The sequence below is a fragment of the Pseudonaja textilis genome, chromosome 3 (genome assembly GCF_049901715.1).
Source record: "Pseudonaja textilis isolate UNSWEBS1 chromosome 3, rPseTex1.2, whole genome shotgun sequence".
Classification (NCBI taxonomy): Eukaryota; Metazoa; Chordata; class Lepidosauria; order Squamata; family Elapidae; genus Pseudonaja; species Pseudonaja textilis.
The window spans coordinates 5,526,049-5,586,996 of record NC_141992.1 but is presented as its reverse complement, the minus strand read 5'-3'; the positions used below and the strand labels follow the sequence as shown (position 1 = coordinate 5,586,996).

Below are 60,948 nucleotides of genomic sequence, written 5' to 3'. Positions count from 1 at the left end.
ACTTAAAGAGCCAGAAAAGGCCTAACCAGAAGCCCCCCCCGCCTTTTAATTTTGGAACTGACTGGAAGTCTGGTTCCCCCCACCAGAGTCTCCTCCTAGCGCAGCGTCCTTTTCTCTGCCGACCAGAAGTCCGGTTCCCCCACCATAGGGTCTCCTCCTAGCGCAGCGTCCTTTTTCCTCTGCCGACCAGAAGTCCGGTTCCCCACAATAGTCTCCCCCTAGCGCAGCCTCCTTTTCGTCTGTCGACCAGAAGTCCGGTTCCCCCACAATAGTCTCCCCTAGCGCAGGATCGTCCTTTTTCCTCTGCCAACTGGAGGTCCGGTTCCCCCACCAGTCTCCTCCTAGCGCACCTCCTTTTCCTCTGCCGACTGGAAGTCCGGTTCCCCCACGACAGTCTCCCCAGCGCACCCTCCTTTTCCTCTGCCGACCGGAAGTCCGGTTCCCCACCATAGAGTCTCCTCCTAGCGCGGCGTCCTTTTTCCTCTACCTGTCCTAACCAAAAGCCCTCTCCATGGTGGGGCCGAGCGGCAACAGGGAGCCGCAGCAAAGGGATGAAAGAGCCACATGCGACTCCAGAGCCACAGGTTGCTGACCCTTGATCAAATCAAACCCCGCCTCCCCCCAGGCATTAAGGTAGATTAATTTCAAAAACAACGCAGAGGTTTTTTCCCTTGTTTTATTTTTTTCTGTCCTCCAAGCTGAGAGAGGAGAAAAGAGGCCTACCAAAAGCAGCCACAGAGAAGTCCTAGAGAGGTCAAGAACCAAAGAGATGGGTACCACACAGTGCAGGGAAGGGCTGGTTCAGGAATCCTGGGTGTCAAAGTCCACGGGTTCTAGAGTTGCCATAGTCGCTCACTCCTGTTATAGCAGAAAACCTTCCCCAATCAGATCTTTTCTGAACCTGCTGTGGATTTTTTTTTGGGGGGGAGGTTTTCTCTGAAGAGGAAAAGCTAGACTGTCCTCCTTCTGGGGGGGGTGGAGGAGAGGGAGCTGTTCAAATCCAGCCCACTTGTCCAACGGGAGAGAATGAAACCCAGAAGAGAGTAACTGCTTTCCATCAGCCATCCTGAACTGAAATATCCTTTTTTTCCCCCCCGACATGAGAGAAAAAAACCTAGAACTCGGTCATCTTTTTGTGCGTGTCGGCTTTCTTCTGTTCCTGCTGAAGACTCGCCTCCAAAGCCCGCAGCTCGCCCAGTTTCTTGTGGGCCCCGGAGAGCTTCTCTTCCAGCTTGGAGGTGGCGATGGTGTGCCTAGAAATCGTGGGGAGAGGGAGAGAGAGATCAGGAGTGGGACAGTTTTTAAGTTTCTGGGTGTTACCCTAAAAGAGGACCTGACCTGGGGGTGCACGCATTGCAGCCCTGGTCAAAAGGGCCCAGCAGAGATTATACGACCTGAGACTTCTCAGAAAACAACAACTGAATGGAAAACTGCTGGTGACCTTCTACCGCTGCACCAGAGAGAGTATCTTAACTTACTGCACCTCTGTATGGTTTGCCAATTGCACAGTGGCAGATAGGAAAGCACTCCAGAGGGTTAATGTCATTGCCCAGAAGATCATGGGTTGCCCTCTCCCCTCTTTGGAAGAGCTTCATAGCTCCCGCTGCCTTAAGAAAGTTCAAAACATTCTCAAAGATCCATCTCATCCTGGGCACCCTCTTTTTTTTTTTTTTGAACTACTGCCATCTGGCAGATGGTACAGGATAATAAAAAAAACAAGGACAAATAGGCTGAAAAAACAGCCAGGGTAGTAACTCTTATTGAATTCTACCGTATAGTGCAATATGAATGCAATATCAGGGGTTTTTTTTCAATTCAATGCGTGGAGTGTGAAGGATGTGTGTGTTTGTGCTTATTTTCACGGCCAGGATGTGCACTGAAGATGGTGTTTGATTTCATTGTGTAATGACGAGAAAGTAAACTAAGGTAGTCCTCGAATTACAACCGGGCCACTTTGCAAACGTTCAAAGGTAGCCCTGATCTAACAAAGAGGACTTAGGATCTGGATTCAAAGTCCTGACGGAGGGGTCCCGCCATGGTCGCGTGAACCAACTTCGGGTGCTCAGCAACACAGCTGCATTTATGGTGGTTTGCAGCGTTCTAGGGGTCGTCTGATCCACGTTTTACAACGGGTTCGCCCGACTTATTTACAGGTTTGGGCAAAATGGCGCTATATTCGCTTTAAACGACCAACGTGTTGGGAGAGTGAAGAAATTCAGAATGGTACGAATCTTCTCTGAGGACCAACCTCAACTAGGGGAAAGTCAAGAACGGCCAACAACACAATGTCAGCCTCTTGCTTTGCATCTTTCGGCTGTCATAAGTATCTGACACACACACACACACACACACGTGCGTGTGCGCACACACACACAGAGGGAGCCGCCTTCTTTCTTACTCTTTCTGCCATCAGTGTGTGGTCAGATCTGCAACTGGAATCAAACAATCTTGAAGCCTGAATGGGTGGCCCTGAATTGATACTCACAAAGGAGCAAATGTTAGTTATGGACCCCACACCACGGGGAAACTCCATGTTCTTTTGCCCTCCCCCACCCTCTTTCCTTTCCATCTTTCCTTCCTTCCCTTTTCTTCTTTCCCTTTCCTTTCTTTTTCCTTCCCTTTCTTTTCCCATCTTTCTTTCCTCCCTCCTTGCTTCCCTTTCTCTTTCTTTTCCTATCTTTCCTTCCCTAGATCTTTCCTTTCCTACCTCCTGCCCAATCCTCCTCCCTCCCTCTATTCTTTTCCTTCCTTTCCCTTCCCTTCCCAAAACTTTCCTCCCTTCTTTCATCAACCTTCTCCTTCCCTCCTTCCACACAACCTCCTGACCACATTCAACTTACTCTCCGGTTTGCACGATACGAACCCAACACAGCTGGAACTCCACAACTGGCTTAACCCGCATAAAACCTTCCTCCCAGCGAGCCACAATTAGAGTCTGCAGGTTGGGGGAATCCACCACCTCTGGACCTCGGACTGACCTGGCTATAAAGGCCTTTTCCCTTCGAGGCAAAAGACACCCGTGGCAACTACCGCCATACTGTCCTGCCGAGAGCGGATCCCTTAAAACATCCCTATGCCTGTTTTAGTAGTTGCCATAAAAAAGAAGGAGGGGAGGAAGGAAAACTTGGAAGAGCCGTGCAGCAGTTTGGAAGCGAAAGTCCATTCCAACTCTTCATCTTGAAAAGGTTGTAACTAAACTACCAGAGCTTTTGCCTGCAAATACTGTATATTTAATTGGAGAATGTGATTGATGACACCCAGCCTGTGAATGTGCTCAATTGGAGAATCTGATTTATGACACACCTGGGGGAGAGGGGGGAAACAGGGTCCCAGGGGACTATAAATGACATAGGCCAGAGTTGGCTTCATAAAGGGCAGGGCCAGGATGTCGCCTCTAATGAATCCTTTGAAGTTTTTTGAAGTTTGGCTCGAGAATCGTGATTTAATTAGGGCGATTGCTGGAATCCTGACACCCTGCACGCTTGCCTAGCCTACGTGGGAAGACCCGCGTGTCAATTCCCCCACCCCCATCCGACGGGATCCGTGGAGGTCACCCAAACGACCCCTCTCCTGCCCACCGGACACTTTCCTCACCGCCCAACGTTGCGTGCCAGGGCCTCGCGAATCCCACGGATGTCCCTCTGAGTCTGCTCGATTTTTCCATGGCCTGGAAGAGCCGGACGCTCAGGGCCTTCTTGGTGGTCTTGCTGGCGTGGTAGATCTCCTTGCTGCTCCTTTCCAGAGGCTGGGGAGCCCCTCCCTGCGGCCCCCCAGAATCCTGGCCCTGCAGCTTCTCGTTCAAAAAGTCAAACACGTTTCGGGGTTTGGGGTTTTGCTGCGGATCCGGGCCGCGTTCTTGCCTTTTGCCCTCCGTTTCTGGGGCTTGGACAGATCCAGCTTCCCCTCTCTCTTCTTCTGCAAGATCTCCGCGCACTGATCCAGCGATTTCCCCTTGGGGAGCACAACAGCTAATACTGGTTCGATCCGACCCTCTGCGTTTTTGCCCAGGCCTGCAAGAGAAAGAGGAAGACAAGAAGTATCACAGCTGGAGCATCCATCGGAGGGGAGGACCACTGTCACGCCCCTGTCAGAGTCTGAATTCGAGGAGGACGACAAAAAGTTGATAGGGAGTGGGAGTGTGACTCCGTTGGCTGTGAAGGAAGCTGGGGAAGGGCTGGGCAGAGCAGGGGAGAGGTAGAACAAGGGAGAGGGAGTTCAGAGGTAGACCCAGGCCCACCCCATCTTCATCCTAGGGCACGCAGGGAGGAACGGAGAAGGGAGCAATGTGGGTTGCATGGCTTACGGGGGAGGAAAGGGCCCTGATTCCCTTCATTAGCCACAGCTGGGAATGAGTTTAAGAGAACTGAATGCTGACTGCGGCAGCTGCTGGAAGCAAATGTAACTTTATCCAGTGTTGACCTTGCTTATCTGTGTTCCTGGCGTCTTCCCAACCAGGTTGAGTTACTGCTGTTCCGTCACATCTGGAATTCTTGTTCCTGCCCTGCCGAACTAATTACCTCAGTTTGCCTTGATTGGATTTATAGTTTGTGTTGACCATGTTTTGGACTTAATTCTCTGCAGTCAAAGGCTGTTCCTGGGAGAGGTTTTCTCCAGCCAGAAGGTAACCTGGACATTGGGGGCAAAGTTGGAGCTAACAATACTGATTATCTGACTGTGTTGCCTTTGTGCCATGCCCCGGGTCATCACAGCCTCCTTGCGGGTGTACACCTCATCTCCTCCCACCCACCTGATGCCCACTTACCTTTACCCAGCTCGTAACCCATCTGGGCCATAAGTTTGGAGCCTATGCCGCGCGTATGGGCTTCCCAGCTGCCGAAGGACGAAAGGCAGGTGGACGTCCCTTCCCCGTTCCCCGGAATGCTGCCGTCAATGACTGGAGACAGGAGGGAGAGAGAGAGAGAGAGAGATTAGAGGCAGAAAGTTTCTCCTTTCCCATCTTAAAATGGAAAAAGGAACAGTGGATTTCCAGGAACAAATTGTCCTCGATTTACAAGCATTTGTTGGTGATCCTTCAAAGTGACCACAGCACTGGAGAAAAAGGGACTTTATGTCCATTTCTGATCTTTGCTGCATTTCCACAAGGTCACAACTGGCAACCGGCTCATACTTACGATGGTTGCGGTGTCTTGGGCTCACATGATCCCCTTTTCTCACTGGGGGAGCCAGATTTACTTAAGCGTGTTGCAAAGAGGGTTGGACTAGATGACCTACAAGGTCCCTTCCAAGCTCTATTTCTGATTCTGATTTCCTTAACAACTGGGGGCACAACTCACTGAGCAACAGTCATGCTTCGCCATGGGGATTTGGGGCTTAATTGTGTCCCCGTAAGTCAAGTACTACCTGCACGGTGGCCAAAAGGGGATTTGGAGGGTACAAAGACCAGATGAGGTGTAAATTAAATGCAGGAACTACAGGGCGGCAGGAAAGTCAGAAAAGCAGAGAGGGAGCCCCATTAGCTTTTACCTTTAGCGTAGGCAGAACGATCCAATTCATCGCCTTCAGACTCTGAGGAGGAGGAGGAGGAAGAGGTCTCCTCGCTACGGAGCGGAGGGATGATGCCGTCCCCTTCCACCACCGCTTCCTTCAGGAGCAGGGAGTCAAACTTCACAGTGTAGTAACCGCTGTCAAGGTCTGAGAAAGGAGAATGAAGAGGGTGAACGTTATTTACACCTCGCCTTAATTATTCCTATCACTAACTCAGGGCGGTGCATGTACAGGCAGTCCACAAATTACAACAGAATAGAACAGAACAGAGTAGAATAGAGAGAGGAGGGAAGGAGAGAAAAAGAGGGAGAATAGAACAGAAATAGAATACAAAAGAATACAAAGAAATAAAGAATAGAATAGAGAGGAGGGAGAGAAAGAATAGAATAGAAAAGAATAGAATAGAAAGAATAGAAAAGAATAGAATAGAATAGAATAGAATAGAATAGAATAGAATAGAATAGAATAGAATAGAATAGAATAGAGAGAGGAAGGAGGGAGAGAGAAAAGAGAGAACAGAACAGAAATAGAATACAAAAGAATAGAATAAAATAGAATAGAATAGAGAGGAGGGAGAGAGAGAAAAAGGAGAATAGAACAGAAATAGAATACAAAAGAATAGAATAGAATAGAATAGAATAGAATAGAATAGAATAGAATAGAATAGAATAGAATAAAGAATAGAATAGAGAGAGGAGGGAGGGAGAGAAAAAGAGAGATAGAACAGAAATAGAATACAAAAGAATAGAATAGAATAGAATAGAATAGAATAGAATAGAAGAGAGGAGGGAGAGAGAGAAAAAGAGAATAGAACAGAAATAGAATACAAAAGAATAGAATAGAATAGAATAGAATAGAATAGAATAGAATAGAATAGAATAGAATAGAATAGAATAGAATAGAATAGAGGAGGGAGGGAGAGAAAAAGAGAGAATAGAACAGTGTGGTAATTCATCCACAAACAGAAATAGAATACAAAAGAATAGAATAGAATAGAATAGAATAGAGAGAGGAGGGAGGGAGAGAGAGAAAAAGAGCGAGAATAGAAGGTGTAGTGAGCTGAGAGCGATTGGCCCAAAGTCAGCCAGCTGGCTTTCGGGCCTAAGGCAGGACTAGAACTCAAACTCTCCAGGTGATTGGCTGGCTGGGGAATTCTGGGATTTGAAAAGTCTTAAAAGTTGCTGAGATTAAGCAACATTGAATTCAAAGGATGGCAAAAAAAAAAATCGGCTGCCTCAGGTCTTTTTTTTTTTTTTAAGTCAGTTTTTTTTCAAAAAATTATATATAAGTATTTGGAATACTGTGTATTGTCCGGGTATACCATTTTACAAAAAGGAAAGGAAAAAAAAAGATAACACATATACTGATAGTAATAATAACAAAATAATTCTAACCATATCTATAATCATATTCACTTATTTATGTTCCTATTAAATGCGTATATACATATAATTATAAACAAGATTCATATAGCAATACTCTTTCATCTAATTTCTACCTCTTATCTCTAACCATTGATAAAACCTATTCCACATAAAATAGTATTCTGTGTCTCCTTTATTTTATTTTCAATGTCAACCTACCCATCTCTGCACATTCCAATATTTCTGGATTGTATATTCACCTGGTAGGGTGTTCTCATTTTTCCAATACTGTGCAAATACAATTATCACTGCTGTCAATATATGTAAGTAAGTATATAGCCCCTTTGTCATAATTTTCTGGTATTATACCTAACAAAAATATTTCTGGTTTAAAAATCTGTGTGTTGCTTCATCATCTTCTCCAACTATGTATGTACTTTTGTCTAATATGTTCTTGCCTTCACACATATCCACCACATATAATAAGTACCTGGAGTCTGATTACATTTCCAACATTTGGCTGCCTCGGGTCTCCGAAAGCTTCTAAGGAAACTTTAAATAAACGCATGAGCAAATTTGGAATAGCGAGGGGGGAAAATGTGATCTTTAAAGAGCAAACAATCCACCAAATCTGGATGCAATGAAGGGGTCCTCAATTCTAGGCCAGAGTTCTACCTGTCTCAGGTGTGGCTGCCAGCATTTGTCATGCCCCTGTCAGAGTCTGAATCTGAGGAGGAAGAGGAACAGCTGACAGGGAGTGGGAGTGTAGCTCTATTGGCTGTGGAAGAAACTGGGGAAGGGCAAAGTCTGGCTGGGCAGAGCAGGGGAGAGGTAGAACAAGGGAGAGGAAGTTCAGAGGAAGATCCAGGCCCAATCTCTCTTCATCTTAGGGCACGCAGGGAGGAATAGAGAGGGGAGCAACGTGGGTTGCATGGCTTACGGGGAAGGAAAGGGACCTGATTCCCTACACCTGGGAATGAGTTTAAAAGAGATGCATGCTGAGTGCGACAGCTGCTGGGAGCAAACGTGAGTTTATCTTGTGTGGACTTTGCTTATCTGTGTTCCCGGTGTCTTCCCAACCGTGTTGAGTTATTGCCGTGCCTTTCATGCCTGGAATTCTTGCTCCTGCCCTGCCGAACTAATTACTTCATTTTGCCTTGATTGGACTTATAGTTCCAGTTTTTGTTGACCACGTTTTGGACTTTATTTCTCTGTAGTTAAAGGCTGTACCTGGGAGAGTTTTTCTCCAGCCAGAAGGTAACCAGGACATTGGAGGCAAAGTTGGAGCTAATGAAGGGACTCTTATTGATTACTTGACTGTGTTGCCTTTGTGCCAGGTCATCACAGTGTCCTAGACTCTTCACACAATGAAACCCATGGGGCATGCCAAAAGCCACCTCACCTGTGATTTTAGCAGCATACCAGATCCCATCCTGGTGTCTCGCCAGGCAGGCTGACCCCACAGCTAAACAACCGAGGTCAGGCTCTTCGAAGGGACGCAGCTCCTCAATGGATACCACCTGCCCATGGGAAAACCTGCCATGAAGACCACGAAGGGAGAGTCCATCGTCAGTGCCTTGGTTTCAAAACACCATAGCTTTATACAGGAAGTCCTCAACTTATGACCAGACCCTTAGCGACCATTGCAGGTTACGACAGACCTCCCTGACAGCACATGTGATCCAGATTTGAAGAACTGTTAGATTCCACTCCCTGCCTCCCCAGACCTTAGTTAGTCAACAATTGGGCTGCATTTACGGCCGTGGGCAGTGTCCCACACATGATCAAAACTTGGATGCTTGGCAATTGACTCGTAATAATGATGGTCATAGTGTCCCAAGTCCTATGAGCAGCTTTTGCAAGATCAATGGGGAAGCCAGTCTCACTTAACAACTGGGTAACTAACTTAACTGCAGTGATTCAATTAATATGTGACAAGAAAGGACATAAGATGGAGCAAACTCACTTAGTAACCTTTTCTATGCCAACTCAGAAAACTCAAACTGCAACTGTCATCTGCACCTCTATGACTGTCTGGTTTGGTTCTGCAACCCAACAGGACAACACAGATTCCAGGGAGTAATTAGGACTGCAGAAAAAAACAATTACTACCAACCTGCCTTCCATGGAGGACCTGTATCCTGCACGAGTCAAAAAGAGGGCTGTGAAAATATCTCCAGACCCCTCACATCCTGGACATAAACTGTTTCAAGTCCTTCCCTCAAAACGACGCTACAGGGCACTGCACACCAGAATATCTAGACACAAGGACAGTTTTTCTCCCGAATGCCATCACTCTGCTAAACAAATAATTCCCTTAACATCGTTCAACTATTACAAAGTCTGCACTACTATTACTGTTAATATTCTCATCACTCCTTCTTACCCATCCCCTCCCATTTGTGACTGTATGACTGTAATTTTGTCACTTGTATCCTTATGATTTATATTGACTGTTTCCTAGTATGATTTGATTGCTTATTGTACCCTATGACTGTCACTGAGTGTTGCACGTTATGATTCTTGACTCTTGACGAATCTTTTATGTACACTAAGAGCATTTGCACGAAGACAAATTCCTTGTGTGTCCAATCACACTTGGCCAATAAAGAGTTCTATACTAGTCTATTCCTTTTGCTTGGCAAAATGAATTTATGGGTCATAAGTCGAGGACTACCTATACAAAGATTTCCCCAAGCAGGAAAAGAGCAGTCTTATCACATAAGATTGTATGTTTGTTCTTGTTTCTGTTATATTGTAAGCTCTCGACAAAATAAATGAATAAAAATAATAAAATAAAATAAAATAGTACGATTCTGCCCACAAAGATGTGCCCTGCATAACGAAAGGAGTGCTTTTTGGGACGTATCAGGAAACCCATCTCCTACCAGCTGATCTACTTACCGACAATTCTCCTTAAATCGACATTTGTCATCCAGGAAAAAGGGACATGGCTTCAAAGACTTGTGAGTTGGGTAGAGGTACAGCACCCTAACTCCGGCCCCTCCATCTTCCAAACACTCACTACCTACAATCATAGCGTTGTGATACTCCAGGGTTCCCCAGGAACTGTAGTAAGGAGCTTTCACTTTCATCCCGCTGGCTATTTCTTCTTCTTCTTCTTCTTCTTCTTCCTCCTCCTCCTCTTCCTCCTGTTCCTCCTCTTCATCACCCATCCCATCTGTGTCCTCCTGAGTCCTTAATGGACCATCCTCTCCCCCTATTTGTTCAATTGCTTCCTTAAAAGCAGCATATTCGTCACTGGCGTTCAGATGACCAGCTTCTCCACTGCTCTGTTGAGGATGGGCAGATGAAAGCGCCTCGGTGTCCAAAACTGAACAAAGCTTGCTTTTTTTCACGGAAAGGAGGCTGCCTTCAGTCAGTTCTATCAGCTGCCTTAAATCGGCCTGCAGCTGGATTAGATCGGCCTGTTGCGTTGGGTCCAGCCCAGCTCCCAAAGCCAAGTCCACCTGATGCAACTGGGCATTGTAAGTCTGAATTGCTGTTTCCAAGCTCTCTTCGTCCATGGTGGCGCTCCTTTTCTGTGAGAATTCAGTGCATATTCAGCTTAAGAGGCAACGGAGAAAAACGATATTCATCCAGCAATAAGGACTGCACACTTTAGTTCATGGTTGCGGTCTGGTTTTTTTTTTACATCCAAGCTCATCTCGCTGCAAGAAACACAGATAACTGTCAGTAGGTTTATGCCACTTTTGAGGGAAACCCTTCCAAATTCTGTACAATGGTATCTATGACATTGAGTAGGTTACAAAGCAATATTACAGGTCGTCCTCAAGTTAAGATCACAATTAAACCCAACATTTCTGTGCAGAGCAATAGCACTGAGACTTACATACTGCTTCACAGTGCTTTTACAGCCCTCTCTTAAGCGGTTACAGAGTCAGCCTATTGCACCCCACAATCTGGGTCCTCGTTTTACCCACCTCAGAGGGATGGAAGGCTGAGTCAACCTTGAGCCTGGTGAGATTCGAACTGCCCAATTGCAGGCAGCCGGCAGTCAGTAGAAATAGCCTGCAGTACTGCACTCTAACCACTATGCCACCGCGGCTCAGCAAGGCAGTTGCTCAGTGAGTTGTGCCCCCTTTTTTAAACCTCTCTTGCCACATTTGTGAAGTGAATCCTGTCGTTGTTAAGCAAATCTGGCTTCCCCCATAATTTTGCTTGTCAGAAGCCAGATGGGAAGGTTATAAAGCGGGGTGGGTGTGATGTGACCCCAGGACAGTGCAACTGTCATTAAGTGTGAAAACTGTTCATAAGTCATTTTTTTCAGTGTGGTCGTAACTCCAAATGGCCACTAAGCAAATGACTGTAAACTAAGGACTACCTGTATTGGGAAATTACAAAGTTAGCATCTAAAATGCACCAAGATATTTACTCTCTTCTAAAATGGCAGAAATTTTGCAGTAAAATGTGTTATGACTCCTGAAATGAGGGGAACCAATCACATCAAATGCCTTTTCAGGAAAAACAAAACAGATCAACATTTCAAAGGAAAACCACGCTAGAAAACCATTTTTGTCAGGTTAGAAAATCCTAACATTGCAAATAAAAAATGCAACCAAGTTATAGTCCCACCCCCCCTTCTGCTGCTACTGGTGTGCCATTTATGAGCAGGCAATGAAATAATTTCAGATATGAAGGGAATAAAATTTTCTGCGGTTGATATTTCTTAATTTCTGAAGAAATTCATTTCTGCAGTTGATATTAATGGCACAGGAACAAAGGCAAGAAAGAAAAGTTGGCAACTCCACCTGGTCTTTTGGCAGGGAGAAGGAATATTATTTTTTTCCTTTTATTCTTCAGGGCTGGCAGCTTCTGCTTCTAAACCAAGCAGAAATTCAACCGGAAAAGCCCCAGCAAAAAAAAAAGAGAGAGAAAGAAACGGGGGAAAAAAGGATTTGCGAGCAGAAAGGAAGAGGCCTCGTTCCAATCTAGGCCTTTCTTTCGTTTGCAGTTAATTTAGACCAAAAAAAGCCAGAAGGAAGTTTCAGCCCACCCAAGACAATGGACTCATGTCCCATCATCCACAGCCATATGGGTCCAACTAGCATGGAGTACGATTAGCGTTATAGTCCTAGGCTTCTGGACGGGTTCTGAGTGGAGACCAGCGAAAGCTCTCGCGCGCCACCCAAGCGAGGGGAAAGCGGTTCACCAGAACGACCAACGACGGACGGCTTTCCCTCTTTCAGTATCCAAGGACCGCCATGACAGCTCTCGAAATCCGCCTCCACTTCCGGTCTCCTTATAGAGGCTTTCATGGCTAGAGAGAGAAGCCGACCGGAAATAGCTCCGCCTCCCTCTTCTTTCCCTCTCTATTCTATGGTTTATACCCGGCGAATCCAATCAGAAATGGCTCCTCCTTCCTCTTCTTTCCTTCGCTGTCTATGATTCGTGCCCGGCGAATCCGACCGGAAATGGTTCCTTACCCCCTTTTCTTTCCTTCTCTGTCTATGGTTCGTATTCGGCGAATATGACAGGAAATGGCACCGCCTCCTTCTTCTTTCCTTCCTTGTCTATGGTTCGTGTCTGGCGATGCAAAAGGGGGCGCGGCGTGAAGGCGCAGAGGCTCATGGGGATCGTGGTCCTTTACAGGCAGAGGGATGCCGTCGCCGGCGGGGACGGGACTCCATTTCCCAGGGTGCCTCGCACTAGCGGGGCAGGCTGCGGAAGAAGCCCATAAGGAAGGCGAGCAGGAGCCGTTAACCGAATTCGCCTCCCTTGTAAAGTGCCCGGTAAGTCCGGCGCCGCCCGCCTCGGGGAGTGCAGGGTGTTTCACGGGGACAGCGAAGGCCAAACCCCAGCGGGGAAGGCGGGACTCCCATCCCCATCTCGCCGGTGGAAAAGGCATATGGGTGGGCTGGATCCAGAAGCGGCTTATTGAGGTTGCTGGGGCAAAGGAAATCACTCTGTGCATGCTCAGAGGCCTTCTTGACACTTGCCAGAGGACGTTGAACGGCCAATACATTTGCATGAATAATAAAGCCAATTGCAGGAAATTCCTTGCTGGGGTAATATATATATATATATATATTTGTTCCCATTGTACAGGTGTCCTCGACTTACGACCACAACCGAGCGCCCCCCCCAAATTTCTGTTGCTAAGTGAGGCATTTGTCGCGTTTTGCCCCATTTTACAACCTTTCCTGCCCCAGTTGTTAAGTGAATCATTGCAGTTGTTAAAGTTAGTAACGTGGTTTTGAAGCGAATCTGGGGCATTGACTGGCCAGAAGGTCGCAAAAGGGGATCACGGGAACCGTCATAAATACGAGCCACTTGCCAAACGTCTGAATTTTGATCACGTGATCATAATTGGGAGAAAGGGTCATACTTCACTTTTTTCAATGACGCAACTTGGAACGGTCAGTAAATGAAACTGTTGAAAGTCGAGAACTATCTGCAGTGGGATCTCCTTGTGGTGTCACATCCAAATATTTGTGGGGGAGTGTCTTCCCCCCCCCCCATATGACCCTTGTTTTTCCAGTATTTCATAGCTGCTTTATTGAAGTGTAAATGTCAGAGGAGAGATTCTATTTAGGCTGTTCCTTAAAGATTGAATATATTAGAATAACAGAGTTGGAAGGGACCTTGGAGGTCTTCTAGTCCAGCCCCCTGCTCAAGCAGGACACCCTATATCATTTCAGACAAATGGTTGTCCAAACTCTTCTTAAAAACTAGAGTTTTTAAGTGTTGGAGCATTCACAACAAGTGATTAAATTGATAGATCGGATATAAATATAAAATACTCTTCACATGCACAGGAGCTCTCTTTGTCTTGGTGTTGCGTGCCTGCCTGGCATGATGTGCTCCTTTCTAAGGGAAACTGGAAGGATTTGGGCTTTGAATTCAGCCTGGTCCAGTTTCCCCTCTCCCTGACCCCAGGTGGGGGAACGTTTTTCTTCTTTATAAGCCCAAACCTATCCTAAATTTCAAAAAGCCAGGCCTTCCCCCCCATGCACAAGACACCATCATTTGCCTTCCTCCTGAGAAACTGCAACTAAAAACAGGAATAATGCATTATAGAAACAAGAATTGGTTTATTAGTACGAGCAATTGATGCATGCGTGCTTTGTGAGCAGGTATAAAACTGTCTTAAAAGGAAGTAAATAAAAGGTGGCCCCTTCCAACTCTGATAACTGTAGACAAAGTGTTTCTCAGTCTTGCTAACTTTAAGCTACCATGTTCCTCCAAAAATAAGACCCCGTCTTATTTTGCCACCAAAATATATATTTTGCCACCAAAAAGACATCAGTTCATTTATGCTTGAAGTTACAGCGTTGCTGAAAAAAGTGACTCCGGACCATTTTTCATCCTTATGACTGTTGCAGCATCCCCATGGTCACGTGATCAAAACTCGGACTTTTCGGCAACTGCTTCATATTTATGACGTGTCCTGGGGTTGCATGATCCCCTTTTGCGACCTATTGACCAGCCAAGTCAATGGGGGAAGCTAGATTCCCTTCACAACCATGTGACTAGCTTAATGACGGCAATGATTCACTTAACAACTGTGGAGAGAAAGCTCGTAAAACGGGGCAAAACTCACTTCACAAATGCCTCCCTTAGTGACCAAAATGTGTGGCTCAATTAAGGTCGTAAGGCTAGGACTGCCTGTATTTGCAATTTTTAACTCGACTTCCGATGGCTTTTGGTCCCAACCTTGTTGTTTTCTGAGCAACGATGCAAAAATTGTGTTATTTCTGCTGCAGGGACAGATTTTTGAGTTTTAAGTCTACTTTGCAAGGGAAATTCTAGCGTCTGCTTTTTCTGATTGTTTACTTCCTGCTAATCTGGGCCAACCCTTAGTTTTTCAAGGCCAGTTGAAAACTGGTAGATGCTGCCACCTGTTGTACCTACTTCGATGTGTGCAGCACTCTGGTTGTATATACCTAACCTCTCCCTTGAGTTGCATTTCATGCTTGGTGGAAGTGTCCGTGTAGTTTCTTTGAAAGCAATGTGGAATTGGTTCTACTACCGTACCAATTTTTCTAGTGTGAAAAGGGTAGATCTCTAAGGGCAAGATTACAAGTGGTCCTCAATTTATGACTGCACTTAGGACCAGAATTTCCGTTGCACAGGAAGGGAGTTGTTAAGTGAGATGCACCCAGTTATATTACCTTTGTAAATTAGGAGTTGTAACTTATAATTTATTTTTAATTTTATTTGGTTTGTCAATTGCTTACAAGATAATAGGTATAAGTAAAAACATAGTTATGAATACATGGATACATATAAGAAAAATAAAAGAAACAATAGGACAGGGATGGTAGGCACATCGGTGCGCTTATGCACGCCCCCTACAGACCTCTTAGGAAAGGGGTGAGGTCAAAAGTAGACAGTCTAAGGTTAAAGTTTTTGGGGTTTGGAGAAGAAGCCACATAGTCAGGTAGAGTATTCCAGACATTGACCACTCTGTTGCTCAAGTCGTATTTCCTGCAATCAAGTTTGGTATGGTTAACCTTGAGTTTGTATCTATTGTTTGCTCTTGTGTTGTTATGATTGAAGCTGAAGTATTCCTTGACAGGCAGGACATTGCAATGTATGATTTTATATACTATATTTAGATCGGACCGAAGGCGGTGTAGTTCTAGGTTGTCTAGGTCTAGAATTTAGAGTCTGGTGGGATAAGGTATTCTGCAACGAATAGAGGAGTGGAGAACTCTTCTTGTGAAATATTTCTGGACTTTCTCCACTGTTAATATCAGATACGTAATGTGGGTTCCAGACTGATGAGCTGTATTCGAGTATTGGTCTAGCAAATATTTTGTATGCTCCAGTTAGTAGTGTTTCCTCCAAAATACGATCCTATCCTGAAAGTAACTCCTAGCTTGATTTTTACACATGCGCCCAATATTAGCCCTACCCCCAAAATAAGCCCTAATAAAGATCCCACCCACTTCAGAGTGGACAGGCAAAAATTAAGCTAAGGTGGGAATGAGGGGTGGAGCTGCCTTACTACTTACCTTTGGACAGTTGCAGCCAGGCCTCACACACCCCGACACCTGCCTTGTTGGCCCATTTCTTCTGCAGCCAGCAAGGCTGGCGAGGCTTTCCTGAAGGCCTCTGGAACTGGTAACAAAGCTCTGGATCGATCTGGAGCTCTGTTATCTACTGCAGAGGCCTTCAAGGCAGCCTTGTCGGCTGCAGAAGAAGAATTTCCTGAAGGCCTCTGACAGCGAAAAGGTAGCCGGGGGCAACGCACGCAAATGAGGTTAGTCAGTGGATGGTATCCCCCGAAAATAAGACCTGGTGCCTTTTTTGGTGACAAAAATGTATATATAAGGCAGGGTCTTATTTTCGGGGAAACACGGTACCTGTATAATCACTTCGTGCCTAGACCAAGTGGTTAAGGTACCAGTAAGTTGTAGATTATCAAGCATCAAAGCCAGTAGGGTGTCTTTGAGCCAATCACCAGGAGATGGTAAGTTCTAGTCCTGCTTTAAACATGAAAGCCAACTGGGTGATTTTGGGCCAATCACTAGGAGACGGTGAGTTCTAGTTCTGCCTTAGGCATGAAAGCTGGCTGGGTGACTGTGAGCCAGTCACTCTTTCTCTCAGCCCTACCTCACAGAGTCGTCGTCAGTGAAATAGGAAGGTATGTTGGATATGTTTGCTGCCTTGAGATGAATAATGAAAGTGGGATACCAATAAGCAAAAAAATAAAGATATAATTCTGTACTCACGCAGTTTCATCATTTTAGAAAGTCTTGGGGAAAATAACCGTTATATCATTTGGCGAACCTCAGCCAAATCTCCGTTCCTTTTCATTTACAAGGGAAATTCCTGCCTAGGTTTGGAGGAGGAAGCGGTATAAGGGAAAAAAATAAGGATCTTTTGGCCAATTAAATTTTGTTGTCTTTGTTTTAACAGGAGCACAATGTACACACTGCTTTCTGGCCTTTACAAATATATGTTCCGGCGAGATGAATACTGCATCTTAATCCTGGGATTGGACAATGCTGGAAAAACGGTGTGTTATCTAGGCTCGTTCATAGAAATGGGGAAATCTCCACTCCTCCCCCTCTCTGTGTTTGTGTTGGTTTATTCCGAGTCACAAGATAGAAACTTCCAACTTCCAATTTATCTCAGTGGGTGAGATCAATTTCACCCCTCTCTAATTTCATTAGGGGGTGTCACCTGCAGGTGAGGAAGGAGGCTGTCATGTTCAGGGCCTCTGCAAGTGAAAATTCTACAATAATAAATTATATATATATGGTAACTTCGTGAGATTAACTGTGTGCAAACCAGGCTCTGCATTTCTTGTGTTGGAAAAGGAGAGCACCTTCTGTCTCTCCACCACTTTTTACAGAGGCACAATTGAGAGCGTTTTAACAAACTACATTCCTGCTTGCTTTGGGGGCAGCAGTGCCTCTGATAGCCCATACAGAGAGAGGCGAGGATAGCGGATAGAAAGTCCCTACGGAAAGTGGCAAGGACAGTGGAGAAGATTATAGGTTTAGGGTTAGGACAAAAATACATGTCAGTTGCCGAGCGTTCAAATTTTAATTGCATGACCATGGGAATGCTGCAACGGTCCTAAGTGTGGAAAACATATGCTATGACTGTTGTAAGTGTGAGGACCAATCACATCACTTTTTTCTGTGCGGTTGTAACTTTGAACAGTCACTTATTGGTTGCAAGTCCATTATAGCAAAAAAAAAAAGATGCTGAATATATCATTAAAAATAATGTCCTTGGAGAACCAAAGTCAATTCAATAATCAACAATATTCCAGACAGGTCATCCTCCATTTGAGTGTTCACTTCAAAATGGTTTGAATTAACAATGGCCTCCCCCCGCCAAAAAATATCAAGTTACAGGCTCAGTTTAAACTTACAACTGAATTGTGATTTCAGTTCAGGTACTGGGCAAACATCTCACATTTGTAGACAAGTGATCACAATTTGTGACTTATTTCCCCCAAGTTGCAATAAAAACTGCCACTGGTTCAGCGAGATTCACATTTATGGCCATAGCGGCTTGTCTTATGACTGCTATAAAATCGGGCCCAGTCGCGTGATGATTGAAACTTACAACTGTATTGACTTATAACTTAAATTCCAGTCCCAATTGTGGTTGCAAGACAAGGACAACCTGTCATGCCCTTGTTGGAGTCTGATTCTGAGGAGGAGATTGAGCAGCTGACAGGGAGTGCGAGTGTGGCTCCGGTGGCTGTGGAGGAAATGGGGGAAGGGCACAGTCTGGCTTGTCATTCAGAGGAAGACCACCCCTTCTTCATCCTAGGGCACGCAGGGAGGGACAGAGAAGGGAGCAACGTGGCTTGTGAGAGAGAAAAAGGCCCTGATCCCTTTCATTGGTTGCAACTGGGAGAACAGGATATAAGTGGGGCGTTTGCACACGGCTCCTTGCTGGAAGCAAAGTGCATTATCTTGGTCGAGGCTTATCTGGGTTTTGGCGTCCTCTCAACCATGGGTGCTACGTTATCCTTTGGAAGTCTGCAATTTATCATCTTGGCCTGCCGTGTTAATTACTTCAGTGTGGTTTGTGTTGGTTTTTTTTTATTTCTAATTATCTTTACTTTGGGTTCGGACTGCATTTACTCCCTTCGTTGACTGTTTTTGGAGGAGTTTGATATCTAGCCAAGGATAATTGGACATTGGGGGCCAAGTTGGAGGCATTAAAGGGAATTTATTCTACTTTTGTGACTTGGTTATTTTTGTGTCACACCCTGGGTCATCACACTATAAGGGATCCACCACTCGTTCTAAAACAAATTTGGTGATAGAGCCATATTTTAAGGGCTTCCTTAAAGAGATCCATCTCAAAAACCAGTTACTTTTTCAGTAGTTTCAAAATAAATCATTAATAAATTGTTCTGAGGTAGCAAAATTCTTTTTGCTTATCCTTATCTCAAGATCCTGAATTTGCGGTAATTTTTGTCCTGGTTCCATACCAGTCAACGAATATAAACCTAAAATGGCCCGACTGAGATCGGCATACGTGGGCCTGTTTGGGGTAGATGGCAGGGGTGATACAGAAATAAAACGTTGTGTCATTTTGTTCTATTTTACATATTTATGTATTAAATTATTGTATTTTATCCTATAACTATTGTATTTTACCCTACTCTCATTTTAAATTGTTTGTTTGGAATTTTATTGGTGATATGTGTTTGAAATTGTATATGGCCTATAGGCTAATCAGTATATACATACATACATACATATATATATATACATATATATACATATAGTTGTAGCAACGTACAGACGAACCCTATACAGAAGCCTGATGATGGCAGATGAGATTCTGCCGAAACGTTGCTACAACTTTTAAAGCACAACTACAATGACGTGGGAAAATACCCGAACAAAGCTGAATGCCATACATATCTATATCTGTTCTGTCTCGCCTTTCCTCTTTCCCAAAATATGAAAGAGTACAAACTCACACCAACACAGGCAGGCAAGCTGGCTCGGACTTCACAGAGTTAATTCTTTGGAACTGATAATATTCTTGGCATTCCCACATGTCCTGCCTGCCCAGTCTGAACCGATAAAGTTCTACTCACAGAAAATCACAAGGCAGTCCACAAAAATAGTCATTCACGAAGAAAATCTGAAGTAAGGTTAAACTTTGTCCCGTACAAAGTTTCAGGAGAAAACACACCCACTTTTATCCCCTGTGGGGTGTGGCTCAATGACTCAGCTCACTCTCTGACCCTCCCACGCCTCCTACGTTGCTGCTCACGTTTCTCCCTACGACACTGCTTAGGATCGAGCCAACATTCTTCCTCTGGACTCCCTGTCAGGGGCTGCTCCAATATGCCTTCCTCCTGATTAATCTCAGGCTGTTCCTCTCGGTTGTCTGATGGAACCTGAGGCATTATCAGAGAGGAAGGTCCTGGGGAGGAAGGCATTCCCAGTTCCTTCTCCTCAGCTTCCAGGTCCTCTTCCTCTGACAGCACAGGCTCAGGAATCGGAGCCACAACATACATACATACATACATACATACATACATACATCTATCTATCTATCTATCTATCTATCTATCTATCTATCTATCTATCTATCTATCTATCTATCTATCCATCCATCCATCCATCCATCCATCCATCCACACACACACACACATACACACATCATCATCATCACAAAATCTCCAGAACCGTAAAGCCTACAAACTTGAAATTTGGCACATATGTTCCTCTTGGCTTCTAGGGGCTCACTAAGAAAGGATTTTTCGAAATGACCATCAGAGCATTAATATTTCCTATATTATTAACACGCTCTGATGCTAAGGAGTTCTACTCCCCCTCTCCACCTGAAAAGAAACCTGTTCCAAATGCAAAACACAAGCAGAGGAGAGGAGTTTGTTTTAGTTTTAGTTTCACAGCACCAAGCAGCTTTAGTACAGAACAGTTGAGCTAAGCCACACCCAGGCTCCTTGCTGTCTCCTTGCTCACACAGCAAATATTCTTTCAGTTTCCAAACAGCCCTCAACTCTCATACACACTGACAGGATGCTAGCCAGATGAATGCCAATGGATGCTGATAGGCAGAGGCACAATTCCACCCCCCCTTATTTTCCTCCCCAAAAACTAAGCCCAACCACGTAGTTTTGTAGCAAAGCATGGGTATCGAGCTAGTAAATATGTATAACGAATATAAACAACTCGAATTTTCTTTTACCTTTCCTTTCTTTCTTTTTTCTTCCTCCAGACCTTTCTTGAACAAACCAAGATGAGATTCAACAAGACCTACAAAGGAATGAGTTTATCCAAAATCACCACCACTGTCGGTTTGAACAGTAAGTCGATCTCGATAGCTCACGTGCGGTAGAATACGAGTGGGTGACGTTTGCCTTGGATTGATGTTACCCAAAGCTTTGATGTCACTCAAGAGGTGCCAAGGGGACACAAAATTAGCCCCCTCAGTGTGCATTCAGAGGAGAAATCATTCTCAAGCTTGGTGCTCTCTGAGCTTGGTTGTTTTCTTGCAGACGTTTCATGACCCAACTAGGTAACATCATCAGGTCTAGAAAGGAGTGCAGGAAGGAGGAGGAGGAAGATTGTGAGGTCCTTGCTGCTCTCTGAGCTTGGTTGTTTTCTTGCAGATGTTTCATGACCCAACCATTCTGTCCCCGAAAATACGACCTACCCTGAAAGTAAGCCCTAGCTTGATTTTTACATGTGCGCCCAATATAGGCCCTATCCCCAAAATAAGGCCTAATTCAGACCTCACCCACTCCATAGTGGATGGGTAAAAATTAAGCTAGTGTGGGGATGTGGGGAGATGGATCTGCCCTACAACTTACTTTTGGACAGTTGTAGCCAGGCCTCGCACACCCCGGCACCTGCCTTGCCGGCCCTTTTCTTCTGCAGCCAGCAAGGCTGGCAAGGCTTTCCTGAAGGCCTCTGGAACTGGTAACAAAGCTGTGGATCGATCCCGCGCCGTGTTATCGTCTGCAGAGGCCTTCAGGAAAGCCTTGCCGGCCGCAGAAAAGTTTCTGAAGGCCTCTGACAGCGAAAAGGAGGCTGGGAGCGACATGTGCAAGTGAGGTTAGTCAGTGTATGTCCTCCAAAAATAAGACCTGGTCCCTTTTATTTTGGGGGCAAAAGAATATTAGATAGGGTCTTGTTTTGGGGGAAACATGGTAAGTAACATCATATGTGCTGGAAAGGAGTGCAGGGAGGAAAAAGAGGAGGAGGAGGAAGATTGTGAGATCCTTGGTACTCTCTGAGCTTGGTTATTTTCTTGCAGACGTTTCATGACCCAACTAGGTAATATTATCAGTGCTAGAGGGGAGTGGGGTTTACTCTCTGTTTATATACAAGTGGCTTCCCATGTCCGTATTGTTGGGAATGTTCTTCGTGGTTCCTTGACTAGGCTATGGTTTGCTGCTGGATGCCTTGTCTGAACTGACAGTTCCTTGATCGTCCCAACAACGCTGACAAGGCAAGCCACTTCTATATAGAGGTGGTCCTCGACTTACGACCACAATTGAGCCCAGTATTCCTGTTGTTAAGCAAGACGGCTGCTGAGTGAGTTTTGCCCCATTTTTATGACTTTTCTTGCCGCGGTGGTTAAGTTAGTGCCGGGGTTGTTTAACTTGCTCCCCCCCCATCGACTTTGCTTGTCAAAAGGTCGCAAAGTGAGATCACACAACCCCGGGACGCTGCAACCGTCGTAAATATGAACCAATGGCCAAGCGTCTCGATTTTGACCACGTGACCACAGGGATGCTGCAAGGGTCATAAGTGTGAAAAAGGGTGGTAGGTCGTTTGACATATTGCCTTTGCTTGTCGGAAGCTCCATAAGCAGGTTGCAAATGACGGTCCCAGTCCTGAGACCCTGCAACCGGTAGTAAATACATGTTACTTTGTTTTCCCGAAAATAAGACCCTGACATACATACATACATACATGCATACATACATACATATATATTTATTGCCACCAAAAAAAGGCACCAGGTCTTATTTTGGGGGGATGTCGTCTGTTGACTAACCACACTTGCTCATGTTGTCCACCTGGCCGCCTTTTCACTGTCAGAGGCCTTCAGGAACTACTACTTCCGTAGCCGGCAAGGCTTTCCTGAAGGCCTCTGGAGCTGATAACAGAGCTTTGGATCGATCCAGAGCTTTGTTACCAGCTCCAGAGGCCTCCACGAAAGCCTTGCCAGCTTTGCCGGCTGCAGAAGAATTCGGCCAACAAGGCAGGTGTCGGGGCGTGCGAGGTCTGGCTACAACTGTCCAAAGGTAAGTAGTAGGGCAGCTCCACACCCCTATCCCCATCCTAGCTTAATTTTTGCCCATCCACTTTGGAGTGGGTGGGATCTTAATTAGGGCTTATTTTGGGGGGTACGGTTTCTATTGGGTGCACGTGTAAAAATCAAGCTTGGACTTACTTTCAGGGTAGGTTGTATTTTCGGGGAAACTGGGTAGTTGCCAAGCGCCAAAATGTGATCACATGATGGTGGTTCATAAGTGTGAGCAGTGGTCCTAAGTCCCTTTTTTTCCCAGGGCTGTTGTAACTTTGAACGGTCATTAAATGAACAGTTTTAAGTCCAGGACTACCTGTACAATTGATTAAAATAACATTAAGTGAATTGGATTCAGCGTAAAGGATTAATCCCCACCGCAACATTCAGATTTCAATTTAGGAGCAAATTTTCAAGGAATTATACCCAGGCGTTAGACTTCCTGTTGCTATGGCTGGCTCGGGATGTCATGCCTGCGTTGTGATCTGATTCCGAGGGGGAGGTCGAGAAGCTGAGAGGGAGTGGGAGTGTGGCTTCGGTAGCTGTGGAGGAAACTGGGGAAGGGCACAGTCCGGCTGGGCATTCAGAGGAAGACCCAGGCCCACCCCCTCTTCATCCTAGGGCACGCAAGGAGGAACGGAGAAGAGAGCAACAGGAGTTGCATGACTTACGGGTAAGGAAAGGGCCCTGATTCCCTTCATTAGCTGCAGCTAGGAAAACAGTGTTTAAAAAGGCAAACTACGCACAGCAAAGTTGCTGGAAGCAAACCGTGAGTTATCTTTTATGGCCGAGGCTTATCTGGGTTCCTGGCGTCTACTCAACTGTGTGTGTTTTGTTGGTCTTTGAAGTCTGCAATTCCTTCTCCTGCCCTGTCCAGTTACTTGCTGCAGCGTGGTTTGTGTGGATTTTTGTTTACAGTTTATATGTACTTTGTTTTCGGACTGAATTTCCTCCACTTAAAGACTGTTCTTGGGAGAGTTTTATCTCCCAAGATAACCTGGACATTGGGGGCAAAGTTGGAGGTATTAAAGGGACTCTTCTTCCTTATGTGACTGTGTTTTCTTTGTGCCACGCCCTGGGTCATCACAGAGGGAATTCTGGGAGTTGAAGTCCACAAACTCACTAAAGGGCCATCATCCCCCATCCCTGTCCTACTGCATTGCCTCTTCTTTAGACCGGGGAGACCCGGAAGAATTCGTCATAATGCGGAAAATAAAAATTGTGTGCAGCTAGTCCTCCTCTTGACTTACGACCACAACTGAGCTCAGAATTGATGTTGCGTTATAAGCGAGACGATTCTTAAGTGAGTTTTTCCCCGTTTTACAACTTTTCTTGCCACGTTTGTTAAGGGAATCATAGCAGTCGTTAAGTTAGTCACATGGTGGTTAAGAGAATCTGGCTTCCCCACCGACTTCTCTCGTCAGGACGGTCGCAAAAGAGGATCCCGTGACACCCCCCCAGGGGGACACTGCGACCGTCATAAATACGAGCCAGTTGCCAAGGTGAAGTTGAATTCGGATTGATGACGAGGACGCCACCACCATCCTAAGTGTGAACCCATTGCCAAGCATCTGAATTTTAATCCCGTGATCCTGGGGAGTGCTACAATGGTCGTAACCGTAAAAAACAGTCCTAAGTCTCTTTTTCAGGGCTGTTGTCACTTCGAACGGTCACTAAATGAACTGTTGTAAGTCGAGGACTACCTATCAACTTGTAAAGCCATTCCTAGCCTCCTTTCGAGTTGTCCTAGGGAGCGGGGGGAGAAATCCTGAAGAAGCAGCAAGGCAATCCAAAACGTAAAACCCCAGAAGTAAATTCCATGCCTTCCTCACCAAGGTGTTGATCCAGTTGGAGGGGTGTGGTCTCTAGAGCAGGGGTCACCAACCTTTTGGACCTCAGGGATCACCAAACTCATAATTTTAAATCCCAGGGACCCCTAATATGGTTGACTGGCGTTGGTGGGAGAGAGAAAGAGAGAGAGATCTGATCTAATCTCTCTCTCCCTCTCCCTCTCTCTCTCTCACACACAAACACAGAGGCAGGGGTAAGATTCAAATTACTTAACCGGTTCTGTGGGTGTGGCTTGGTGGTCATGTGACTGGCTGGGCAGGGCTTGTATGTAAATAGTATAAATATGTATGTAAATATTGATATTTTTTTTTAATAAAAAAGGAGCAACTTTTACCCAAAATCAGGCAAAAGCAGGCAGGCAGATTCGCTCAGAGATCTATCTTTCTGCCATCGGCTACCTATCATATAAAATTTGCTTGCAAGCAAACTCACAAAATTAACTCGCAAAACATCATGTATGTAAATGTTGAAATTTTTTTATTAAAAAAAGAGCAACTTTTGCCCCAAATGAGGCAAAAGCAGGTGGGCAGATTGAGTTGCTCACAAAATCACAGATTCACTCAGAGATCTACCTTTCTGCAATCTGCTGCCTGAGTCTGCACTGAATAATAGAAGCGTCAGTCCTAAGGAAAGTTCGGCTCTGCTTAAAAGCAGAGTTGAAAATCTAAAGATTAGCTGGAAAGCAAGAAATCCAACGGTTTCCTGCTTTCTAGCTAATCTAAATCTCCCGGCACAGCAGAACAGCTGATGATTGGTGGAGGAGAAGGAAAAACAGCAACTTAGCAGGCAAGTTTGCCAGGTAAGGAGTGAGCAGGCAGAGAGGGTTCCTGTGGGTCATGTGGCGGTGCAGCCTTGTGTTCCCATGCAGCCTGAATTAATTGCTTTGGGGGATGCTCTAGGAGTGACATTTCTCTGTGGACCACCAAAATTTTCTTGTGGCTCACCAGTTGGCAACCACTGCTCTAGAGCCTGTGAAAGTCCCTGGTTGAAGAATGTGATTTATGATGCACCCAGGGGAGAGGACGGGAAACGGGGCATAGGTGCACCATAAATTATGTGAGGCAAAGCTGGTTTCATTAGGGTAAGTGCAGACACGTTGCTCCTAATAAATAATTTGATTTCTTTTGAAGTTTGGCTCAAGGCTCATGATTTGATTAGGGCTTCCATTGGAACCCTCACACCATCTGTATCTCCAAAGCTCTTTTGACTTTCTGTTGCATGCCTCTGTTTTAGACTTGAGTCGACCCCCCAAAAATTAAATTAAGACGTAATGCAGAAAAAAATTTACACTTTGAATTGTCTGCTTGTGTCTTCCAGTTGGCACCATAGACGTTGGAAAAGCTCGGCTGATGTTTTGGGACCTAGGAGGACAGGAAGAACTTCAATCTCTTTGGGACAAGGTAGGGTGGACAGATATGACCTCAGAATTATACGATCCCTAAATAAATCAACTGTGCATTACGGACGCAATTTTGCTCAAACCGGACATAAACACCAATTTTGGGTTAAAAAAATGCGCTCAGGTGGCTGCTTGGACAGTCACATGACCACAGTGGGAGGGGCAGAACCATTGGACCTTGGAATCCAAATCTAGGTAGGTCCGTCAGAACTTCAGATGGTAAACTCAACAACCGGTTGTAAGTCAAGGATCTGCCTGTATAGAGTTTCCTTCGAGAGTGTTGGAATATTTGTTGGACTTTTTCCAGTCTGTTAGCTATTGTGATATTCTCCAGATATGTTGGCATAGCTTAGTTAATAAGTTAATTACATTAATAAGTTAATGAGTCTAAACTATTAGTTAGAGGTCTGAAATGGTATAGGGCAGTGGAGGCTAACCTTGTTGGGCTCCCGTGCGAAAAATTGTGCACGTACTTGCATGCTCGCATTCGTGTGCCAACACCCAGAAGGCAATGCATACCCCCCATGCCCCCTATGCATCTCCTCACAGCTGATTTTTGGCCAGTTTAAGGCCTTTTTCAGCCTCCCAAAGGCTTGAGGAAGGTTTCTGCAGGCTTTGCAGGCCGAAAACTAGCCCCATTTCGTCACTTCCGGTATTTTCGGAAAAAACAGGAAGTGATGAAACGGGGCTAGTTTTCGGCCTGCAAAGCCTGCAGAAGCCTGCAGAAACTTTCCTCAAGCTTTTGGGAGGCTGAAAAAGGCCTCAAACCAGCCAAAAATCAGCCGTGAGGCGCACACATGCGCAGTGAGGTAAGTTTGCCTGCAGCTCGCGTGCCGGCACAAATGGCTCTGCGTTCCACCTATGGCACGCCTGGCATACGTTCCCCATCACGGGTGTAAGGTCTCTTTCTTGAGCAGGAGATAGGACTAGAAAAGCTCCAAGGTCTTTTCTGGCTCTGTTCTGATTAGTTAATTTTATCGTTCCTTCTTCAGATACTCGCCATATTTCAGTGATTATTCCATACTGGTAATGTTTGGAGTACTTATCTAACAATATTTTACTATTAGAAGTTTTTGCAAGTACGGAATATCTTTTCCAACCCTGGCAATTTTAAGACCGGTGGACTTCAACTCCCAGAATTCCCCAGCCAACATGGGGAATTCTGGGAGTTGAAGTCCATAAGTTTTGAAGTTGCCATGGTTGGACACACCTGTTCTAAGGTAGTTTGAATGTTGATGGCTCTACTCTTTCCTTTAATCTGTCTTGTCTGGTCTGGTCTGTTCTTGTCTGGTCTGTGGTCTGGTCTGGTCTGGTCTGGCCTGGCCTGGCCTCCTCTCCTCTCCTCTCCTCTCCTCTCCTCTCCTCTCCTCTCCTCTCCTCTCCTCTCCTCTCCTCTCCCCTGTTCTCCCCTGTTCTCCTCTCCTGTCTATCAGCCTCTGCCTATGCTACCCGGCTTGCCGAGATGCATTCTAAGCAGTTATATTCATACCATTAAAATACCATCTACAACATTAACAGAATAAGCAAGAACCGTATATTTAAAATTTCAGCACATATTTAACTTTCAACATTCAAAATTTTATTCTACGCGGTATTGCTTGGGGTTTTTATTGTATTTGCAACCAGATGTATTTTAATGCAGGTTTGCACTTAGAATGCCGTAGAGATGATGTAATGTAATGCAACGAAAGCTTAAAGCTTCCTTAATCGACTTCCCTTTGCTTTGTTTTTTATGTGGCCTCAGTACTATGCAGAATCCCATGGGGTCATTTACATTATCGATTCCACCGATGAGGAAAGGCTGTCGGAATCCAAGCAAGCTTTTGGTAAGCGCGTGTGTGAGAGAGAAAGCATGGTGGAGGTTCCTTTGCTAGCAGAGGAAACACCCTTAAGCAACAAACCCAGACCTTTGGGGTTTGACATGTCTCCAGGTCAAGGAGACTGCGAGTTCTAGTCCCGCCTTAGGCATGAAAGCCGGCTGGCTGACTTTGCGCCAATCACCAAGAGACTGTCAGTTCTAGTTCTGCCTTAGACATGAAAGCTAGCTGGATGATGTTGGGCCAATCACCAGGAGAACATGAGTTCAAGTCCTGCTTTAGCCCTGAAAACCGGCTGGGTAACTTTGAGCCATTCACCCTCTCTCAACTCAGTCCACCTCACAGGATTGTTGTTGTGGGGAAAATAGGAGGCGGAAGAAGTACTATATCTCTCTATGTCTGCCTTGACTCAACTTACATAGGTGGGGGGGGTCAAAACTGAATCAATCAATTTGCTTGCCAGCTTTAAACCTTATTTTCAGAATATATTTTGACAAATCTAGCCTGGATTTATGATCTCTCTCTCTGTGTCTTTTGCTTCTTTACAGAAAAGATGATAACCAACGGAGTTCTGGAAGGCGTCCCTTTGCTGGTTCTCGCTAACAAACAAGATATAGAGGTATGGGTTTTTTTTTAAAGTATTATTTTGTAAAAAGTACCTGTATTTATTTCAATAGATCCAGGTGGCTTTTCTGTCCACAAGCAAGGAGAGTATCATTGAAGGGTGGATGGATGGATGGATGGATGGATGGATGGATGGATGGATGGATGAGTGTGTGTGTGTGTGTTTGAGAGAGAGAGAGAGAGAGAGAGAGAGAGAGAGAGAGAGAGAGAGAGAAAGTGTAATTAATCCACACCTTTAGTTAGAACAATGAATCAGTGGAACAACTTGCCTCCGACACTGGACGTTTTTAAGAAGAAGTTGGATAACCATTTGTCCGAAATGGTGTGGGGTTTCCTGCCAAGGCGGGGGTTGGATTAGAACAGGGGTCGCCAACCTTTTGGACCTCAGGGACCACCAGACTCATAATTTAAAATCCCACGGACCACCAATATGAATTTTGACTGACGGTGGCTTGCTGAAATTGATGGGAAAGTCGGTCCCGTATTCCAGAGCTGCAGGAGTCGCAGGACTGGCCCTTTGGTCATCCCAGGGCAGCTGCTCCTCCACCCGGGTGCACCGGCCTGCCATGGACTGGAGGAGCAATTGCTCCGGGATGACCCAAGGGCCAGTCCTGTGACTCCTGCAGCTCTGGAATACAGGACCGACTTTCCCACCAACGTCAGCAAGCCACCCCGGGGCGGATTTCCCTCCCCCGCCGTTGGTCTTACCTTCCAGTTCCACCTCACGTGGCTCTACTCAAGGTAAGGTTTGCGCTCGGCCGAAGGGTGGCGGCCAGCAGGTGGGCGGGACATGTGGGCGGCGCAGCCTTGTGTTCCCGCACAGCCTGGATTAATTGCTTTGAGGGGGGGAATGTTTTGGGGATTGTATTTCTCTGTGGACCACCGGTTGGTGACCACAAGACTAAAAGCCTTCCAAGGTCCCTTCCAACTCTGTTATTCTATTCTATTCCTTATTTCTTTTAAACTGATACGCTATCCATCTCATTACAAAGTGACTGGGTGGCTATATAGGTTTTTTTTTTTAAAAAAAAGCAGAAGTAATTATTACACAAATAAAAATGTTGAAGCAAAAGTCAAACAATTTTCCATTGAATGAACTAAAACTAACCTCATGTTTCTGGTGGTTTTCTTAAAATGTTGATGCATAATCTGTGGTTGGTTTAATGTAGAAATCACCGAAGACATTTCCCTGTTTTACAATAGTTTAAAAAAAAGTTCTTCTCTCACGGATTCTGCATTACGCCCAATGTTTCTGTTGATACACGTCGATCACATTTCAATCTAGGGGAAGAGGTCACAAAAAAGCAACAGGTTTTGGGGTTTTGGTTTTTTTTTGCAGCCTTGAAAGCCATCAGGTATACAGGTAAATCTTTGACTTAAGGACCACAATTGAGACCGGAATCTTAGGTCGTTGAGGGAAGCGGTCGTCTCAGTGAGAGGCTTCACTCAATGTCCACAATCCCGGCACGTCCAGTTGCAATCAAGTTATCTCCTGGGACATTAAGCAGGCAGTGTTGTGGCTCGCCGGCAGCCGGTGCAGACGGCAGCGGAATCGGACGGTGGGGAAGAACGGGGACCAGTCTGGGAGTTTGGAGAGGACTCGGACGAGGGTCCTGCGTCCAATGCAGAGATGGGGCCAGGACCATCTGGGAGTGGGGTGCTGACTCTGGAGCCTCCGGAGTCTGGCAGCAGCGAGGCAGAGGAACAAAGGGAGCCTGTTCCCAGTGTGTGTCTGTGTGCACAGAGCTGCTAGAAGGCAAGAGCAGCTGAAGCAAAAGGGGCAACTCGGGAGTAAAGCTGGGAGGTGATTGCCCCTCCCCTCAGGTATAAAGGACAGGCAAAGATGACGAAACCTTTGCAGGAAGCAAAGTTGTTTGTTCGGTTCAGATTCATTCTTTTTTTTTTTAAGAAAAACTTCATTAAACAAATAAACACAAAAACAAATCTTACTTTAAAAATTTGAACGTAATTTCTTTTTTTTTTCTAACTTTGTATTGTTTCCCTTATAGTTTGTCAACAACTGCATTAAAGTTTTGTCAACAACTGCATTAAAGTCCCCCCTAATATAGATTTCTTCATATTGCAAACTCTTTGAGTCTATAGTACAATTTTTGGAAAAAAGATTCTTGTAGGCCGTTCGGTGCATATATTACTACCAATAAGATCTTTCTATTTCCTAATCCAATTATGACCATCAGAATCCTACCCTCGTTGTCTTTATAAATTTCCATTCCTTTATATAAAATGCTACCCCCTCTTTTCTTTTGTACCTTAAGAGCAGAAAAAAAAATTCCCTAATTTTTTATTTTCTAATAAATATTTTTGTTTTTCTAAGATATGTAGTTTCTAAAGTGCTATTACGTCGACCTTTAATGCCTGTAAATTTTTAAACAATTTTTTTCCTTTCTACTGGGGAGTTTATGCCATTAATATTCAATGATACCAGTTCACACCTATCCCAATTTTTATTGATGCCTTTGTCTAGTGCCCCGTGTGATTCTCATCTCCTTAGGTTCTTTATTTTCCTCTGTGAATTTACTTCTTCCATTCCTTTTCTCTTTATTAATTACTGTATCTCCTTCTATATTTGCTGCTTCCCTTTTCTTTCCTTCTCGTCCACCTCTCTCCTGTTGCTTCTTCTGTTTCGTCTTCCCTAGTAAATTGTTGATCGAAGAAGTCTTCCGCTTTTTCAAGGGTATCCAGCCTAAATCTCTTTTCCTGCCATGTTACCATGATACCCTCCGGCACCAACCATCGAAAATTTACGTTATATTTTATCAGTTTTGATGTTAAAAACAGGTATGGCCTCCTTAGATCTCTTACCCTCTTTGGAATTTGCTTTAAGACCGTTGTTTACCCGCATACTTAAGTGATTCATCTCTTGTCTTGGGTAAAATTTCATCTTGCATGGATTTTTTGACTAATCTGATGTGGACTTCTCTCGGGACGTTAAACCTTCTTGCATAGTTTGTTTGAACTCTGTAGAGTTCGACCATCTCTGTAAATATCTCTTCCTTATCCATCTCTGATATCTTTGCCAGTATATCAGCCATCACATCCAATAAATTTTCTCCTTTAGGTCCATTCTTGAAGTTCTTTGTACTTTGGTTGGTTTCGTTTTCTAGTTCATTGGACACTTCTGTTATTGGCAGCACTTCACAGGAAAGAAAGGTGGGTGCTTATCTCGAGGGACTATTTGAGATTCATTACCAGCTGGGAATGAAAATAATTCCCACCGTTGCAATAAAACAAGACTTGATTTTAAAATAAGCCTGTACGTAATTACGGTCTCGGAAGCCTTTGTCAGAACGGCAAAGAGCAACCCACTGCTAGTATTCTGTGCTGAGATCTGGCTCGGATTACAGGACCGATCTTTTTCCTCCAGCCCACAGGAACCAGAGTGACCCTCCCTGCAGGCTTCCCCATTGACTTTCTAGGGAAGCCAGCGGGAAAGATCGCAAAGGGGGATTGTGAGATCGCAGGCTGTTTGCCAACCGGTCGTGAGTGCAGACACGTTGCCAACTACTCGGATCATAATCCAATGAGTGTAGGAACTCTGCAGTGTCTGTAACGGCACGGTCATAAGTCCGTTCAGCATTGCAACTTCAAATGGTCATTGCATGAGAGGCTAATAGGTATAAGTCCGTGATGGTGCGCAGAGCCATTTGTGCAGGCACGCGAGCTCCAGCCGAACTTACCTACACTGCACATGCGCGCGCCTCCCAGCTGATTTTCGGCCCATTTGAGGCTGTTTTCACCCTCCTGGAGGCTCGAGGGAAGCCTCTGCAGCCTCAGGAGGCCGAAAAATGGACCTTCTGGAAATACTGGAATTGCCATTTTCAGCCTCCGGAGGGCTTGAGCATAGTTACTCATTGATAGTAATAGACAACAGTCCATTGCTAAATGTCTGTGGAGATTCTCAAGTCCTCCAGGTCAGGGGTCCCCAACCACCGGGCCGCGGACCAGTACCGGTCCGTGGAACATTTCCTACCGGGCCGCCGGTTTGCTGGGCACCGCCATCTTGTTTGACGAGAAAGTGCTTCCGGGTGAGCTTTTCTGGTTGGAAAGCGGCGTTTGGGTCCTGAAGGAATCCTCATGCCTTAGTTTCATCGAAGGGGGGGGGGCTTCGAACGAAACTAAGGTGCGAGGATTCTTTCAGCACCCAAGGCAAGGTGAGCCGAGCGACCGTCCCAAAGCCGTCCCGAAGCGAAGCCCATCGACAAAGGTACAAAGGAGGAGTTGAAGGTGGTGGGGAGAAGCGGGGGACGGCTGGCTGGCCGGTCACTCAGCTCACCTTGCCTTGTCATGTGTGCTGATGCCGGTACTGGGCCACGGATCATTTTGTGATGCCGGTACCGGGCCATGGCACAAAAAAGGTTGGGGGCCACTGCTCCAGGTCATGGTTGTCCCAAAGGTGTTTTTTTTTTTTTTTCAAAAGACAACTGGTTTTTTTTTCTTTAAAGAGGTTTTGCTTCTCACCCAAGAAGCTTCCTCCAGTTCTGATTGAATGGTGGAGAATGGAAGGATTTATATTCTTTGCAGTCCTCTGGTTGTTAGCCCTCTCTCGGAGAGCTCTTGAGGAGACTTGGAGGGTTTATTTGTGCCTTCAGGGCCCCCTAAATACAGGTAGTCCTCAACTTAACGACCACACTTGAGCCCCAAATTTCTGTTATGTGAGTTTTACCCCATTTTGCCACCTTTTTTGCCGCATTTGTTAAGTGAATCACTGCAGCTGAGAAATTAACTCGCTTGCTTGTTAGTGAATCCGGCTTTCTCATTAACTTGGCTTGTCAGAAGGTCGCAAAAAGGGATCACATGACCTTGTGTCTCTGCAACGGTCATAAGTATGAACTGCCAAGCATCTGAATTTTGATCATATGTCCATGGGGATGCTACAATGGTTGTAAGTGTGAAAAACAGCTGTAAGTCACTTTTTTCGGTGCCTTGTAATGTTGAACAGTCATTAAACAAACTGTTGGAAGTTCAGTTGTACAGGTAGTCCTCAACTTACAAGAGTTCATTTAGTGACAGTTGCAGTGTCCTGGGGTCGTGTGAACCCTTTTGTGACCTGACAAGCAAAGTCCACGGGGAAGCCAGATTCATTTAATGACCGCCTTACTAAAGAACAGCGATTCAGTTAAAAAAACGGGGCAACAAAAGTCGTAAAGCGAGGCAAAGCTCCCTTGACCAATGTCTCGCTTAGCGACTGAAACTTTGGGCTTTGCCGGAATCCCGACACCTGTTCAGTTTTAACCCAGGGGGCCTCTTTGACCCCTCTTTCCAACCCGGAGGCCCTCTCTGTCCAGGTTGTGTACTTGACTGCATTCAAAAGATGCTGCCATTTTGAATTGTGTGCGCCTTCGCCGTGCACTACAGCTGCGGTAGCGGGGTGCTGCCCCCCAGGGGGCGCCAGCCCTCTGTTGAAAACGAACGTTACCCGTTTCGTGCCACACGAAGGGGCCGTGGGCCGTTGGGCCTACTTCCTCTTCTCGCCCTCTTGCATCACACCTGGTGCAAAGAGTGCGTTCTTTGTCTCCCGCCCAAACACACGTGAAGAAAGGGAGAAGCCATTGCTTTGTTTCCAATCATTTAGACAACAAGCACCTCGCCCTTAAGATATTCAGGATGTTTGAGTCAGTAGCGCCTCCTGACTCAAGACAAGGCATCGAGTCCGCTGGCTTGCACAACGCCCCGGCCACGCTGCTCACCTTTCATTTATGTTTGAAGACGGTGATCTCTTCGAGGGGTTTTTAAGTGCGAAAAATTGCCCCCGTGCGAACTCTAGGAACACCTTTGATGTTTCTTCTTGTCACCCTTCCTGTAACCTTATTTCCTTTTCTACTTATGACTAGAACCTTGTTGCTTGTATCCTTACGCTTCGTCTTGTTTTGTTTAGTTTCCTGGTATGACTTGTTTGCTTATTTAGTGTCCTGTGACTATGACTAAGTGTTGTATCTTTTATGATTCATGATGAATGTAAAATAGTCATGATAAATGATAGTCACGATAAATCGGGACTGCGATCCCGATTTATCACTTATATCCTTTATGTACATGGAGAGCTTATGCACTGAAGACAAATTCCTTGTGTGTCCAATCACACCTGGCCAATAAAGAATTCTATTCTATTCTATTCTATTCCTTTGCTATGCTATTATACTCTACTCTATTATTTCTACTCTTATTATTTCTATTCTACTCCATATTCCATTCTATAATCTATTCTACTCTATTATTTCTATTCTATTCTATATTCTGTTCTATGCTATTCTAATTTCTATTCTATTCTTTCTATTCTATTCCATATTCCATTCTGTAGTCTATTCTATTCTTATTTCTCTACTCTACTCTACTCTACTCTACTCTACTCTACTCTACTCTAGAGAGGGCTGTAAATCACTCTGAAGCAGTTTATAAGTATAATTGCTATTGCTATCTATGCTCTCAGGTTCACCTGAGTAGTGCGAATGAGTACGGAGCCTTCCTAGAACCCTTGAAAGGACTATGTTGTAGACTTGATGGGTAGTGTCGCATTCCTCCTATTGAGGGGGGGGGGCGTTTAATCTTAACGTAGGTGGCCTCTTTGACCCCATTCTGGATAGAGAGCACTGCTGGTTTGAAAGAGGGATGGAAGAGACCAGGTCACCCCAAGGACGCAGGTAAGCCTCCAAGTACTCAGAGAGAGTACTAATGACCAGAGGACTGCAAAGAACACCCAGTAAATCCTTCTGTTCCCCGCCATTCAGTCAGAACCGAAGAAGCTTCTCGGATGAGGAAGCGAAACCTGTTCAAGAGAAAAAAACCAAGAAAGTCCCGTTTGCCTCTCGAAAAAAAAAAAAAACCCCACACCTTTTGGGTCTCGTCTCTTTTCCTTTTTAAAACGAGACTTTACTTCGAAACGCAACTCAAAAGTCTCGGGCCCTCCAAAGAAAAAGCTGGGCGTATTTTTTTGCCTTCCCGCCTTGTCACGCTTTAAACGTTTGTGGCCTAATTCAGCACAAATGTTTTGAAAACAGAAGTTTGGTTACTAAAGAATTTCAGAATAGTGTAATGTTGCTTAAAAAAAAAAAAAACCACCTGGGTGTTGTCTTAGGAAACGCCTTTGGCTTTCAGGTTCATCTGGGCCTTTGTTGCTGTTGTGTAAGCTAGTTGTGAGTCAGTTCTTGCTTATTGTGTCATATCTACACAAGAAATTAATCAATTCTCCCCTTTTCATGTTTTGTTTTCTTCTCCCAGGGCTACACATGACTTAATCCTGTCCCCTCTTTCCTCATATTTTAACGTTTAAGTAACGGGCAAATTGGTCAAGAGTGGATTAAGTTCTTTCGGGGATTAAAAATACAATGACAATTTAAGGATAGTCCTTGACTTGCAATCATTCACTGAGTGACCGTTCAAAGTTACAATGGCACCGAAGAAACGACTATTTTTTCATGCTTTGTTAATTTTTTTTTAATTGATTACGTATTAAAATATTGCACCCGTCCTGGCGTTGTCTCCATGCACACTGAGGCAATGATGATGAACCTTTTTGTTATGTGCGTGCATGCCGGCACCCCAATGCAATGCGTCCCGCCCACCTACGTATACATGTGCAACACCCCCAGCCCCCCCCCTTACCTGCACTGCACATGCGCATGCCTCCCAGATGATTTTTGGCCCGTTTGAGGCCTTTTTCCCTCTCCCGGGAAGTCTCTGCAGCATCAGGAGGCCGAAAAACGGGCCTTCCAGAAAAATACCGGAAGTGCCCGTTTTCAGCCTCTGGAGACCGGAGGAGGCTATTTTGTCCTCCTGGAGTCTTGAGGGAAGCCTCTGGAGGCTCCGGAGGCTGAAAACAGGCCCGTTTTGGCACTTCCGGTATTTCCAGAAGGCCCGTTTTTCAGACTCCCGAGGCTGCAGAGGCTTTCCGCGAGCCTCGGGGAGGGCAAAAACGGCCTCAAACGGGCTGAAAATCAACTGGGAGGCACGCGCATGCGTAGTGCAGGTAAGTTTGGCTGGGGCTCGCCTGCCCGCACAACTGGTTCTGCATGCCACCTGTGGCACACATGCCATGGGTTCGCCATCACAGCACTAAGGTATAAAACCAAATAACATTATACTCATCAAGCATTGCTACTTTTATGCTGTTATTCTATCCAGTATATTCCTTTTTTATTTATAGCATAAAACCTCATACATGGCTAATTTTATGCAGTCGTTTTATTCACCACACTCCATTTGTTCACCTAGATCAGGGGTCCCCAACCACCGGTCCGGGGACCGGTACTAGTCCATGGAACAATTTCTACCGGGCCGCCGGTTTGCTGGGCGCCGCCATCTTGTTTTGATGAAAAAGTGCTTCCGGTGAGCTTTTCCGGGTAGAAAGCGGCGTTTGGGTGCTGAAAGAATCCTCGCGCCTTAGTTTCATCGGGGGGGGGGGGCGGCTTTGAACAAAACTAAGGCGCGAGGATTCTTTCAGCACCCATGGCAAGGCGAGCCGAGCGACCATCCCGAAGCCGTCACGAAGCCCATCGACACAGGTACAAAGGAGGAGTTGAAGGTGGCGGGGAGAAGCGGGGGACGTCTGGCTGGCTGGCCGTTCGCTCGGCTCGCCTTGCCATGTGTGCTGATGCCGGTACCGGGCCACAGCACAAAAAAGGTTGGGGACCACTGACCTAGATAACATCAGATTTCAGTTCTACCAATCCTTGTTATTTTCTGTTCTGACTCCTTCCTCTCAATTCCAACCATTGGTAAAATTTATTCCATACATCATGATACTCTGTGTCTCCTTTATTTTTAAGTTCTAATGTCGGTCTGTCCGTTTCTGCACAAACCAGTCTTTTCTTTCTTGTTTCTCCTTCTAAGTGGATGTCTCTATTTTTCTAATTTTCGGCACATACCATACTCGCTGCTGTTATGATGTGTAGTACTAGCTAGGCCGACCCTCTGCTGTATCTCTCTTTTATCATTCCTAATAAGAATAGTTCTGGTTTGAATTCTTAAGTTCTGTCCAGGCATTTCTTCCAACCACATCTGGATTTGTCGCCAAAATTCCTTTGCTTTTTTTACATGGCCACCACATGTGCTAATATGTGCCTGGTCTATTTTTCACACTTAAAAACAACTTTGCGGCACCCCCGTGATCATGGGATCCAAATTCAGTGGGCTCGGCCACCGGCTTGTACTTACGGTGGTGGCTGTGTCCCTGAGTCCTGCCATCCCCCTTTGCGACCTTCCGACCAGCCAAGTCTACAGGGAAGCCAGATTCACTTAACGACCAGCATAACTGACTTTTTATCAACTGCAGTGATTTCACTCAACCATAGATTGTGAAACGGGGCAAATTCCACTTAACCAATGGTCAGTCTTAACCATAGAAATGTTGGGCTTGGCTGTGGTCCTAAGTCTAGGACTGCCCGTATTCATTTTGGGAAAAGTTCTGCTTTCTGTTGCCGTTTCTTAGAAATCAGTCCGTTTCTGAAAGCTTCTTCAGAGCTTCAGCCACCTCCTCCTTCCCTGTTTTCTAACCTTGGCGTCAAAAAAATAATAATAATCTTGTGCTCGTCTGGCATCTGTTTGCTTTCGTCTTCCCTATCTCTATGTTCCTTTGCTCCGTGCCAGGCTGTAACCTTGCTTTCCAAAGCTTAAATAGTTGTTTGATTGAAAACCCTTAGTAGCATGGAACATTTTGCGTCACAGCTTTTGGTCTCGTTGCTTGGAAAATTAATTGCGGGGTTAGATAACCAGAAATGATGAAGCCGATTCCAGCTTTAGAAGAACTGAAGCGGCGTGGATATTAAATAAATGGCTCCACGTTGGGATAAATGTGTCTGTTTTACCTAGAACGTGCCAAACCTTGTAAAATGAAATGCGCGAGGAGTCTGTGGTGCTCTCGGTATTTGGCCGTCTTCTTGCAAGATGTTTCATTACCAAACGAGGCAACATCAATGAACTGATGAAGTTAACCTAGTTTGGTAACATCAAAACAACGAAGCACCCAGGACTCCATGGCCATCTTCATCCTCCTCCCTCCCCCGCAAACCCCACACCCTTCTAAGAACTGATGGTGTTAGCTAATTCAGTAATGAAACATCGGCAAGAATGCACAGGTAAATATTTCATCTTTGAAAACTTCGTCTTCGGACAACTCAGTCCCTGACAGATTTATACTGTTCCCCCCAAAATACAACCTACCCTGGAAGTAAGTCCTAGATTGATTTTTACACATACGCCCAATATAAGCCCTACTCCCAAAATAAGCCCTTATTAAGATCCCACCCACTCCAGAGTTCACAGGTAAAAATTAAGCTAGGGTAGGGATGGGGGTTTGGAGCTGCCCTATTACTTACCTTTGGACAGTTGTAGCCAGGCCTCACACACCCCGACACCTGCCTGGCCAGCCCATTTCTTCTGCAGCCGGCAGGACTGGCAAGGCTTTCCTGGAGGCCTCCGGAGCTGATAACAAAGCTACGGATCAATCCATCTTCTTGCCGGCTGCAGAAGAAGTAGTTCCTGAAGGACTCTGACAGTGAAAAGGAGGCCGGGGGTGCTGCGCACAAGTGAGGTTAGTCAGTGGATGGCATCCCCCGAAAATAAGACCTGGTGCCTTTTTTTGATGTGTGTGTGTGTGTGTGTGTGTGTGTGTGTGTGTGTGTGTGTGAATGAATGAATGAATGAATGAATGACAGCTTTTCCACACCTAGAATACTGCATCCACTTTTGGTCACCACATTATAAAAAAGATGCTGAGACTCTAGAAAAAGTACAGTGAAGAGCAACCAGGATGATTAGGGGACTGTAGACTAAAACATATGAAGAACGGTTGCAGGAACTGGGCCTGGCTAGTCTAGGGAAGAGAAGGACCAGGGAAGACAGTCTTCCAATATTTGAGGGGCTGCCCCAGAGAGGAGGAATGGGTCAAGCTATTTGCTAAAGCACCTGAAAGCCAGACAAGGAATAATGGATGGAAACTGAACAAGGAGAGATTCAACCTAGAAATAAGAAGAAACTTTGTGACAGTGAGAACAATCAACCAATGGAACAGAAGTTGCCTTTGGAAGTTGTGGGAGCTTCATCCCTGGAAGCTTTCAAGAAGAGATTGGACTCCCATCTGTCAGAAATGATGTAGGGTCTCCCGCTTGGGCAGGGGGTTGGACTAGATGACCTACAAGGTCCCTTCCAACTCTGATTATCTGTTAGAATGATTGTAAATTGAGGAGTGTTAAGTTGAGAACTACCTGTGAAAATACAGTAAAAGGTTACAATTCTATATGTACTGGTCTAATGAGAATATTATTCAAGTATGCATTTCTAATACATTATACAGCTCTCTTTTTTTAAAAAAAAAATCCACTGTGTAAAGTATAAACGAATCCCATATTTTATTATATTTGTCCCTACAAAAGCTACGTCTCTAGGCAACCCACTCCTAGGTGACCTACAACTTCCCTTCCAGCTCTGATTATCTGTTATCATTTCAGGAAAGTTTTGCTTTCTGTTGCCGTTTCTTAGAAGTTAGCCAGTTTCTGAAAGCATCTTCTGAGTTTCTGCCACCTCCTCCATCTCTGTTCTCAAATCTTAACATCAAAAAAAACCCCCCACTTGTGCTATTCTGGCAACTATTTGCTTTCTGTTTCCTTATCGCTGTCCCTGACAGGTTTATACCTTTTTCCCCAAAATACGACCTACCCTGAAAGTAAATCTTAGATTGATTTTTATATGTGTGCCCAAAATAAGCCCTTATTAAGATTCTGCCCACTCCAGTGTGCATGGGTAAAAATTAAGCTCAGATGGGGGTGTGTAGAGCTGCCCTACTACTTAACTTTGGACAGTTGTAGCCAGGCCTCACACACACCCTGACACCTGCCTTGCCATCCCATTTCTTCTGCAGCCGGCAAGCCTTTCCTGAAGGCCTCTGGAGCTGATAACAAAGGTCCGGATCGATCCTGAGCTCTGTTATCAGCTGCAGAGGCCTTCAGGAAAGCCTTGCCAGCCGCAGAAGAAGATGTTCTTGAAGGCCTCTGACAGCAAAAAGGAGGCTGGGGGCGATACACGCAAATGAGGATTGTCAGTGGAGGACATCCCCCGAAAATAAGACCTGGTGCGTTTTTTGGGGTGGCAAAAAAAATTACAAGACAGGGTCTTACTTTTGGGGAAACACAGTACCTGCAATGGGTAGGCTCCATTGCAATTGTAGGTCCAGGCCTACCTAAATCTACCTCCATCTTTCCCAACAGGGAGCAGAGATCTTCCAAGCTACTTGTGCTGAACTACTCGTTCGGAGAGTTTTGTTGTATAGATTTGCCAGAACGTAACTCTTAAACTTTCTCCTCCTCCTCCAGAACTGCCTCTCAATCCCCGATATCAAGACGGCGTTCAGCGACTGCATCAACAAAATTGGGAAGAGGGATTGCTTGACCCAAAGTTGCTCGGCCCTCACCGGGTAGGTAGGGAGCCTCCCGGGGAAGGAAAACATGGGGACATGCTAGAAAGGCCAGGTCAAAAGGCGGTCAACTCACTCTTAGGACCCCTACTCAAATAGTATTGACCTGGATTCCGGAGGAACCTAGAATCCAAGAATGTAAGACTCGCAAGGGGCTTTGGAGGGCCTCTTGTCCAGTGATGGCGAACCTTTTTGTTGTGGTGTGCCGAAAGCACCTGCGTGCTGGCACCCACAATGCAATGCGCGCCCTCCCACATGTGTCTGCAACACCCCCGCCCCCTTACCTGCACAGCGCGTGCACATGCTTCCCAGCTGATTTTGGGCCTGTTTGAGGCCTTTTTCACCCTCCCGGAAAGCCTCTGCAGCCTTGGGAGGCCGAAAAACAGGCCTTTTGGAAATACTGGAAGTGCCTGTTTTCAGCCTCCGGAGGGCCTCTGGAGCCTGGGGGAATCCAGTTTGCCCTCCTGGAGGCTTGAGGGGAGCCTCAGAGGCTGAAAACGGGCCTGTTTCGGCACTTCCGGTATTTCCGGAAGGCCCGTTTTTCAGCCTCCCGAGGCTGCAGAGGCTCCCCTCGAGCCTCAGGAGGGCGGAAAAGGCCTCAAATGGGCTGAAAATCAACTGGGAGGTGCATGCATGTGCAGTGCAGGTAAGTTTGGCTGGGGCTTGTGTGCCCACACAAATGGCTCTGAGTGCCACCTATGGCACACGTGCCATAGGTTTGCCATCATAGCACTAGTCCAACCCCCGCCCAAGGCAGGAATACACCATTGGAGCACCCCAACAAATGACCGTCGAATAGCCGTTAAGTAGGGGACAAAAGTCCGTTACAGGTAATCCTCGACTTACAACAGTTCATTTAATGACCACAGTTTTAATAGCACTGAAAAGGAAGTGACTCATGGTCGTATTTTTTCAACAACACTGAAGAAGTGACTCGTGATTGTATTTTTCCACACTTAACAACCCTTGCAGTATCCTCCATGATCACCTGAAACGAATCTCGGACACTTGGCAATCCAATAATACTAGGAAACAGTCCATATAAATCGTAAGGATGCGATCGACAAAGTTACAGTCCTACAGTCACAAGTGGGAGGGGATGGGCCATAAGGAGCGATGAGAAGATTAACAGTAATAGTAGTGCAGACTTTGTAAATAGTTGGACAGTGCTGAGGGCATTATTTGTTTAGGAGAGTGATGGCATTCGGGGAAAAACTGTCCTTGTGTCTAGTTGTTCTGGTGTGCAGGGCTCTGTAGTGTCGCTTTGAGGGAAGGAGTTGAAAACTGGACAGTCCTGTCAGGGAAGGCCAAATACAGTATTTAGAACCCCCTAACAGGGGTTTTATGAAGAAGGCCTGTCTTAAAAGACTAAGACCAGGGGTGGGCTTCAAAAATTTTAGCTACCGGTTCTCTGCCGGGTTGCTGGGTGGGTGTGGCCTAGTCGGCCTCCTGCATCCCGGCGGGGGAGGGGTGTCTTCACCCATCCTGGGCTCCCGAGGCTTTCCTCAAGTTTCCGGGAGAGGGAAAATGGCCTCCCCGGGCTCCGGAGGCCCTCTGGAGGCAGCAAGTGGGCCCGTTTCTGGCCTTCCTCAGCTTCCAGGAGGCCCTTTTTCACCCTCCCTGAACCTCCGCGCGGGCCCTGTACTTACCTTGGATCCAAAACGGGCCATGTGGGGGACTCCTGGGAGGGGAGAGGCAGGGAGGGGTGGGGTGGACGGGGCCAGCCAGGACTGGGATTTGCCAGTTTGCTGAACCAGCAATTAAAAATGATCAAATTAGCAACCGGTTTGCGCAAACTGGGGCGAACCGGTATAGCAGCCTACCCGACTAGGCCCATCCCACAGAGGATTTGGAAGTCACGCCGGACCCTTCTGTGTCTTTTCCCCTTTCTACAGGAAAGGCGTCAACGAAGGCATCGAGTGGATGGTCAGGTCCGTGGTGAGGAACATTCACCGTCCCCCGAGGCGAAGGACATCACCTAGGAGAACCACCCAGCGATCTCCACGCCGGACACTTTGGCCCTGCACAGAGCCTCTCCTCCTCCTTCTCTTCTCCCTCGTTTCTCCTCCCCTCTCTCTGTCCCTCAAGGAGATTCCAGGGACGCCCCCGGATCAAAGACAAATGGATCCATCTTGCAAGAGACCTCAACCCCCTACAGAACCTCCTTTCCTTCCTGCTTTGTCCCGCCTCCCGAGGACGGAGTAGGACGGGGTGAATCGATGTTCCAAATATGCGCAGGACACGTCCTGTTTTGTTTTTTTTCCCTTTCTTGTTTCTTTTGCAAAACTCTTGTCAGGAGTTTGAAGACTTCTGGGGCTACTTGACCAAACGGAGCCATGGAATAAGGGGAAAAATCCCGTTTTCCAGTGATCTTCTGGGCCGTTCCACAAATCTGATTTTGCACTTGGGTGGAAAAGGAGCGATCAGCAGTAGGGGGACAGACGGACTCTTCTTTTATAGCAAATGTACACCTCACAAATGCTGCAGAGAGAGAGAGAATGAGAGAGAGAGAGAATGAGAGAGAATGAGAGACAGAGAGACAAAGAGAGGGGAGAGAAAGAATGAGAGGGGGGAGAGAAAATGGGAGAGAGACAGAGAGAGAATGAGAGAGAGCGAAAGAATGAGAGAGACACAGAAAGAGGAGAGAAAGAGTGAATGAGTGAGAGAGAGAGAGAGAGATTGAGAGATCCTGCTGGAGCTCTGTCCTTTTTTCATCTCGGTTCCTATATTTGTGCACAGGATTAAAACTGATTTCTAGTTCTTTTCTTTTCTGGTCTGTTGCTTTTCTCTACGGTGTGAGTAGAAAAAAAAGAGAGCCAAGGATTTGTGTTAAAGAAGGACTAGCTGAGGAAAAGTTCTGGCTCTGGTCGCGAAATGGGACAACGCGCCTCAGCCGACTGATCTCTGGACAATTCAGCGGTTCAATTTAATTGTTGACAATCATTTTTTTAAAAAAAACGATTCTAATGTTTTGTCACTCCCGTTTTCATTTTCGTATCCGTTCCTTCATCGATCCGTTCCCTCCCACTCTTTCTTCGGTATCAGTGTAACTCTTGTCCCGCAGCGAGCTGGCCGGTGATGAGTTAGTTGTGTGACTTGGCCGCAGCAAGTTGTCCGGAGCGAATTTACTTTAGTTTACTTTATTGTTCTTGCACCTCATACAATGAAATTGAATGCCATCTTCAGTGTACATTATATATAAGAAAACTATAAAAATAAAACCCAAACACACATCCTTCACATTCTATACATTGAATTGAAAACCCCTGATATTGCATTCATATTGCACCATACAGTATAATTCAATAGAGTTACTGCCCTGGGATAGAAGCTGTTTTTAAGCCTATTTGTCCTTGTTTTTATTATTTATTATTTTTAAAAGGCTCCAAAGATCTATATTCATCAAGAACAGACAGATGTTTTCTCTTGCCATTTTTTTTTGGCTTCTTTTAACTTTTATTTTAATTTAATTTTAACTTTTAACTAAATTTTAACTTTAACCTAACTAAGATCCACTTAGTTGAGGATGCTTTGTCCTTATGCCTGTTCTTCCCTGGAAAATTGGACAATAAAACTTCATTGTCATTGCATATCATACAATGAAATTAAATACCATCTTCAGTGTACTATACAGTAGAATTCAACAGAGCTGCTGCCCTGCGATAGAAGCTGTTTTTCAGCCTATTTGTCCTTGTTTTTATTATTATCCTGTACCGTCTGCCAGATGGTCATAGTTCAAAAAAAGGGGGTGCCCAGGATGAGATGGATCTTTGAGAATGTTTGGAACTTTCTTAAAACAGCAGGAGCTATAAAGCTCTTCCAAAGAGGGGAGAGGGCAACCCATGATCTTCTGGGCAATGACATTAACCCTCTGGAGTGCTGTCCTATCTGCCCCTGTGCAGTTGGCAAACCATACAGAGGTGCAGTAAGTTAAGATACTCTCTCTGGTGCAGCGGTAGAAGGTCACCAGCAGTTTTCCATTCAGTTGTTTTCTGAGAAGTCTCAGATAGTATAATCTCTGCTGGGCCTTTTGACCAGGGCTGCAATGTGAGCCCCCCAGCTCAGGTCCTCTTTTAAGGTAACACCCAGAAACTTAAAACTGGCCACTTGCTCTACTCAGTCTCCATTAATAAGCCAGGGCTGGATGTCTGATCTGTTCCTTCTATAATCCACTATAAGCTCCTTGTTCTTATTGGTGTTGTGGACCAAGTTATTGTCCCCACACCACGAAAGCAACCGGTCCACCTCATCTCGGTAGGCAGACTCATCCCCCTTGGAGATGAGTCCCACCACTGTTACATCATCTGTAAATTTAGCAATAGTATTACTAGCGTGAGTGGGGATGCAGCCATGCCCATAAAGAGTATAGAGAGTTGTCCAAGGCTTCTCTGGTCATCCTTGGTTAAATGACGAAAAGGAATAACCAGGAACCAGTTTATCAATGGGTGACAGGCGTTGCAAGAGCCCAACTTCTGAAGCGATTGTAAAAAGATTACGGCCCATTAAATCTTCATTATCCCTTAGTCCAGCATTGACCTGAACGGGATTTGTGGCGCTCTTACATTTTGTGCAGTGGAGGCAGTCAGCCTGGCATAATGTCCGATGGAAAATGAGGTCATCTTCACAAAACCTCATCATCAGTTTTAGAGAGGAGTGTGGTTTGTGGAGTGTAGGAGAAGAAGGGAGGAAGAGAAGGAGAAGAGAGAGGGAGGAAGGGGGCAGAGGAAGGAGAGTGAGTAGTCTCTGAGCTGGGTTGTTTTCTTGCAGACGTTTCATTACCCAACTAGGTAACACCATCAGTTTTAGAAGGGTGTGGGGTTTGCGGAGTGTGGGAGAAGATAAGTAGGTAAAGGGGAGAAGAGAGAAGGAGGGAGAGGAGGAGCAGAAGGAGGAGGAGGAAGATTGTGGGGTCCTTGGTGCTCTCTGATCTTGGTGATGTTCTTGCAGACGTTTCATTACCCAACTAGGTAACACCATCAGTTTTAGAAGGGTGTGGGGTTTGCGGAGTGTGGGAGAAGATAAGTAGGTAAAGGGGGAGAAGAGAGAAGGAGGGGAGAGGAGGAGCAGAAGGAGGAGGAGGAAGATTGTGGGGTCCTTGGTGCTCTCTGATCTTGGTGATGTTCTTGCAGACGTTTCATTACCCAACTAGGTAACACCATCAGTTTTAGAAGGGTGTGGGGTTTGCGGAGTGGGAGCAGAAGAAGGAGGTGAAGGGGAGGAAGAGAAGGAAGAGGAGAAGGAGGGAGGGGCAGAGGAAGGAGGAGGAGGAAGACTTTCCTAGAAGACATTTCGCTGCGATTTTCCATTGAGGAAACTTTGCAAACAAAAAAATGCATATTATGTAATCTGATTATTTTAGCATTACTGAAGTAGTCTCTCGGCATTTTACACGTCTTCCTGGAAAAAATAACGCGAAAAGGATAGAATGGAATGCACGGAACTCCAGATGGAAAAAACCCTCCCACAATCCAGGGCCTGCCAGATTAAATATGTCATTTTTTTTCTCCTTATCTCGATTACACGGAGTGTTGTCCCCCTTTTTCATTCAGCCTAAATCTGGTGTGAGTCATTTTCTATTCCCGCAGATTTAATTCCCTTTCAGTTTACTTCTGGAATAAAATAAGTAAATCAGTTTCCTGCCGGTCTCTACTAGAGAAAGTGTGAAAGGCTTGTAATCATTTCTTGGCTGTGAAACTGGAATGATAGTGGAAATTTTAATTTTTTGCCAAGACATTTTTTTTTCCCAGTGACCTCAATGTGACCAGCCTACAGTCTGAACCTCTGTTGAAAGAAAATCTCCTTCTGGGTTCAGTTCCAAGTGGGGAAGAGAGACACTGGAAACATGGCGACTGCTTGGAAAGATGGTTTAATGGTGGACAAGACCACGTGGATTGGGGGATCCTGGGCAAAAAGGGGGAGAGGTGCTAAGAGTCCCTGGGTTTTATGCCCTCTCTGGGCTTTGAACTTCCTGGGCCACAGGAAGAGCATCCTGATTGGTTGCTGTCAAGAGGTCATAGCCAGCTTTGTAGGTTGTCTTGTGGGCTAAGTTTGGTTGAAACTTGGTGGGCGGTGCAGTGAAGGGCAATTAAATGGCTCTGTCTGAAGGAGTAGATCTTTGTTATGTAGAATAAGACCTAGGCCCCAGGACTTAATGGCCCGTTAACAAAGGTGGGAGTGGGGCTGAATTTCTGCCTCTCTGAGCTTCTACTTCTCTTTTAGGGGAAATATTCTGCCTTTTTAGTATATCCTAAAATATTTCGTTTTTCTAGAAGAGGGATGGGTTTTAACATCCAACACTGTTTTGTTTTATCGTGCTCTCTGTCAGGATTCCAGCAATCGCCCTAATTAAACCATGATTCTCGAGCCAATCTTCAAAAAAACTTCAGAGGATTTATTAGAGGTGACATACTGCCCTCAGGGAGCTGGGACTCTGGGTTTCTGACTCCCTTAATATTTTTTTATTTCGCTTTTAGGGGAAATATTTTATCCTGCCTTTAAAAAAAAAAACTGTAGAAAGTTAGCACCCATCCCTCTCCTAGAAGAATGGAATTCTTTGAGAAATATTCTAAAAGGCAGAATATTATATTTCCCCTAAAAGAGAAAGAGAAATCTTAAAGGGAGACAGAAACTCAGCTACAGTTCTCTGCCCCCAAGCAGAGACTAAGCTGAGGCCAGCTTTTAGTAAGGCAGATTTGGCAATCCATTCAAGACAGGATATTTTGAACAAAAGCAGAATTAGATAGAAGTAGCTAAGATCAGTCCTCGCTCAAGATCCAAACCAGGAAAGCTGTTAAGACACAATAGGGACCAACACAATAGGGCCCAAACACCCTTTCAGGACACCAAATTATGTCATCTCAGAGACTCCAGGCTTCAACCAAATGTAATTCTTAATTAATACATTATTACATTAATACAATTAATACAATTGAGACATTAATACAATTGAGTGAGTCCAGAGGTATTTCACGAGAAGAGTCTTCCACTCCTCGGCTCTCAATAGAATACCTTATGCTACCAGGCTCAAAATTTTGGACCTGGACAACCTAGAACCGTGATGGCGAACCTATGGCACGTGTGTCACAGGTGGCAAGCAGAGCCATTTTTGCCAGCATGTGAGCTGCAGGCAAACTTACCTCACTGCGCATGCGCGTGCCTCACAGCTGATTTTTGGTGGGTCTGAGGCTTTTTTCAGCCTCCCAAATGCTTGAGGAAGGCTTCTGCAGGCTTTGCAGGCTGAAAACTAGGCCCGTTTCGTCACTTCCTGTTTTTTCTGAAAATACTGGAAGTGATGAAACTGGGCTAGTTTTCATCCTGAAAAGCCTGCAGAAGCCTGCAGAAGCCTTCCTCAAGTCTCTGGGAGACCGAAAAAGGCCTCAAACCCGCCGAAAATCAGCTGTGAGGTGCAGTGCAGGTAAGGGAGTGGCAGGGGTGGGTGGGGTTTGCGTGCACATATGTAGGGGGTGGGGGGGCGCACATTGCCTTCTGGGTGTTGGCACGCGAGCACGAGCATGCAAGTGCATGCACAATTTTTGGCATAGGAGCCCAAAAAGGTTAGCCACCAGTGACCTAGAACTACACCACCTACAGTCTGACCTAAACTTAGTACACAAAATTGTCTTCTACGAACATCAATGACTACTTCAGCTTCAATTGCAAAAACACACGGGCAAACAATGGATACAAACTCAAAGTAAACTGCTCCACACTCGATTGCAGAAAATAGAACTTCAGTGACAGAGTGGTAACGCCTGGAACTCACTACCTGACTCTGTTGTCACATCCTCAAACCCCCAAATAAATAAATTTAGGCAATCTAAAAAGTTAGCTACGGTATCACCCGTGCATAGCTCCCAATAGAATACATTTCTTGCTCAGGAACAGGAAGCTCAAGGGCAAGGCCCAAGAGCGGGTATAAATAACACTCACTCTCTACTCCATGTGTTCAACTGCACCAGGACCATGTGCTTAATGGTTCTGCTCCATTTAACCATCCTTCTAAGCATCCTCCATGTTTCCAGTGTCCTTCTCCCCATTTGGAACTGAATCCAGATGGATGTTTCTTCCAACATAATATTCCTCAAAATAGTTCATTCTTTGTGGAGGCTGGCTTCCCACAAAATCTTAATGGACGCCATTGGAATTGACATTCGATTTCCTTCCTTAATGCGAATATTGGGGTGAAAGGAAAGATAGAAAGAAATGGCTGTGGCTCTATTTCAGGACTGGATTCCAAGAGCATCTTATTTGGAGGCCTGAAACAGGCTCAGATACCCCACAATGAGGTGTCTGTTCTGTTGGATTTTCCAAGGAGACATTTAGGCATGAAAAATAAAATACAGATACGTTATATATGGTACTTTGCTCAATCGTAGTAACTGTGAGAGGGATCTAGGAATACTAGTGGACAATCACTTAAATATGAGCCAGCCTTGTGCTGTAGCTGCCAAAAAAGCCAACACAGTCCTAGGCTGCATAAACAGAGGGATAGAATCAAGATCACGTGAAGTGTTAACACCGCTTTATAAGGCCTTGGAAAGGCCACACTTGGAATACTGCATCCAATTTTGGTGTTCATGATGTGAAAAAGACATTGAGGCTCTAGAAAGACTGCAGAGAAGAGCAACAAAGATGATTTGGGGACTGGGACTTTATAAAACATATAAAGAACGGTTGCAGGTACTGGGTATGTTTAGTTTGATGAAAAAAAAGACTAGGGATGACATGATAGCAGTGTTACAATATCTTGGGGGCTGCCCCAAAGGAAAGGGAGTCAAGCTATTCTCCAAAGCACCTGAGGGTAGGACTAGAAGCAATGGATGGAAACTAATCAAGGAGAGAAGCAATTTAGAATTAAGAAGAAATTTCCTGACAGAATAATTAATCAAAAATAAAAAATAAAAACCCTGCTTTGCTGATACCAGATCCAGAAAATAGGAAAATGGAAGGTGTGTTAATTAATACTACAAATTCATTGCATATTTTATACATACAAAGGAAGAAAAGGAGCAATTTTTTCAGGTAATGACTGAATGTAAAATTCTGTGTTCCAGATTCCAGGGAAAGTCAGTGATGTAGTTCCCCAAAACATTACAAGAAGGTTCTGGTAGCTCTTGAGCTAAGAACTTCTCTAGGGCCATAAAAGGAGAATTACTCAGATTCAGAATAATGTCAGCTGGCGCTTCAGTCAAAATCCAAGAAAGAAATACTTAGACTCCATTCATTAGAGAAAAGATATATTTTACTGGAAATCAAGTGGCAGCTTCAAAGGAATTCTGAATTGGAGAAAATGAGCCCGTGAATCACATATGCAAAGTGATAGCTACATTCCCACCCACAATAATTCAAACTGTCCATCCAATTAAAAGTTGTATATAACGTCATGTGGGCATCTTCAGGTGGTGATGTGGCATCTATCCGTTGATCTTGACATATTTTGATAAAGAGGTATGCTTACGCATAGCATAAGAAAGAAGCATAAACAGGCAACTTCCCCCCCTCAACTTTTACAGTTTATTCTGAAATTTCCAGCTCGCTTTCCATAACTATTTCACCCCTCCTCCTCCCCGCCCCCCCGTTACTTATGACAGCCAAAAGATGCAAAGCAAAGGGAATAAATCTTGAAGGCTGACAGGTGCTCTCATTTATTCCAAATTAGGCTTTTTTTCTGATGCTGGATTTCTATGACGTTCCAGGAAAATTTGCCACCTCCGAGCAGGATTATGCAGAAAGCAATCTTAGAATCGTTAGGAATGCCTGGAGAAGCTGAATGGGAGAGAATGGAAATGGCAATTGTGTGAGATTATAGTGGTTGATGCTTGCCTTTTCTGGTCATAAAGCTCCAGGTAAACATGAAAGCTTTGGCCAGTTCAACGTGCCATCGAGTTGATATCAACTCTGAGTACCTGAACAGCTAACAAGAGGCAATGAGTAGAAGCTTCTCACAGAGAGATCCAACCTAGAATTAAGGAGAGATTTCTTGTCAGGGAGAACAAATAATCAGTAGAATAACTTTTTTTTCAGAAGTTGTGGGTGCTCCAACACTGGAGGCTTTCGCGAAGAGACTGGACAGCCATTTGTCTGCCATACCGAGTTTCTTGCTTGAGCAGGGGGGGTTGGTTTAGAATAGTGGCCGCCAACTGGTGGTCCGTGGCCCAATGGTGGTCTGCGAGAAAATTTTGGTAGTCCACAGAGAACCCCCCCCCAAGCAATTAATCCAGGCTGCACAGGAACACAAGGCTGCGCCGCCCACGTGGCCCGTGAGAATCCTCTCTGCCCACTTTATTCATTTATTTTTAATTTTACTTGGTTTGTCAATTGCTTACAAGATAATAGGTATAAGTAAAAACATAGTTATGAATACATGGATACAAATAAGAAAAATAAAAGAAACAATAGGACAGGGACGGTAGGCACATTGGTGCGCTTATGCACGCCCCCTACAGACCTCTTAGGAAAGGGGTGAGGTCAAGTTTTTGGGGTTTGGGGAAGAAACTACAGAGTCAGGTAGAGTATTCCAGACATTGACCACTCTGTTGCTGAAGTCATATTTCCTGCAATCTAGTTTGGTGTGATTAACCTTGAGTTTGTATCTATTGTTTGCTCTTGTATTGTTATGGTTGAAGCTGAAGTATTCATCGACAGGTAGGACACTACAATGTATGATTTTGTATACTATACTTAGATCGGACTGAAGGCAGTGTACTTCTAGATTTTCTAGGTCTAGAATTTCGAGGGTGGTGGCATAAGATATTCTGCAACGAGTAGAGGAGTGGAGAACTCTTCTTGTGAAATATTTCTGGACTTTCTCAACTGTGCTAATATCAGATGCGTAATGTGGGTTCCAGACTGATGAGCTGTATTTGAGTATTGGTCTAGCAAATGTTTTGTATGCTCTAGTTAGTAGTGTGATATTACCAGAGAAAAAGCTACGTAAGATTAACAACTCCTTACCGGGCAAATATGCCTGCTAAGTTGCTATTTTTCCCAACCATCAACTGTTCTGCTGTGCTGGGAGATTTAGATTAGCTAGAAAGCAGGAAATAGCTGCATTTCTTGCTTTTTAGCCAATCTTTAGATCTTCGGCTCTGCTTTTAAGCAGAGCCAAACCTTCCTTAGGACTGAAACAGTACAGACTCAGCTAGCCAATGGCAGAAACACAGATCTTTAAGGTTGGCGACCCCTGCTATATACCATTCTGGATTTGCTTTAGATTTGATGGGATGGATACACACGATCATAGGAAAAATAACAGAACAAAATAATAATACCATGTGAATCTTGAATGCATTAGTTTTATTTGATTTTTTGGTTTTTTTGGTTTGTTTGCTAGACGTCGGCTTTGAGAAAATAAAGGAGGAAAATATGTAAAATAAAATAGGTGGTAAGCTGGAAAAGAAAATAATAGGGGATAAAGAATGGAAAATATGTTTAAGAAGAAAATGTTTTTTGTTGTTGGATTGATGAATGGAAAATATGAAGTGAAAATTTATGTATGGTGTCACCTGGAATCACACTGCTCACTTGAAGAGATGTATAAAAAATAAAAATAAAAACTTTCTTTAAAAAAAAGAACAAAATAATAGAGTTGGAAGTGATCTTGCAGGTCTCAAGCCTGAGACTCTATACCATTTCAGATAAATGGCTGTCCAGTCTCTTCTTAAAAACCTCCAGTGATGGAGCACCCACAGTTTCTGGTGGCAAGGAGTTCCACTGATTCATTGTCCTCACTTCTTCTTTTCTTCTTTTTCTTCAGCGTTTGTCTCGCGCTCGGGCGAGGTCCGCTAATGTCCTTGAGTACTGCTTCCACACCTCTCTGTCTGCCACGTGTGTCGGGTCTGCCTTCGCGATCTCTAGATCGGCCTTGATCGTGTCCATCCAGCGTTGTCCATCCATTCATTGTCCTCACTATTAGGAAATTATTCCTCAGTTCCAGGTCGCTTCTCTCCTTGATTAAGTTTCCATCTGTTGCTCCTTGTCCTGCCTTCAGGGGCTTTGGAGAATAGGCTGATCCGTTCTTCTTTGGGGCAGCCCCTCACATATTGGAACCCTACTATCATGTCACTTGGTTGGGGTCCGCTTCAATCTTCCTCCTTTATCCTCTCAGCTGATTGGCGCTGCAGGCCTCAGCTGGTTGGGGAAAGCCGCACGCTAGGAATTCAAATTTTTTGACTACCGGTTCTGTGGGCGTGGCTGGGGGCATGGCCATGTGACTGGGTGGGTGTGGCCTTTTTTTTTTTTGCTTTTGCAACGCTCTTCCGCCCCCATTTTTGGGGCCTTCTGGAGCCTCAGGCAAGGCTCCTGGGGGGGACATTTTTGTTCCCAGAGGCAGGAAACGGAGCATGGGGGAGCACAGCAACCCCCCATGCTTTGTTTTAGGCAGGGGTGGGATTCCATTTTTTTAACAACCGGTTCTGTGGGTGTGGCTTAGGTGGTGGGCGTGGCTTGGTGGTCATGTGACTGGATGGACATGGCTTGGCGGTCATGTTATTGGCTGGGTGTGGCCAACTCAATATCACTCACATCGAGGCACCCACCTTTCCTGGCCTCTCATGACTGTGGGGATGTTGCAACAGTCATAAGTGTGAAAAATGGTCATAAGTCATTTTTTTCAGTGCCACTGTAACTTTGAATGGTCATTCTACACAAGCAAAGTACCAGCAAAGGAGGGGGAAAAAACTCCAGAGAAGTTCCTGAGACAGGAAGTCTAGTCCTGCCAAGTATGTAATAAGGGTTAACAGAGAGGTAGTTTCTGTAAGCAACACGAGAATGTTTCCTTCCTGCCTCCCTTACAGGATTAGGCCAGTAATTTCTTCTAACAACCGGTTCTCTGAACTGCTTAGAATGTTAACAACCGGTTCTAGCGAATAGGTGCGAACTAGTAGAATCCCACCCCTGGTTTTAGGGCTCCCTGGGGCCCAGGAAGGCAAAAAATGGAGGGGGCAGGGTTTTTTTTTTTGCCTTCCTGGGCCTCAGGGAAGCCTCCTGGGCAAAGCAGTAAGACAGCGAGGGGAATCCCAGGATAGCTGATTGTAGGAACATCTGATTGTCAGGAAGGACAAAAATAAAGAAATACCTTAAAGCAGTGGTAGCTATTCTTTTTGGGTTCCTGTGCCAAAAATTGTACACGTGCTTACACGCTCGCACTTGTGTGCCAGCATCCAGAAGGCAATGTGCCCCCCCACACCCCCTATGCATGTGCGTGCAATCCACCCACCCCCTCATCGCCCCCTTATCTGCACTGCACCTCACAGCTGATTTTCGGCCTGTTTGAGGCCTTTTTTTGGCCTCCCAAAGGCTTGAGGGAGGCTTCTGCAGGCTTCTGCAAGCTTTGTAGGCCGAAAACTAGCCCCATTTCATCACTTCCTGTTTTTCCAAAATTACTGGAAGTGATGAAATGGGGCTAGTTTTCTCCCTGCAAAGCCTGCAGAAGCCTCCCTCGAGCCTTTGGGAGGCCGAAAAAGGCCTCAAACTGGCCAAAAATCAGCTGCGAGGCACCCACATGTGCAGTGAGGTAAGTTTGCCAGCAGCTCACATGCTGGCACAAATGGCTCTGCGTGCCACCTGTGGCATGCATACCATAGGTTCACTATCATGGCCTTAAGTAGTGACTGGGCAGACTAGCTTCAGGCGGGTAGGGTGACCAAGCATTAGGCGGGTGGGGCAAGGGAGCAAGCAGCAAATGGGTAACTGGGTCAGGGGCATGTCCAGCCAGAAGTTACTACCAGTTCCACAACCCACGTCAAATCATTGCTACCGGTTTGCCGAAACCGGTGCGAACTGGCTAAATACCACCACTGGCACGATCACCAAACTGGTAGTAAAACAGATAGGATCCCATTGCCTTGGACCAATCCCTAGGAAGGAATCCAGGGCAAATCCACTTCAGAAAAACCTTGCCTAGAAAACTACAGAGATAGTCCACTCCAAGCAGTCTCTGGAAGTCAGATAGGATTGAAAAAGGTATATACATAAAAAAAGAGGGTTATCCTATTTATAAATCTGTCAGGGACTGAGCTGACTGAAGACAAAGTTTCCAAACATTCCTTAGCCCTGTTAGATTGGGACTTTGGTGTAAAATAGTATTTCTTGGCTGAAATTGCCATTGAATCGGTCATTTGTTGAGGGATTAAGGGATTTTCGTTATTTGTGATTCTTGCTCAGCGATGATATAAGACTATGTCACACAGCCAAGAGAGTTTGAACTTGACTGACCAAAAATATTATTCTGTCTAGTTTTTACTTGACTTCCAGTGATAGATTTTTTCCAGTAGAAGGTGTCATGCCCCTGTCAAAATCTGATTCAGAGCAGGAGGTTGAACAGCTGACAGGGAGTGGGAGTGTGGCTCCGTTGGTTGTGGAGGAAACTGGGGAAGGGCCCAGTCTGGCTGGGCAGAGCAGGGGAGAGGTAGAGCAAGGGAGAGGGAATTTGGAGGAAGATCCAGGCCCACCCCCTCTTCATCCTAGGGCACGCAGGGAAGAATGGAGAATGGAGTAATGTGAGTTGCGTGGTTTACAGGGGAGGAAAGGGCCCTGATTCCCTTCATTAACTGCAGCTGGGAAAACAGTGTTTAAAAAAGGAAGCTACGCACAGCAAAGTTGCTGGAAGCAAACTGTGAGTTATCTTTGTTTGTGGAGGCTTATCTGGGTTCCTGGCGTCTTCCCAACTGTGTGTGTTTTGTTGGCTTTTGAAGTCTGGAATTCCTTCTCCTGCCCTGTCGAGTTAATTGCTGCAGCGTGGTTTGTGTGGATTTTTATTTAAAGTTTATATGTACTTTGTTTTTGGACTGAATTTCTTCCATTTAAAGACTGTTATTGGGAGAGTTTTTTCTCCAGCCAAAGGTAACAGGACATTGGGGGCAAAGTTGGAGGTATTAAAATGACTTTTCTTCCTTATGTGACTGTGTTGCCTTCATGCCACACCCCTTTAGGTCATCACAGAAGGTTTTGCTAAAATCCCACCCAAGAAAGGCAGCATCATCTCTGCTTTTCAACAACTTGGATTATCAAGAATTTCTTTCTCACTCCATCCTATTTTTAGTCAGTCAAGTTCAAACTCTCTTGGCTGTGTGACATAGTCTTATATCATCACTGAGCAAGAATCACAATACTTGCGAAAGGTCATTTCTCAATTGAGACTTGAATGTGGAGAATAGAATGAAACCATAGGTAATCCTTGAATTTACGACAGATAAGAGATAACAAATAATCAGAGTTGGAAGGGACCTTATAGGTCATCTAGTCCAACCGCCACCCCCCAAGCAGGAGACCCTACAGCATTTCTGACAAATGGCAGTCCAATCTCTTCTTGAAAGTCTCAAGTGATGAAGCTCCCACAACTTCTGAAGGCAACTTCTGTTCCATGGGTTGATTGTTCTCACTGTCAGAAAGTTTCTCCTTATTTCCAGGTTGAATCTCTCCTTGTTCAGTTTCCATCCATTATTCCTTGTCTGGCCTACAGGAGCTTTAACAGCTTGACCCCTTCCTCCTCTCTGTGGCAGCCCCTCAAACTCTGTTAATATCGGCTAAATCTGAGTTAAGAATTCAGGTAACCCTCAAATTACGAGCAAAATCAAGACCACCATTTCTGTTGCTAATCAAGGCGGTCGTGAGTTGTGAGTCATGGGATTATCATTTTTTTACTACCGGTTCTGTGAGCATGGCATGGCTCGGTGGGCGTGGCAGGGGAAGGTGACTGCAAAATCCCCCTTCCCTCCCCACCCCACTAACCTGCTTTCCAGCTCCATTCTCCTGTGCAGGGCAACCAAAGGAAACCCAGCTGATCAGGGAGGTGGAGAATAGATGAGGCAGGGCCAGTCAGAGGTGGGATTTGCCGGTTCTCCAAACTACTCAAAATTTCCACTATCGGTTCTTCAGATAGAATAGAATAGAATTCTTTATTGACAAAGTGTGATTGGACACACAAGGAATTTGTCTTGGTGCAAATGCTCTCAGTGTACATAAAAAGAAAAGATACATTCGTCAAGAGTCGAGAATCATACGCTACAACACTTAATGATAGTCATAGGGTGCAATAAGAATAGAATAGAATAGAATAGAATAGAATAGAATTCTTTATTGGCCAAGTGTGATTGGACACACAAGGAATTTGTCTTGGTGCAAATGCTCTCAGTGTACATAAAAGAAAAGATTCATTCGTCAAGAGTCAAGAATCATAAGGTACAACACTTAATAGTAGTCATAGATGCAATAAGCAATCAAATCATACTAGGAAACAGTCAATAAAAATCGTAAAGATACAAGCGATCAAGTTACAGCCATACAGTCACAAGTGGGAGAGGATGGGCGATAAGGAGTGATGAGAAGATTAACAGTAATAATAGTGTACATTTTGTAAATAGTTGAACAGTGTTGAGGGAATTATTTTTTTAGCAGAGTGATGGCTTTCGGGGAAAAACTGTTCTTGTGTCTAGTTGTTCTGGTGTGCAGTGCTCTGTAGCATCGTTTTTAGGGAAGGAGTTGAAACAGTTTATGTCCAGGATGTGAGAGGTCTGTAAATAGAACTACCTACATTCTTGAGTCTTGTTCAGTGACAGAAAAAGGACTTTTCCCCTTGAAACAGGGTGTGGAACAAGTTTGTTTTACAAGGTAGATGAAAGATATGTGGACAAGTATGCATTTATCTGTTTCTGCTAATAATTTCTCAGCCAACAGAGAAATAAGTGTGAGAAATCTTTTTCCATTTAACCTCAGTAAGAGGGGGCGGGAACCCTGACCAAATCCAATGAAAACTTTTCCAGAGAAATATAAAAATATAAGCCTTGTATGAGTGACCCGAATACATTCTGAATCGCAAAGAGCAGCACTGAATTTTGATCTTTCTTTGCAGAAATCAATTTTACATCTTAAGTTTTGCTGAGTCTTTTTCAGACAAGAAGGTCGCAAAGAGGAAAGGGCAAAGCAATTCTTGCATGGAACATACAGACTGCACAATAACAGAGTTGGAAGGGACCTTAGAGGTCATCTAGTCCAACCTGCTGCTTAAGCAGGAGACTCTCTACCATTTCTGACAGATGGTTGTCCAGTCTCTTCTTGAAAGATTTCCAGTTTTCGGTGGTTGGTTAGGATTGCAACAATACAAGAGCACACAACTCAATGTAAACCGCTCCAAACTTAACTGCAGAAAGTACAACTTCAGCAACAGGGTGGTCAATGCCTGGAATGTACTACCTGACTCTGTTGTTACACCCTCTAACCCCCACTCCTTTAACCACAAACTATCCACTATTGACCTCACCCCATTCCCAAGAGGTCTGTAAGGGGTGTGCATAAGTGCACCATCGTGCCTACCGTTCCTGTCCTACTGTCCCCATTCATTTGTACCTATTCTTGTTTATACTTATACCTATTATCTTGTAAGCAATTGACAAATCAAATAAATGATAGATAGATAGATAGATAGATAGATAGATAGATAGATAGATAGATAGATAGATAGATAGATAGATAGATAGATAGATAGATAGATAGATAGATAGGCAGGCAGGCAGGCAGGCAGGCAGGGAGAGATGATAGATAGATAGATAGATAGATAGATAGATAGATAGATAGATAGATAGATAGATAGATAGATAGATAGATAGATAGATAGATAGATAGATAGATAGATAGATAGATAGATAGATAGATAGATAGAGATAGATAGATAGATAGATATAGATAGGTAGATAGAGATGATAGCTAGATAGATGATAGATAGGTTAGATAGGTAGCTAGGTAGGTGATAGCTAGATGATAGGTACGTAGACCAGTCAATGACTACATCAGCTTCAACCGCAACAATACAAGAGCACACAACAGATACAAACTCAATGTAAACCGCTCCAAACCTAATTGCAGAAAGTACAACTTCAGCAACAGAGTGGTCAATGCCTGGAATGCACTACCTGACTCTGTTGTTACACCCTCTAACCCCCTCACTCCTTTAACCTCAAACTATCCACTATTGACCTCACCCCGTTCCTAAGAGGTCTGTAAGGGGCGTGCATAAGTGCACCATCGTGCCTACCGTCCCTGTCCTATTGTCCCCATTCATTCGTACCTTTTTCCTGTATTCGTACTCATGTTTGTTCTTATACCTATTATCTTGTAAGCGATTGACAAATCAAATAAATAAATAAAAAACACTCACGGAAGGAACAGGGGAAAAAAAGCAAAGGTTGAGTAAGTACTGTGGATCAATATTTCTCAACTTATGGAGATTTTCTGTCACCCAAGGTACTTTTTTCAAGAGGCAGCTGAACTTCCTTGTTTCTCTTTGTAGACGTTTTGTTCCTCCTCCAAGAAGCTTTTTCAGCTCTGACTGGATGGAGAGGAATGGAAGGATTTATCCTCCTTGCAGACAGCTGGTCATTTGCATCCTTTTAGAGGGTCGTTGAGGCCACTTGGAGGGTTTATCTGTGTCCTCGGGGTCACCTGAGTAAACCCACTGCTCAGGCAGGAAAGTCTATACCATTTCTGACAGACGGCTGTCTAGTCTCTCTTGAAAGCTTCCCACTTTTGCGTGGTTGATTAGGACTGATTTATTACATATCACCAAGTTGTTTTCAAGTTGTAGCAACCACACACAGACAAGTCCCTGACTTACGTCCACGAAACCCCCAACATTTCTGTTCTTAAGTGAATTTTGCCCCGTTTAACCACCTTTCTGGCCATCATTGTTAAGCGAATCGCTGCAGTTGTTAAAGTTAGTGACATGGTTGTTAAGTGAACCTGGCTTCCTCCCCCTTGATTTTGCTCATCAGGGGGTCACAAAAGGGGATCCCATGACCCAGGGACACTGCAACTGTCATATGTGCGAGTCAATTGCCAAGCGACTTTGAGGTTTTTTTTAAAATAAATTTTATTGAGTATAAACATTAAAAAACATTGAACATGGTGGTCTTCTGTGATGTACATTTCAGTCAAAACATTTTACATTAGAAAAAAATCAAAAGATATAAACATTTATATACATACACACACACACACACACACACACACACACACACACATATTTGTTTTCTTACGTTTTTGTGGATACTTACATGTATGGTATTCAGCTTTGTTCGGGTATTTTCCCACGTCATTGTAGTTGTGCTTTTAAAGTTGTAGCAATGTTTCGGCAGAATCTCATCTGCCATCATCAGGCTTCTGTACTGTGTCTGTCTGTGAGTCAGACTTTCACAGTTGTTCCAGTTTTAAATTAAAGTCTGACTCACAGACGAACACAATACATAAGCCTGATGATGGCAGATGAGAATCAGTCTGAGAAGCACAGAGCCGAAGACACAAGCCTGAAGATGATGAATGAGACTTCATCGAAACGTTGCCTAGATACTTCCAATCTTACGTGGGAGAAAACCTGAATAACCAAAGATCCACATACTAATACCCGCGAGAACCTCAGAAAACAAATATATATAGATATAGATATATATAGATATAGATATATAGATATAGATATATATACACACACACACACACATACACATACATACATACATACATATACATACACATACACACCCACACCCACCCATATACCCACCCACACACATATATATATACATTTAAACTTTGTACCTTATTAATTCTTTTTTTCTCTTATACCTCAGCTATGAGGTCTCTCACCACTTTCCTATTTCATCTTAAGTTCTTATTTCAGTTTTGTGAACTCCCTTTCATGTTCCTCCAATAATATAATTTATTCCATACATTGTATTATTCTGATTTATCTTGTTTTTCAATTCTCGTGTCAACCTATCAATTTTGGCGCATTGAAAAATCTTATTAATTGTAGCATCTTCACTTGGAATTTCATTTGCTTTCCAATTTTGGGCAAATATCATTCTTGCTGCTGTCCTTATGTGTATAATTAGATAGGTATCGGTTTTGCTAAAGTTCTCTTCCATTATTCAGTAACTGGGAGAGGGATCTTGGAGTCTTAGTGGACAACCAGCTAAATATGAGTCAGTAGTGTCCAGCAGCAGCCAAAAAAGCTAATGCAATCCTAAATTGTATTAACAGAGGGATACAATCAAGATCAAGGGAGGTACTAATACCACTCTATAAAGCCTTAGTAAGACCACACCTAGAGTACCGCATCCAGTTTTGGTCACCTCACTATAAAAAAAGATGCTGAGACTCTAGAAAGAGTGCAGAGAAGAGCAACCAGGATGATTAGGTGACTGGAGGCTAAAAAATACAACGAGCAGTTGCAGG

The 60,948-nt window shown here is 44.9% G+C and overlaps 2 protein-coding genes across 3 annotated transcripts; one reads left to right on the top strand and one right to left on the bottom strand.

The window, feature by feature from the left end:
* Positions 1–662: 662 nt before the first annotated feature.
* Positions 663–12,284, bottom strand: ZGPAT (zinc finger CCCH-type and G-patch domain containing). The gene is given in 9 exon segments (XM_087928853.1): positions 663–1,253; positions 3,595–3,658; positions 3,661–3,840; positions 3,843–4,010; positions 4,763–4,894; positions 5,485–5,652; positions 8,272–8,405; positions 9,774–10,540; positions 11,887–12,284. Coding segments are annotated over 8 exon segments (1,608 nt in total). The 5' UTR covers positions 10,397–10,540; positions 11,887–12,284; the 3' UTR covers positions 663–1,114.
* ARFRP1 (ARF related protein 1) lies at positions 12,201–43,490 on the top strand. Of its 2 annotated transcripts, XM_026697342.2 has the most exons (8): positions 12,201–12,622; positions 16,758–16,857; positions 20,571–20,658; positions 25,779–25,861; positions 27,605–27,686; positions 28,226–28,296; positions 40,625–40,725; positions 42,621–43,490. In XM_026697342.2, exons 2-8 carry the CDS (start codon positions 16,765–16,767, stop codon positions 42,928–42,930), a joined length of 828 nt encoding a protein of 275 aa, XP_026553127.2. In that variant the 5' UTR covers positions 12,201–12,622; positions 16,758–16,764; the 3' UTR covers positions 42,931–43,490. The 2 variants fall into 2 exon arrangements, with proteins under 2 accessions (XP_026553127.2, XP_087784987.1); XM_087928861.1 differs by lacking the exon at positions 42,621–43,490 and having other exon boundaries at positions 12,222–12,622; positions 40,625–40,729.
* Positions 43,491–60,948: the final 17,458 nt, after the last annotated feature.

Coding starts and splice junctions, on each gene's coding strand:
- ARFRP1 (XM_026697342.2), top strand. CDS start 16,765: ATGTACACACTGCTTTCTGGCCTTTACAAATATATGTTCCGGCGAGAT. Junction 16,858..20,570: donor TGGACAATGCTGGAAAAACG/GTGTGTTATCTA, acceptor TTCTTCCTCCAG/ACCTTTCTTGAACAAACCAA. Junction 25,862..27,604: donor TTCAATCTCTTTGGGACAAG/GTAGGGTGGACA, acceptor ATGTGGCCTCAG/TACTATGCAGAATCCCATGG.